Below are 72089 nucleotides of genomic sequence, written 5' to 3'. Positions count from 1 at the left end.
TATTCTTGAATTTAAAACAATAGTTGTCCCATGCTCCAAGCATGTACACTATGTTTTCTAAACACTAGTCATGCCATACACCAAGTATGCATACTATGTTTCTCTATGATCTTTACTTTGTGAACTAGATCAATTGAACATAACTTCAATGATTCTCTTTTCACAGTCCCAAATCCTTACTGCAAATGCAAGAATTCCAAATTCATGCCATTTACTGAAATCTGTTAGATTCTAAACTTATATGCATTGATCCTCTTGTAATGATTATGCACAAAGTCAGAAAGACTTGACAATAAACATTACAGAGCATTCTAAAGGAGATTAGCTCCTTAGAAACATCCTTCTTGCATTAAGTTTCCTTAATCTTACACAGATTGAAAATTCTAACTTTGAAACATTTCCAGATTCCATTTTGACTATCACTTCTGAACAAGAGTTGCCTCCTTACAGATTATGTCAATATGGTCCTTCCAGAATTATCACCATACTTCCAACTGTCCTTGAGCAACCAATCTTTGGTAAACCTTAGATTGTCCTCGACAATTGTTTAATCCTTTTAGTCATATCCAGTTCTAAACCTTTTTCCCTTCTTAATGCCCCAGGCATTTGGAAAATTTTAGAAAGGATGAATATAGCACATGTAATCGATCCTATATCCGAAGCATATGGGACACGATTGATGATGTCTCACATAAAGACTAAACCAGTCTTTTGCTATAACATTTCCATTTCTATTTGCCAAGTTCTTATAATTCAGATTATGAAAAGGGATGTCGTAATCATAATCGAATTTTAGAACGCAAATAATGGACCCATATACAGAATTTCCTTATCTTGAGCCATTCCAACATGAAATATATATATATATATATATATATCCTTGACTAAATGATTAAAACCTCACGATCTAAGCTTATAGATTTGAGATGAAGTATAATTTCCTCTCCCTTAATTATAGCAAAACAACTTTTCCCAATTGAAACCTTTTGTTTTCTATAATTAACATTTCTAACTTGCAATACTTATCATACTTATCATGCTCCCACTAACATGATGATTATTAGCATACCACTTATGCTCCCACTAGCTTTGACATGTACTCAAAAATCAGCTGACTTTCTAACAAAAGTTCAGATTTCTGATACTAGATTGTTTTGATAAAACTTTATCAAAAGCATACACCTTCCCTTAGATAGCACACTTGTGTGTCTAAACAATTGTGAAGAAGGATGCCGTAATCATAATGGTTAGACCTTTTTGCCACTTCTCACAAGTCCAGGTTAGTGTGCCGGTAAACCACACACGCTCCACTAACGACTTTGAGAATGCAAATATCACAATTGCTATCTAGCTAAAATCTACTTAGTGAAAGTGTTTCCTCACCATCATTTTCATGAATCGGAGAGAAACCTTATGACACTTAGATTTAATGGTGTATTTTTTATTATCCATGTGAATTGTCAAAACCATAGTCAAAAGACAAGGATAATGACAAATCCAAACTCATATGGACTGAACTCAATCTTAATTTCTTGCCACCTGACAGCTTAAGGGCCTGCCATTGCTTCCAAGTTGTTGTGCAACAAATTGAGAACTCTAAGAACTCATATGCAAAGCCAACTTTAACTGGAATGGGCACAGATATGTCAACACGATAGGTTATAAACCTCAATTCGTGTGCTAGTGAAGAACTTCAGGTTCCATTCTTGATTAGTCCTTGAGACTTTCAAGACCTTTAAGACTCCCACTGTCCTCTTGACCTATAAGACTCCCTTGTCAAACATCCAAGAGATAGTGCGGATTCTAATCAAGACAAACACTTCACACATTTAGCCTAAGTTGGTCTTTGTTTTATCCAAAAACATCACAACTTACCAATTTCAAATGTACAAGAGTAGAAAACATTTACTCTTACATTTGACAAGTGTTTTAAACCTTCTTTAAGACATGTCACTAAAATTACAATCTTGGAGTATGACTCTAAGACTTGTAGTATGACTCATCTTCTTGATTTAACCATTTCAACAATTCAAGTTCCTCTTCTTAGTCATAAGAATGCACTAAGATTTCCTTAGAGAACTAATTGTGCTATGGTTTCTTAATCATAAAGATGATCACAAAACTGATACTAAAGTACTCTCCCATTTTTTCAGATTTGAGAAACTTTTATCCTTCTGCCTAATTTGATTCTTCTTATTCGCTCTGTCATACATTGGAACCTTTTTCCAATGTCTGAAAGTTACACTTAAGCTTGTAAGTATAATCATATTTACTGAGCTTTTGTAAACTATGACGAATAGTTTTATCAATCTTTTGTGGTGGACTTGACCAGTGCACAAGAATGTGTACTTGATCCCTTAGTCCTTCACTTGACTCACACATCCATGTGAACAAGTAATTAGTCTTAATTTTCCAATACTCGAAGGTTCTCATTCATCATGCTATACAACTTGCATGATTCCAAGTTCCGGTCCAATTGAAACTTGGGTGATGAGAATCTTTCCTTATTTGGTAAATCTAGACATTACCACAAATGAAAGAATCAATTTCATATTTCCAGTCTTGCTATTAATGGAATCATATAAGCAACAATTTCTCCTCAAATGCCATTGTAAGGATATTTTAAAATAAATAAAATCAAAAATTTTCTTTTATTTTAAAACTTTGCGGAAAAACTTATCCTTACAATCCATATGAAAACTTGTTGTTATCTATTCCTAAGCAATATCTCATAACTCCTAAGAAGTAGCTCAAGAATCCAATCTTCAAACTATGCGATAGAAATCCATCTACGCGATCAGATTCAACATATTCTTTCTTTAAGTTTCTTCACTCTTCTTTGATTCTTAAAACATCACCATGTGACCCAGTCACATCATGTATCAAGAATCTCAGAATAGAAACTTAACAGAGTTAGATAGTGGACTTTACCTGAAGTAGAGTCAAACTTATTGACTTTAACATCCTTAGGTAAATTTGGCAGCTTTGCAACCAATGCGCCTTCCTTTGGCAATATAAACATATGGACCCTTTGATGATGGTACACGGGACTATCACATACTTATCTTTTCTCTTTACCATTTGGTCAACCGAGTTGACTATGGCCGATTCCTTTCCATTGGGAAGAGAATACTTTACTAGATATCCAATGTCATCATTGTCAATGTCCATAAAGTTTTAGGAAGTTGATCTTAGCAAATAGATAAGATCATTAAGGGTCTTGTCATAGTCTGTTTCATCGGTGTCCCAAAGGAACTCACTATGTGACTTAGAAAGTGATTGAACCAACAACTTTCTCAAGACTTTGACACCCAACTCTCCCGGCTTGTCAATATGTGACTACATCTCTAAGATGTGATCACACCTAGACCTTGCCTTGCCAATAGGGCTTGAGTGACCTTAAACTTTTCAAGAACTTGTGGGTTAGGGAGAATAATTGGAGGAGGTGGAAGAAGTATGATTTCTAAGGGACATCATCTTCCTTTAGGAAATCTTGTTTCAAGAGATTTGGGATGATCATAAATGTCTAAACCAGACATCTTTTGGGAGATATTCAAGATAGTTGATCTTAAGTCCTTAATATGACACCCAATATGAAATATTAAGGCTAGGACCCAACAAACTATTTTATAACTTAGAAGAGGTATGCCGTAATCCAAGCTATAAAATATTTGAAGGTAGGTGAATCACGATTCACCAATTTCCACCAAGATAAACGAAATGTATCGTTAGGTTTTAATTGGATTTGAAACTCCTAGATCTTTGAGATTCATTGAACAGTTCAATGGCATGTTTCAATCTCGAGTGTGCCCTTCAGGTTTTGTGACTGGGATGCCGAGGATCACAAAACAAGGTGTGAAGTAACCATGCAAATCACTTGGTACCCTTAATAAATTACCCCTCAATCGATACGAGTTAGTGTGCCGGTTAACCACACACGCTCCACTAACCGACTTAAACAAAGTGCAAAGTGTAATTTCATGGATTAGCACCTTATTCATATTTTCCTAAGTAACTAAGATTAGGAATTATTAAGAGTTTAGTTACTTACTATTTATCATTAATACTTTTAATGAAGGGAGAATTATAGTCCTGTCAAACCCGTTCGACTAACGACCCTCCACCAGTCAAGCAAGCGGTGGGTGAGAGTGGACACCCATTAAGTTGCCATTTTATAAGCAACAACCTTATACCCACCTTATAGACCGGCTTCGTGAATGAGGCGTACTAGTGGTAAGACTGACTTTACTCTTATACATATATATATTATTAACTTATAATATTATAAAGTATAAGGGTTGTATTTTAACTTTTAAAATTCTAAGGGCTAACTTGGAATTAGAGTATTCATAAGTGAAAACTTTTCAAATTCCAAAACTTGAGGGCAAGTTTTGAAACTATTCAAAACTAATTAATTCCATAACTTATGTGTTTAAAGTAGTTTTAATCCAAAAACTCTTCAAGTTCCATAACTTGAGGACAAGTTATAGAAGACTTTAAACTAATAAAAGAATTAACTTTTCTTTATTTTATAACTTATGGATTTAATTATGGTTACATATTTTATTACTTAATGAAGTGACTCTTGAACCTCCATAACTTAAGGACAAGAATCTTCATCTTTTGTAACCATTGCCAACTTTTATGAGTTTTATGAAACTTAAATGTGACTTTTCATATAACTTGAGGATAGGTTACAAAAACACATTTTAGAATCAACTCTTAGATTAATTTGGATTGAAAACACATAATCAATTAACATTTCTATTAATCTAAGCAACTCATAAGAACAAGATAATTCAAATCAAACTTTTTCATGTAATTAGCCTAATCACAAAACTAATTCAACACATGAATCTATTGACAATTATCTTTGAAATTGGATTAGCATGAACATTAGCATATCAAAAACAAGTTTTATAAGTTCAAAAACAGCTTAGGGTAATGTTCCTAGTCCATTTCTAGCCAAAAACCTCGAAAATATGCTGTCTGGGGCTCCTACTCGGCGAGTGCATGAACCTACTCGGCGAGTAGGATGATTTTACTCATGGACTAGGCGAGTTCATCAGTGGACTCGGCGAGTCTAGTGCCCAGAAAGCCAAAAAATCGAGTTTTTTCAGCATTTTTCAGCAATTTGCATCAAGTATAATAGAAAACAAGCCTAGGCTCTGATACCACTGTTGGGTTTTGAGCATTCTAACACTCCTAAGTGTACATGCAACCCTAAATACCTTCGATCTATGTTTTCTCTATTATACATGCAAATAAGAACTTCCAAGGTATTATCCTAATCTAGCATACAAATCAATGAATGTAACAAGATAGAATACATACCTCTTTGATGTAGAAAGTTTTCATGAAGCTTGAGTGCCTAGTGCCCCAAGTGTGACACCTCAAATGGTTCACACAACACCAAATACAAATGGAATGACTTGAGAGAATTCTACACTTCATGAAAATCGGCTAGCCCTTTCTTACTCTCTCTAGTGTGATACTAGTCGCCAATTTTGTCAAGAATAAGATCTTTATAAGTGTTACAATTAGGGTAAACCCTTAATTATCATGGCTTTCCATTTCCTTGGATCCATGGGTTCAAATACACCATGGAGCATCCATGGACCATCCTATGGGTTTTAGCCCAACTTGATTATCCATTGAGCATTAGCCCACTATACAAGTATGGATGATTTGCACAATCAACCCATATATTTAATTAGTCTTCTTTTGATCACTTAATTAATCCTAGATTAATTCTTGATCAATACTAATTAAATAATCTTATTATTCTTATTATTAATATACTAGAACTTATAGTATATTAATAACCATAAGTGTCTTATTTCTCTCATTATAGTCTATCCAAATGCATGATGCCATGCAACCCAAATGGACCATGCCGGGTCGAGTCAAGTCTTACCAATTATAGTTATGGACTTAGACATTAATCCAACAATCAAGAGGGATTATTTTAGAAAGTGGATCTCTGCAGAGGTAGGTATTTTGTTATGGCGGTTGCCGCCAGAGTCTGTGATGCATATTTGGGGTCGGGTATGTGTAGCTATCTATGATAGTCTATGGGCTTGAGTGAGCGGACATAATGTGACGTGGGGATGAGAATGAGAGTATGGGGTGAAGATATGGGGAGCCGTAGTATTCACTAGTCAGAGGGTGTTGTGATGCTATGGAGAGCTGTAGTATTCACAAGTCAGAGAGAGGGAGTCGTGGTACTACGGGGAGCCGTAGTACTCACTTGACAGTTGGTGTTGTGGTGCTACGGGGAGCCGTAGTACTCACTAGTCAGAAGCTGTCGTGTTATTGCGGGGAGCCGTAATACTCACTAGACGACAAGAGAGTGTGATGTTGGAGTGTTCCCCGATCAGTGTATGGTGCAGAAGAGTTTTAGGCTTGAGTAGCCTTAGTATAGAGTTTTTGGAGCCTGGTGGTTGAACCAATGGCGGAACAGGAGGTCATAGTTGAGTCGATCCTTGGTTAGATTGTATTTTTCTAATGAGGAAGAGAATTTCATGACTTGTGAGTCACTGGGCCGGATAATGGTCACGGGGAGGAAACTAGTGAGTTATTTTGGATCATGTTATAGGTGATCTTTGGAGGTCCAACTGTGGAGTCAAAAGTTGACCTGGTGCTCAGTATCAAAGTGGGACATGAGAAATGAGCTAGAGATTATCATGGTGATGTCTGAGGACACTTCAGAGCGAGCGGACGATTAAGACGCTCGAGGACATGCTTCGGGCATGTGTATTAGATTCCATACAGAGTTGGGACACGTATTCACTCTTGGTTGAGTTTTCCTATACAATGGCCATCATTCGAGCATTGGTATGCCCCTTTGAGCTATTGTATAGGAGGAGGTGTCGAACCCCCATTTGCTGGGGAGAGGTAGTGCATGGACTCAAGAGTCCTTGCGAGTAGATCCAGAGCATGTGCGACACATGAAGTAGCGGTTACTCTACTAGGGATAGTGTAGAGTGGGATGTAAGCACTGTGGCACTTGGCTGAAGTGTCAAGGTTGACAAATGGATTTCCTTGGGTAAGGAAAGAGAAAGGTATGTAACTCTAGGAGGGAGTGTTGGTTCACGGAAGTGAAAGCAGTAGTGAGAATGGATGATTAAGAGCATGGTGGTTGAACACTGTGTCTGTGCCAGTGGTATGGAAGCACATCCAAGTTGGGTGTCTGTTGAGGTTGCGGAAGAATCTCCGGTGGTTTAGAACTAGAGGAGTTCGGAAGAGATGCAAGGATGGAGCCTTGGATTTAAGTATGGTTGTAATTAGGAGGTTATGTATATAGTGGAAATTCATCCTGGGGATGTCTGATGGTATTGTCAGTGTGTCAGGTTTTTCCAACCCGAGGATATAGAGCAGGCTCAGCATGTGTATGCGATTGCAGAGGAGAGCTCAGGAGATTTGTTTAGGAGTTGAAGGATGGGTCATCCTGTCAGCACGGAAAGAAAAGAATTGGATTCGGATTGAAAGCGGGATGAGTCTCAGAAGTGAATTCGATAAAGGTTATGCTAATCAAGGAAAAGGATAGTAGTTTGATCCGGGGTGATGACTAGCTGTGTAAGGGACAAGCGATCGTTGTGATTTGGGGTGAGTGAAGTGTCATGGAGTGGTACTCGGTTGATAAGTGTGGGTATCAGAGGATGAGGCGGTGGTCAGGACACCGCAGGGGAAGCGTAGGTTTTGGGTTTCGGTGGTAGTGTTTTGAGAAACCTGGTTTGGTTAATGCCAGGTGGTGCATTGCGAGAGTAGTTTCTGGAGTTGTGCTGCCGCAAGCTTCGAGGACGAAGCCTAATTTAAGTGGGAGAGAATTGTAACATCCCGGGTTCAGGGGTGCAAAGTTCAGGGTTCAAAGTGAAATGTGAATGGTTAACTCGGCGAGTCCATGGGTGGACTCGGCAAGTAGGGTCACGATTCTGGTCGCGTGTCTAGTGGCCAACTCGGCGAGTCGGTGGCTGGACTCGGCGAGTTGGTGCTATGTAGAGAAAACCCTAATCCCGGGATTGAGCCCTATATAAAGAACAAAATACCCTCTCCTCAGCCTCTTTGCTCTCCTTTGAAGTCCAGAAACCCTAATATTCATTGTGAGAGGATTAGAGAGCATTTGAACCTTGCAGAAGAGATCTTGGAAGGGATCTTGGAGAGTTAAGAGGCTTGGAGCAAGGGGCTTTGCTAGGATTCGGATTTCTCTTCTGTTGGAGTTTCCTCTTGAGGTATTATTTCGTTGCTTGGGCTTTTATTCTTCACTCTGAAGTTTTTGGAAAAGATAGCATGTGGTGTTTTGAGTTGGAGGTTAGATCTGAGGTTGCTACCTCAAATCTGGAATGGAGGGGGTCTAGATTGCATTAAATTCCATGTTCTTGAGTGATTGGTGAAGCCATCTTGTCCCAAACCTTAACCCTAGAGTGTTATATGCTTATATCTCTTTGGATTCACGTAAAGTTTGCCACTTTACGTGATGGATGGGTTGTAGAAGGGTAGATCTATGGTTTGGGTCATTTGCATGACCTTGAAAGCTTCTGTATGGATTAAGATCTAGAGGTACTCGGCAAGTCACAAAGGTGTACTCGGCGAGTTTCTTGAAGATGGGCAGGAACTCAGCGAGTTGGAGGAACAACTCGGCGAGTCTGGTCATGAGGTCCTAACCTTCTTATGGTTGAGCCGTGAATCGGTGAGTCAAGGGAGGACTCAGTGAGTTGAGTGCGAGGGGACTCAGAGTTGTGAGAATCAGCGAGTCTCGGGGTGACTCGGCGAGTTGAGTCGCGGTTTGGGGAAGTTCTGAGAATGGGGACTCGACGAGTCAGTGGGTTGACTCGGCGAGTGGAGTCAGTTAGGAGGGTTGACTTTGACTGAGGACTTTGACTTTGACCAGGAGTTGACCAGTTGACTTCCAGGGTTATATTTGTTGTTATTGGTACTTATTGGTTTCGGTGATTCAGTGGTGGAGTTTGTGACGGTGGTCGGAGCAGCGTGATCTTGTTCTTCAGTCGGCAGTAGTAGGTGAGTCTTCTCAGTATACTTTACCTAGAGTGGTAACAGAGTTATGTGATAGAGATATTATATGCTATCTATGTGATGTGTGGCACTGCATTATTTCTATGTGATTTATGCTGTGTGTATATCAGAGTTAGGACCGGAAGGTCCACAGAGCTAAGACCAGAGGGTCCGCAGAGTTAGGGCCCAAGGGCCCACAGAGTTATAGCCTAGAGTGGCTAATATATGTTATACGTGATATTTTTAGTATTATGTGCCAGTGAATTTGTATGCTAATTATATATTGAGATTTATTGTGATATGTGATATGCATGATTCAGAGTTAGGACCCTTGGGTCCATAGAGTTAGGGTCAAAGGGTCCATAGAGAGCTGGGACTGGAGGGTCCCACTAAGACACACTGACTGGAGGGTCGATAGAGATTATAGCCCGAGTGGCTAATATGTGTTAGAGTGGTATTTTGGGGAACTCACTAAGCTTCGTGCTTATAGTGTTTTGTATTATGTGTTTCAGGTTATCACAGGATCACGGGACAACACCGGCTCGATTGTACACACCAGAAGAAGTGTTTCTTTTGAGGATCCTGGTCTATTAATTGATTGAACAAAAGAGTCATGTATTGTAAATTAAACAAAATGGAGATTTTTGTGAAAAGTGTTAAAGAGATAAACGATTTTAAATTTCAAAAATTGTTTTGAAAAATTTTGACGTTACACACCGGGTCTTAACCTAGTATTATCCTGCTATCTTTCGCCCATCTGGCACCACTTCTCTTAGCTTGCACCGATGTACACTCATCCTGTGTCCTCCCTAGATGAAATCCCTTACCGCGCTGAGATGATGGAACATTTCACAGTTTTCGAGCAACCATCCTGAACACCCAGCTATAACGTTCATACACATCGTACCTGGACCAATCAGCCTCGGGCTGGAAAACCAGGCACGCCTGCGACGGTGCAGCCATCCCTAGGATGGAACACCACTACATCCACAACTCATGACCATGACCATACTCGGAACCAAGGATCTTGTCCTTGCGTTACCCTCGAACCCTTTGGTTTGACATAATGGGGTGCAACCTACTCACATCTCGCTATCATGATCTCTAGGTCCTTGACCTCTGACTGTAATATCCTTATACAGTCCTCAGCACCGATCCAGACTACTCCTGAGTTTGTTAATCCTGCCGTCTCACCATCCTCTGTCTAAATCTCCAATATGGAACCACTATCCTCCTCCTCTTCCAAGGAGACTGAAAACATTCATGCACATCATCCAACATTGCCTCCACCTCAACGAGCATCCAACCCGTATGTGCTTTCAATACCTGGCACAACCCAGTGCTTACCACTATTAACTAAAGCACTTTTGGTCATCCATTTACTCTACTGCCTTCCTTTCAGAGGACTCACACTCCTTCCGGAGCCACATACCTTTCCCTTCTAGGAAGTCTACTCAACAACCCTTACCACACTAATAAGTGCCACGGAGCCAAACTCCACTCTACACTATCCATGTAGAGCAACTGCTATTCTCGAACTCCCGTATACTCTAAATCCGATCACATAACTAACCAGGCCCATGCACGGCCTCCAGCCAACTCCATCATCATGATCAATACTTGGGGCCAGACCATATTGATTACTATTTCATGGCGACATATCCACTCGTTCTCCGCATACATATCCACTTAAGATATACAGAGTCTGCAGCATGACTGGACCGGCTTACCAGGCCTTCAGCCTATCTGGACCACTCTCAGAACCTTCAGCATGTCTGGACCGCCCTCCTAGACCTTCAGCCTATCTGGACCGTTCCCTGAGCCTTCGGCCTGACTGGTATGCCTTCCGGCCTTCAGTCTATCCAGACCGCTCAAAACTGTCATACGTCATCCTGAACCATCCTTCCTGGGAATCTCTCCCATGCAGTCTATTCTAGCCCTCTTGGGGTTCCGAACTCCAGTTCCGTTCCCGGAATCCTTTCCATGGCCTAAAGCCAGGCCTCACATCGACCAACTACCTTTCTTGAAACCATGGTCTGTCTCCTGCCCCCACTTGTCTATCACTTGCTCCAATCATGCCACACTTTCGGCTAACAACACTGTTGGATCCAACATTTTAATTACAACACCCATTCGGATCCACTCTCTGTCCCCAACTGGAGTATTACTTGATCCAAGAAGATGAAACCTCGGAGACACTCCGAACGAATGAGATCACCAGGATTCTTTGAACTCCGTCTGACCACGAATAATAACTTCCGGTCAAACAAGATATACCGGAGTCCTCAGTCTACTCTAGCATCATGCTCAAAACGTGGAGCAGACTAATTGAGTGATAAAGCATAGCATCCTACTCAATAACTGAACATAGATTTGCTACATAAATAGATTCTTCAGCATGACTGGACCGCCTACCAGGCCCTCAGTCGATCGTCCACCTTCTTGGAAATCCGAGGTCTGCTCCCTGGCCCGCGTGTCCACCATACATGCTAAGTAACCCACACTCTCGTGCTGAACGCACTGCTGAGCCCAGGCATCTAAAAAAACCCTCAATCCATCAATCCAAAACCCTCAGAGTCGAGCACACCCCCGACCAAAAACTCGAACTAAACTCGATTCTTGACTAGGACCCCAATCTGTTTCCCCAACTTCTGTTTTCGAGCATCCAGAAGACGTGTTCTTGTGTTGGGGAGTTTTGCCGAACCCCCAATCAACACGACCCTCAAACTAAGTAGCCAAATAGGGCCTCCATTCTCCCTGTCGGGTTGTGAAACTAATCCCTGTTTCAAAACCCTTCCCACTTCAGCATCTCAGGGTAACACTCCCCCACTTATATTCAACTAAGCCTTCATAATACATGAAAATCTGGAGGATTTTCAATCCTTCTCACTTCCCAATGTTTTACCCGATGACAACCAACTATTTCCCACTAGTGTTCCATTGATAGCTAGACCGACTCATCACACCCTTCTAAGAACCATACGATCACTTCCTGAATCCCAGTGAAACCGAAAGTCACTAATACGTGAATGATTCCACACTCACATCCTGAAGACCACCAGATAGATGCTCCCACTAATACCTCGGCAACGAGTTACTTCTATTGGCGCTTTTAATCTGCCAACCACTAATGGTTGCTAACCACTGAATCCTGACAATGATGAATAACCCTTTTGTGGGACTCCATCCCCAGTCCTCCCACATCAAAATCCCTTTTTCCAAAGGTGTTCCAAACAAGCTTCCCACTTTTGGGCTTCAGAAATCATTCTCTTCAGGGTTTACACCCTGACTCACTCACTAACTCAAACGCCCACAGCTGAACGGCAGTAGTTAAAACAACCTCTGCCCTAAACTAGGCTACCAACCACTCCCAAGACATAGTCTATAGTCCCAAAAGTGCAATAGATTGCACAATCAATCCTTTCCATCCGATACAAGAGATCCAAGGAAAATCGAACCTCACAACACTTATTCCACACCGACCGTTCTGAGCTCACTGGCGCTGAAATAATGTTGCCTATTCCTGTAACCAACTGACCCCGAGCTGGAATACACCTGATCCTGGGGTCGCAAGCCTGCTCACTCCTTCGAGCTCGGAAACTGAGAGGGTGAAATCCTTACCCTACCAAACGACTGTCCAAACCATCAATTATCCTGATCCCAAATAACTGCAACACTCTGTTCATCAGAATATGTCCCAGAACTAAGAAGCTCGACCAGCCCCTCCTCTTGCCGTCGTTACAACTGCTAAAGCTGCCGCTGCAACCGTCTCAGCAATGTCTGCATGACGCTTGACAAAATACTCTACCATGGCGGTCTTAGAAGACCCAATCATCTTCAGAACTTATCCTCGAAAAATCTTGATCGTCTCCTCCAGGAGGATCTGCCGGACACGATCCTTTGAAAGTGCTGGCCTATCCTGGCTGCCAGCTCCCGATCCTAACTTGGATCCAGTCATAAGACGTCTCGTGACCACCATTCTGGCAATACACCAAAAGGTCTCTAATAACCTATATAATGACACGGAAACAACTCCAAAACCCAACCCTAGAGGTTGTGACTTCCTTGCCACGCGTATGGGTCCTGTGCTTTCTATAGTACGGGCCCATACTACCTTCCACACCTACCCATATTTGTCTCAAGTATCATCACAACACCCTAACAATATACATAATGTAGCGAACAATTAAATCCTCGCTCCTAGTGGAATGCTAAACATCTAATGTATGGCCTCCCGGCCTCTCACTACCCACCCAATCCATGAAAGATCCACCGACCCTGCAGCATTAGTGTATACTAGCCACACGTAACACTGGACCCGATAGACTTTCGAATATCCAATTATACCCTAAGGTTAAATCAATCATTCTCAGGCTATAAGATCTTGATTATGCACAGCCGTGATGCATACACTAAACAACTATAGTAAGGATGTCTATTTCATATAAGGAAAACCCAAGGCTAATATGCATCTTGAAATCAGGCATTTCTATCATACAATCTCTGAAGATCCCTAGCCTAGTACTAGCATGATGTTCTAACATATCACATAATCATATAACTTGTATGGTATTTTGGGGTCTACTTACTGCTCTGGCTGATCGTACCCTCTGCATCCTCCTTTACTTATTCTGAAAACCTTTTGAAAACCATTTTGTAAATCCTCCTTGATTTGAGACTGGATTCACACGAATGTTTCTCCAATTCACTCAAACCAAGGCTCTGATACCAACTTGTAACGACCAAAAAGTTGAGCCAATTTAAAACATTTTATTTCATTCAATAACCATTAAGTTCATACATCTTATTTTCAAAATCATTACCACATCAAAAACAGGTTTTACCACAATCATTACCACATCAAAATCAGGTTTTACAAGTCCAAAATAGTTTATGGTAGTGATTCCAGACCAATTCCAGCCAAAACAGTCAAATATATGTTGTCAGGGGGTCCAACTCATCGAGTGCATGAACAAACTCGACGAGTTGGATGCATTTTTCCGTGGACTCGTCGAGTCCCTTCATGGACTCGGCGAGTGTGCTGTGCAGACAACATATAAACCTCGATTTTCAGCAATTTGCATCAAGTATTTAAGAAAACAAGCCTAGTCTTTGATACCACTATTGGGTTTTGAGCATTCTAACACTCGTAATGTGTAGATGAAACCCTAATAACCTTGGATCTATGTTTTCTCTAAATAAATGCAAATAATGATTTCTAAGGTTACTTCCTAGGATCAAGAGGACGTGTACTTTTAGAATATGTTATTATTTATTCAAATAACATCATTTTTTGCACACTTATTTTTATAGATTACGTTCGATTTAGTTGATTTTTTCGTTGTATCTTAATACAAAATCTTGTATTTTATCTTAGATTGATAAAATATTACGTATTAACTCTATCATACTTAATATTTTACACTTTTAGTTGTGTAACGACCGGTGACACTTTTTGCATTTGTTACAGGTAAAACCTCCTAATAAACCACACAAGGTAAACCCTTAGTTTTCCTTCTAAAACTAGAACCCATGCCAAAAGTCAATGGTTAAGGTCAAAGTCAACAGACAACATTATCAATAGCTGATACTCACACCGTGAACATCCCTTGGTCACATCGTTGCTAACAAACTCAAATCTAATCCAAAACCCTAGTTTCGAACAACCTAACCGTGATCAAAACCACTGTTATGTCGTGATGGCCATGCCACCACGACGTGAAAGAATCCATCCAAAATAGTCGATAAGTTCCATTATCACGTCGTGACCTCCATATGGTCACTTCAAGACTACTACATTTTGGGGCAACTTAATGCATTGAGCCCTTAATCCTTTAAGCCATCCATTCCAACACATGAACGACTTAAAAAGTTAGCCAAATTTCAGATCTAACATATATAACTCTCAAGGACCTCAAGGACCCATAAAGTTACCAACTTTATGGAATCCTTCTGTCCAAACTTCCGCAACATGAAGAACAAAGGACAAGGAGACTAGATCTAGAAGCATGAAACATAAAGCTTAGAGCTTAAACACTTAAAATGGTCAATAAATAGCTCAAAAGAAATCTCCAAGCTTGACAAAAGGTTCTCTACACTACACGAGCCTTCTTCTTCCTTCAAAATGCAGAAAATCACAAAGGGTAAGCTTACAAATGAAGAAGATAGTATTAGGGTTTGCTTCAAGGTTCTAGGGGGTGATGGAGGTTGGAAAGGAATCCCTAAATATAAGGTTAAAGGTTTAAATATGAAGGAAACCCTAAAAAAATCATGATCTTGGGTTGTAGCTATCGTCATGTTGTGACATCCTTTCGAATATGCATGCTCATACTTGGTATGTCACACTGTGACAACCTTATTGTCATGTCGTGACACATGATTTTCCTTCAAAAACCATGCCTTTGAATCCTCTATGCCATACACCGATCCATTCTAGTAGAGGGGTGTTACAACTCCGCTTACTTAAATTAGATTTCATCCTTAAAGTCATTCCTTACCACAAACTTTGGAAACTTGAGAGAATATGTATATGTACTCTTGAAATCGGCCACCACTTAGTTCTCACACAACTAGTTGTCATTTCAAGCATCACAAGCATCTTTATATAGTGTGTGGAATTAGGGTAAACCCTAATAACCCATGTCTTTTCCTTTCCAAGGATCCATGGGTTAAAAGCTCCATGCATCATCCATGGACCCCCATGCATGCTTAGCCCTTTCCTAATGAGTGTAAGCCCACATTATATAATGTAACATCGTAAAATTTAAAATAAATTTTCGCATCCTAAAACACATTTTCCAAACATATTTATTATCAAATTCCCATTGTATCATATCTTTGTTTCACAAAATATTTCCCAAGATCAAAATACATAAATCCCATGCGTGTGTACGAATCATGCCGGCGCCTTCCCGCGATCATCACTGGTACCTGAAACACATAACACATAATACTGTAAGCACAAAGCTTAGTATGTTCCCCAAAATACCACACATAACATATACTAGCCATTCGAGGCTATAACTCTGTGGGCCCTTGAGCCCTAACTCTATGGACCCTCTGGTCCTAACTCTGTGAACCTTTTGGTTCTAACTCTAATATACTCTATTATACACATGGCATAAATCACATATAAGTAATGCAGTGCAACACATCACATAAATAGCATACAATAACTCTGTCATATAACTCTAGTTACCACTCAAGGTAAAGTATAGTGAGAAGACTCACCTCGGATGTCTCGGTAAATCTATGACTCGGTAGAAATACAATCTAGCCTCCACCTAATCACATAAAGTAATATTGTCATAAATATAACTCTCATGACTAGACTCAACCCTCTCCTAGCACCCTCAGAAGGGTAAAAGACCATTTTATCCCTCCTTTGGCTCAAAGGCCCTCATTGTTGACCAACCCTAAAAGTCAACTCAAGTCAACAGTCAAACTTTGACCCGACTCGTCGAGTGCACTTGGGCAACTCGGCGAGTCTACACGTGTCCACTAACTCCCTAGTCTCGCTTGGCATGTCGAGTCCCTTCCCTTGCTCAACAAGTCACACCTGGCATGAATCGTGGGGCTACCCCGACTCAACTCGTCGAGTCTCAAGAAAAACTCAGCGAGTTCCGCCTTGCACTCCAGTCCTCTAATCCCTCTCTGACTCACTGAGTTATTTCCCCCAACTCGGTGGGTCTACTCGCTGAGTGATTTACGGGAAACCCTAACCCTACTCGCTGAGTCTGCCTTAGAACTCGGCGAGTTCACGCCATGCACAAACTCAACTGACCTTCCCAAGTCTGATAAACACGTAAAGCTCGAATCTTGACACTCATGGGACATCTAAAAGGTTCCACTTGGTGATTTAGCCCCAAAAATGACATCCTAAGTTTATAGCTCCCAAAACAACCCAAAAAGTTCCAAGGATTAAGGTCTCTGGACCTCTTTGAGTCCATATCCCAAGCATAAACTCGAGAAGGGAACAATTGCTCCACATATCCATTCTCTAAAGGGGTTAGAAAACCCTAACTCTAAGAATCAACACCAAATCTGAAGAAGGTCCGAATAAATACCTCAAGATGTAGTCTCTAGACTCTGAAATCACCAGAACCGCTCCTTCTTCAGCCTCCTCTTGCTTTAGTCACCTCCTTCTTGCAATCACACCAACAAAATGATCAAAAGTGGCCTCTCCTTCCTCACAATCGCTCTAGGCCTCTTAGGGTTTCTTTCTGGGGTTTGGTAGCCGCAAATGACGGCCCTAAGGGCCTTTAAATAGGTCCCAAACACGGGATATTAGGGTTTCATTAAACAGCATGGACTCGCCGAGTCCACTCATGGACTCGCTGAGTCCAGTCATGAACCCGGATGCGAATCCGCGACCCTACTCGGCGAGTCTAAGCACCAACTCGGTGAGTCCTTCCACAAAATTCAAAATAAATGAATAAAATAATATATCTGGGAATCCGGATGTTACAATTCTCCCCCACTAGAATCAGACTTCACCCTCGAAGTCTCATTCAACAAACAACTCCGGATACTGCTCATGCATCTTGCGCTCCAGCTCCCAAGTCAGCTCTGATTCTTTCCTATGTTGCCACTAGACCTACACAAGAGGCACTTCCTTGTTTCTCAGAACCTTGATCTTCTGATCTCTAATTGCCACCGGTCTCTCAACATAGTTCAGGCTCGCATCCACCTGAATATCCTCTAATGGTACCACTTCCGAATCGTCGGCTATACACTTTCGCAAATGTGACACGTGGAAAGTGTCATGAATCTGACCCAACTCTGCAGGTAGCTCTAAATGGTAGGCTACCCTGCCCACTCTCGCGATCACCCTTAAAGGTCCAATATATCGAGGCCCCAACTTGCCCCTCTTCCAGAATCAGATCACTCCTTTCCAAGGAGAGACCTTTAGGAGCACGAAGTCGCCGACCTGAAACTTGAGCTCGGACCGGCGCCTGTCCGCATAACTCTACTGACGACTTTGAGCAGTCAACAACCGCTGTCTGACCTACTGTATCTGCTCAGTCGTCTAAAGCACAATCACTATAGTACCCATCAAACATTGCCCAACCTATCCCCAACAAATGTGTCACGCCCCAAAACCAGGAACGGCGGAAACGTTCTGGGGCGGAGGACATCATGTATAATATCAACAACAATGTAAAGTAGTAAACAAGCAACAACATCATCCATTGCATTAATAATATAATTATTATACAAATGTGTTCTATCAAATTTTGATAAACACTAAAGCATAAATCAAAATGAAAGATAAGTCTTGAACAAGCTCCATCTTCCTTTCTCCTTGCATCGGTACCTGTCTATGATGACCTGAGGATACAAGTAATTTTGAAAGCGAGTATCAGCTTTGAAGCTGGTGAGATCATAAGTATTTAGTGTCTTAATTTGTATGTAAGTATTCGTATGTATACGAATAGTAAGTATTCAAAATGTATATGAACTGTAAGTTTTGAAAATGTATATGAAGCAACTGTAAACGTTTGAAAAACCCTAGAAATCCCTATGATTCCTACTAGTATGTGAAGGTGTCTTCTACCAAGACCTAACTGTTCTGAATGTAGTCTTCTACCAAGACCTACCTGTTCTGAATGTATGTCTCATGTAAGACTATGTATTTTCCCAAGTATAACTATCATTATCCAAAAATATAGTTTCTACATTATTGTGCGTCGTGTGAATGTTCACGAAGTGAATGTAATGGGAAAATGAAATAGTACTATGGTGTAGTGCTATAAGAACTACTGTCGTACTAATTACCTTAAACCGGATTTATATTAAAGCATTATGTGATAAATTGCACCATACTATTGACTAGTAACAACGACATAATGAATGGTAATAACGGAATGACGTTTGGCACCCGCAGACCTGCAGGTCCGGCTGTAGCTAGCAACAAGGTGTAGGATTGTCAATCCAGTATAGATCTATACGCAAACTCACGCTCTCCCTCCAAGAGAATTCTGGCTACAACTCGAGCCATGACATTTAAGTCATGCTCCGATTTAAATCACAATAATTAACGTATTCTTGTATATGTACTATAATGAACTGTTCTAGCTGTAATGTAATGAACTATTCTAGTTGTAATGTACGTGCTCTCTAGCTAGCAAGTATAGTAATGTAATGTAATGTTCTACGTGTGCTAGCTGTAATGTATGTTCTCTCTATCTAGCAAGTATAGTAATGTACTGTAATGTTCTAGAAAGTAGTGACTCATGAATGAACTGACTCATTGTATGATATCGCATTCTAGTAATGGTTCTAGTATCTTCCTGAACTACCCGTATGGTAGCTTACTAGTAATCTAAGTGGTACGTATGGACGTGGATGTATACCCTTGCTACCCAAGGGCATATGTTGAACTGGAAGGACCTTTTATGACTATATATGTACACATGATATATAATTAATATTTAAACGACCTTCGGACGGGTACCCAATATCCCACCAGACCATATCCAAATCGAGAAAAAGGAAATAGGGTGGATAGCCTTCCTAAGTCTTTTAAACATTACTTATATAACTATACATATAGAGGCATGCAATTTATAATATAAAAGCATAAATAAGTTTTGTAAAACATTTGAAATATAAGTATTCTTTTTAAGAAAAGATCGACTTGATGTCAATCCATAAAACAATTTGAAGGCATAAGTATGATAAAACAGTTTTGAGTATAAGGAAAACATCGTTTGAAACACAGTTGTAAATAAGTTTGAAAAGGAAATGTACTGAGTAAGATGTACAATGTAATAAGTAGTTTAAAACATATAAAATGTTTATAAAAATCATTTGAAGGAAACCTTTTGGGTAAAACAGCTAATGAGTAGCCAAATCTTTTGAATGCTGTATATTAATCACATGTGATTGATGTAATAAGTAATATAACCCTACTTACTAATCACATGTGATTGACATAATAAGTAGCATGATTCTACTTGTATCCCCCCCCCCATAAAACATTTAAAATAGTTAAAACATTAGTTAAGGGGTATGAACTCACCTGCAATAAGTGACTGGAATTGAACGGACTGTTATCGTACGGAAGGATCGGGCAAGTGCTTGGTGTCAAGTGAAGACTTAGACACACACAATGATCCTAAATACATATGAACACATATGTATATAAATAATTAGTGATTAAAACACTAATTATACAAGTAATAACATTTAAGCGCGAGGAAAACACTTTTGGTCAAGTGCTAGGAGGCTAATGGGTTGCAACAAAGGAGTGCAATGCCCCTAATGGAATTTTAAGGTCAAAAGACCATATTCTTTGGAGTTTACGGCCCAGGGGAGTAAGCTCCTGGCCGTAAACTCTCAACCAAGTCTTGAAATGGAGCTTAGAATTACTACAACCTTAGTGGGAATTGTTTCAAGGCCTATACAAGTGTTTGGGCACCATATTGACTCCTTTGGGGAGTTTACGGCCCAAAGACCCTTTTCCCTTGGAGTTTACGGTCGTAAACTCCCTTGGGAGGGTTCTTATTGTTCTTTCAAGTCTCAAACATTTCTAGGAACAAGTCTAGGCTTTAGCACTTGGCTTAAGGAAGGTTTATGGCACTAAATGGTACCATTTTATGGAGTTTACGGCCTTGGAACCTTTTGGGCCGTAAACTCCCTCACACATGGGTTCTAAATGTTTTAGTTAGTCCAAAATTCATCTAGGTACATGCCCTAATTGTCTCTTGGCCTAAGGAAGTGTTTAGGGTGTCCTTTGACCCCTTTAAAGGAGTTTACGGCCCAAGAAATACTCTTGGCCGTAAACTCTTCAACACTTGTGCTTTTTGTGACAACCTGAAATTTCCATTTGTACGAACAATATCTATTCAATAGAAGTCAGTTCAATTTCAGTGATTTTCAGACTTTTCCGAACAAGTTAGTGTACCTTAGGGTTTACACTTTAGGAGGTATCAGGAGAGTGGATACTCCTGAGATTGTGAAATTTGGGCATTTCAAGTTTCATATTGTTACAGTCTAAGTTCCAGAATAAAAATATTTTCTGTCAAAATATTTCAGGACTATAAATAGTTTTCTGAATTTATTTAATTCATTATTCACAATTCCAACTAGAGAAAAGCCATTTTATCTCTGACAGATCTTCGGGTTTTTATCCCAGATTGTGAGTAACTCTTTCTTGTAGTGTTATATTACATATTTGATGCTTATAACATGATTTAGTGGGCTAAATCATGAGATCTAGGAGTTTACTCCCCAAGGTGTTCTTGGGCGGTAAACTCCCGAAACAAGGCCAAAACCGACATTGATGCTAGAATAAGGCCTTAGGACATTAGGTAAACACATGAGGGACATGAAATCACACACAAAACCACCCAAGATTGGGAGTTTACGGCCCAGAACTCTCTTAGGCCGTAAACTTCATTTCAAAGGGGCTAAATGGTGGTTTTTGGACTAAAGGACTTTAAGGCTTGCATCTAGGTTAATTCCCAAAGTAGCTTAAGGTCTTAAACACTTCAAATGTCACAAAAGAAAGTGAGTTTACGGCCCAGAACTCTCCTAGGCCGTAAACTCCATGAAAATGGTCACAAAGGGTGTTTTCATGACACCTACGGCCCTAGCCCTTTACAAGAAATTGTACACACTAAATGGAAGGACCAAACAACACCAAAATCACTTAAACAAGTGAGTTTACGGCCAAGACATGGTTCTTGGGCAGTAAACTCCTATAAAGGGCACTAAGTGGTGCCTAATGCCTTCATATGCTAGAATTAAAAGTCTAGAACACATCCCACTAGTGCAAGAGGCTTGAAAACAACCAAGGAACCACCCCAAGGGAGTTTACAGCCGTAAACTCCAAGGGGAATTGTCCTATAGGCCGTAAACTCCTATTTGGAGCACTTCTAGGCCTTAAACCCTTCCAAGAACATAGCCACTAGGTTAGAATAATTCTAGAAAGCATATTGGACTTCAAAACACACCAAACACACATGTTTGGGAGTTTACGGCCGTAAACTCAAGAGTTTACAACCGTAAACTCAAGAGTTTACAACCGTAAACTCAAGAGTTTACAACCGTAAACTCCATGTGTAATAGTTTATGGAGAGTAAACTCTCATATGGGGTCCTTTGGAAACCCTAAACTCAAGTACCCAGTCCCACAATAGCTTAGATGAAGTCCTTACGGCTTAAAACACTTACATAAAGTGTTATATATATCTAAGATGTCTTAAACATTACCAATTAGTCTTTGGTGTCTAATTGAGTGCATATATGTGTGATTTATATGTTCATTAGGATCGTAGTGTGTGCACAAGTCCTCGCTTGACACCTAGCCATCCGATACCGTTCAGTTCATTCCAATCACCAACTACAGGTGAGTTCATACCCCGTAATCAATGTTTTAAAGAATTTTAAATGCTTTAATGGGGGGGGGGGGATTACGAGTAGAAACAAACATGTTATTAAATCAGTTTCATGTATTTTATAACTATGTTTTCACTCAGTAGATTTCACATATTTCAAAGGAAGTCACGTGAAATGGTTTTCTATCTTAAAATACTTAGACAACAGAAGTATTAGTTTTGAATTGTATAATGACTTCAAGTCACTTTATATTATTGTTCAAAGCTCCTAGATACCTTGCATAAACCTACTTGAACAACAACATACTTTCCAGTTAACTATCATAGGGATAGTCAGAGAATATCAAACAAGAGTCAGTTCATTCATGAGTCTATACTAATGCCTTACATGATACATGATTACCTGTACTTAGGAGTCTATGATACATGAATATGTTTACATATACTTACCCGTTACAGGAACACACTTACATGAATTCTAGACAGGGACACTTCTTAATAAGTACGTTATTCTGTACTTACTTACCTTGGATACTTGAACTAGATCTAAGAGGATGATTTATTAGTATTTACTGTATAAATTGTCTTTCCTATTCCCGTTCGAGGGGATGTTTTCAGCGGGACTTACCATTCCGGATCTCACTGATTAGCGCCAGTGAGAGATGGCGTCTACGGATGTCTAAGGTAGTCACTTGATTTGTGGTCAGTGACGGGACTAACTATCCCTCCGCCCGCTGTTGCAACAGTGGACGAGATGTGAATCTTCGGAGGATCATTAAGTTGACGATCTACGTCAAGAGATCGATGCAGGGACTAACCCTCCTTCCATCCTGCTGCTGCTACAGGGGATGAGGGGACACTCTTCGGATGTTCCTTAGGGTCTAACTTTCGCTTTGTGCAATGTAGTGTTGGTCCTAGTACCCAGTGACAACACTTACCATATCATATTTTCCTATTTACTTTATTTTGTGACACATTCACATAAACGATGAGTTAGACTAAGCACTTTTAGTACTAGTCTACACAAAGGAAAAACACTACATACAAAACATTCAAGTCTTGGTAGAAGACTACACTACACACATACAAAACATTCGGGTCTTGGTAGAAGACTACACTACTTCATACATACAAAACATTCGGGTCTTGGTAGAAGACTACACTACTTCATACATACAAAACATTCGAGTCTTGGTAGAAGACTGCATTTCATACATACAAAACACTGGGTCTTGGTAGAAGACTGCATTTCATACATACAAAACACTAGGTCTTGGTGGAAGACTACACTTCATACTTATAGAAAATAAGGGTTTTTCTAGGGATTTCATACTTACCTCAACATTTTCACTTAAAGGTTTTTTTCATGACATTCATAGCAGGTTTTCACAAACAAAGCAATGACACTTATATACTTATGAACTCACCAGCTTTAAAGCTGATACTCTCTTTCAAAATAACTTGTATTCTCAGGTCGCCAGTAGACAGGTACGGAGGCCTGGTTTTTTTTTGAGAAGATGGAGCAGACAAGTCTCGTCTTTTATATTTTGATTGTATATTTTTGGTGTCTTACCACCACGAAAGAACACACATGTATAAAACTTTACTTATAATGCAATGGATGATGTTGTTGCTTGTTTATTATATTACACTGTTGTGATACCGTACATGATGTCCTACACCCCTGAACGTTTCCTCCGTTCGTGGTTTTGGGGTGTGACACTTTTCATGAGTTTTCTAGGTCCTAAACACATTAAGGTATTTGCCTAAAATAGAGTCCAAGCCTTAGGAAGTGTTTGAAGGGATTTTGGCACTTAAACTTGGAGTTTACGGCCTAAGGAGCTTCTTGGCCGTAAACTCCCTTCTAGAATTTATTTCTAATGGTTTTGATGGCATAAATCATGAGTTTAAGGCTTCTAGGTTTTTGTTCTAAGGCTAAAGGAACATTAGGCACTCATTTGTGCCTTCACTTGGAGTTTACGGCCCAAGAGATGTTCCTTGGCCGTAAACTCCTAAAACTAAATGGTTTTAATTGATTTCTAGTCTCATATGTTCATACATACCATCCTAAGCTAGATAACTAACAAGGAATTGGGACAAGATAGCCTTAAAGCTCCATTTTGGAGTTTACTCCCCAAGAACGTTCTTGGGCGGTAAACTCCCGGATCTCATATATTTGACATATAATCTATGTTAATAAGCATAAAACAAGCATTATAACACAACTAGAGAAGTATACTCACAATCTGGGATAAAAACCCGAACATCTGTGAGAGAGAATATTGACTTTTCTCTAAATGGAATTCAACAAATGAACCAATTTGGTTCAGAATTCTATTTATAGTCCTGAGATATTTTTGGCAGAAAATATTTTTATTCCTGGAATGAACTCTAATGTCCTATAGTCTTGGAATAATAGTGTTGCACAAAACCCTAGTGCATCCACTCTCCTAATATCTCCTTAAGTGTAATTCCTTAAAACTGCCTAACTTACACTCGGAGTCTGAATTTTTCACTGTAGCTGATCTACATCTATTGGCTTGATATGGTTTGTTCAGAATAGAAATTTCGGGTTGTCACATCATCCCCCTGTTAAAGGGAATTTCGTCCCGAAATTAGAATTTAGGCAAGGAAGTATGCACGAATGATCGAGTCGTGAGGAGGAAACTTCCAAATCGGTTGATTCTAGCGTACCTAAGTGACACCGGGTTCTCGGTTGGAATTCCAACGAACCTTCACTAATTGACGACGGCGTTGCTTCGTCCACTTGACCTCTCGGTCGAGCGTCACTACGGTTCTAATACGAAGGCGAGGATCTCGACGAGTGGACTTGCAAGAGTCCTAACGGAAAGGTATGGTTTTACGATCGAGAAGCGAAGAGTAGAAAGTATGTTACTGAGCTCGCGGAGTAGGTCTAGTTTGTGCGAGGCACAGGACCGCTTCAGATAAGAATCTCGGAGGTCCTGTCTAACTTGAATTTAGCTTTCCACGCTTTACGAAGCGTATTAAGCCATTCCCAGAGTGAGTTATCCTAAAGAACTTGGTCACTCACTTGGAATCTCAAAGGTTCGTTTTCTTGCGTAACCTCCCAGTCAAAGGCCACCCCTTGCTGGGTCAAAGTCGTACGAGTTTCTGTAGCTTGCGAGGAGTCCTGAATGAACTAAGGCGGTAGGTCAGTAAGACCTAGAATTTGGCGAAAGACTGTCAGCGTCTCTGGTGTCGATAAAGGCTCAACGGCTTTGACAATTTGAAAGAGTACTCAAGATTTCCTACATTATTAATAGTGTTTCTTAGAAATTTGACTCTTCAATTTCAAAACTCGTGCCTTGAGAACATGGCCAAAAGTCCCTCTGAAGGAAATGTTTCCCATGGGTTCCTTCTTACTACAAGGGTAGATAAGTAAGTCATTACATGGGGAAATGACGAACTGATCCAAGTAAGAAAGACGTACCCTACTCGTTAGGCTCATGAAAGCTATGGGCGTATTAGTCCTATCCGAAAGGTATCACTACGGACTCGAAGTGTCCGCATCGAGTTCAGGAGATAGTCTTCCGGACATCTTTCCCTAACACCCGAACTGGTGATATTCGGATCTCAGGTCCATTCCTGGAAGTAATCTTTTCCTTGTGTTTGCTCAACCATTTCATCTATGCAAGGCAGAGATAACGATTTCTATGAAAATCCTGACGGAGTCCTCAATAACCGAGGTACATACAATGCGATCCGTCGATCTCTAGAAGAATATGATCGGGGTTCTCTAGGGTGAGAAACCTAGTCTTCTAATTCTATTTCTATGTAGTTCGCTTAGTTTTTTGCACTGTTCTGGCATCTCCATGGGTGTTTAAACTATAGGGCGATCTGTTTTCGGGAGTCGTACTGGGTTCTAAGTTGGTTCGCATGACGATGCAATTGCTCGTATACTTAGGCAGTTCTCCGTCCTGAAGTCCATTTTAGAATTCCTACAGGGCTTCACGATCACAATCTCGTGTATACGAGTCGTATATAATTAAGATTGAAAAGGTAGTCGAATAACTGATTCTTCCATACCCTCACATCCCAATGAGGAAAAGAGTTAAGGTGAAATCATCAATTATAAACCTGTAGAACCTTGATTATATAACACTCTTATGTATACATTCCCCAGTGATAGATTATCTGCATGAATTTCTGGATTGAACTTGACGTACTGCACGAGTGGTACTTCGGGGATTTCTTCGGAAAGAAAAATAACTAAGAGGTACTCCTGGAATGAGTACTTCGGGGATTTCTTCGGAAGGAAAAAAAACTAGGAGGTACTCCTGGAATGAGTACTTCGGGGATTTCTTCGGAAAGAAAAATAACTAAGAGGTACTCCTGGAATGAGTACTTCGGGGATTTCTTCGGAAAGAAAAATAACTAAAAGGTACTCCTGGAATGAGTACTTCGGTGTTCTGATATGACGGCTTCGCTGGAAAAGTGATCTAGAAGAAACAGATGTACGCATGAAGATGTTTTTGTGAGGATCAAATTAAATCGAGTCGTATGATAATGTCGAAATCATACTGAATCTTAAAGACATTAGATTTGAACATAAGACGTTTACAGACTAACCATAACCGTGCAACCATGAACAAGAGTTAAAGTACTCTAGATTTACCACAAGACTATTGCTACGAATAAGATACACTACAAAAGACAAGTATACGCAGGATGAGACTCCCTATACAGACCGGATCCCGCAAAAGGTAAGACTCTAGTTGCACTAGTTCTAGATAATTTATAAGTCTGTTACAACGAAACGCCTTAATTGCATTTAACGTGGTTCAGGAGTAGGCTCTCCTGCAGCTGTGATCCTGAGAATTTTCCCATCTGCGCCAGAGTTCTTTACTATCGGACAATCTTTCTTGAAGTGCCCTATCTCACCACATTGGTGGCATGACTGGCTAGTACTAGCTTTGGTGACGGGATTGCGGTGTTTAGCCAATGTTATGTGGACACGAGTGCCTTCCTCGTTACTCCACTTTGAAAATAGCTTCTTAAATCATTTTGCGTTATAACTCATCTTGTGCGTAGGGTTAGTCCTGATGAAAGGGACTTGAGTGATGGGTCGTTTCGGTGCTCCACAGTCAGGAGCATGATGCCCTATGTTTAGGAAATTGCAACACTGCATCTCATGGCAAGCCCCATGATGATGGAAACTACACCTATCACACTTCGGGAGTTTTCCTTCGTATGGCCTGCTTGGTACGGGGACGGCAGGGGTTTCCACTTGCTGCTGTCGTATAGCCAGCTTTTGGGATCTCTTGCGTTCTTTCCGGGCTTGACGCTTTCGTTTCTTGTTCTCTGCTTTTCGGCTTTGCGAGCCTGTGACTGTTGCTGTTTGGCAACCTCCTGGATGGATACCACGATTGGAAACTTCATTCTCATCAGCAGCATTGGCGGAGGTTTCGCGGTTCGACTGATTGCTTCCAGATGACGACATGATTCTGTCAACACGAAAGATAAGGATTTTCTGAGAGAATCTGGTTGAACCTGATGTACTTAGATTGTTCATGTAAAGAGTAAGAGTATGTTCTCGAAACTTTGACCTACATCCCTATGATGCAGTCCTAGTACGGAAAGGAAGTGTGTTCATGAAGGGTTGACCTACATCCCTATGATGCAGTCCTAGTAATGAAATGGGAGTATGATCACGAAGGTTTGACCACATCCCTATGATGCAGTCCTAGTAATGAGTAGAAGTAAGTTTGTAGAATGGTCTCAAGACGTTTGTTGTGCAAGCCGAGGTATCGTAAGTTGGTGAATAACAAGATCCAACCACTGATAGAGACTTGGAAATCTCTCCGGATCTACTTGCTATAGTCCAATGCCTTGAGTAAAGCATGATTCAGATATACTCTAATAAAAAAAATGATAAGAGTACTTGTATGAAGAATGACACAGAAGTTACCCGGCTATCGATATCTTTGATATTCCCGATGTAAGGATTCTGGAAAATGACCTTGTAAAGGTCTTACATCATATCCGCAGAAGATAGTTCCTGATAGCATAAAGACCTATCTAAAGTACTTACGGAACAAGATAATTTCATAGAAAATGCCACATCAGGCATAGACAGAAAAACACGATTCCTTTTTATAAGGGAAATAAAGTAAAGCGTCTACTACTGGCGACGGTCATCCCTCTAGTGAACTCTTAGTTCAACCAATTGACGTTCCATGTCACGTAGGTGTCTTTCGCACACCATCTGGCGTACTCGGAGCTCTATGACTTCGGCTCGTGATTCGGCCAGTGCTTGCAGCAGGGTTTCATGGTTTCTCTCTGATCTCTCGTGAGCATCTTCTAGATGAATGGTGTGGAGGGTATGTATTCTAGCATAGGCAACTACTTCCAAAATCTGACGTAGGCCTGTCCTGCCTTGAATCTCATTTTGGGCCCTTCTGCGGACCAAGATTGGAAAGACTCTATCTGCTGAGCCCCCATTGCTCAAGTCGTAAAAGCTTCAGTCACCATCAAACAGCATAAACTGATCTTGTCCTTGGCTCCCTGTTTCCAAGCATTCCACTCACTCAGGGTCGGGCCATGAAAAGCTGGACGAGGGTTAGGAATTGGAAAGGAGCTGCTTGGGGTAGGTTCTCAACCTCTGGTTCGGAGTTAGCATCATACGAAAAGTCTTCATCACGGTGATCATCCAAGGGGATAGGATGATCATTCTCTGGTTCTTCTCCAAACCAACCAACTATGAATTCATTCGGAAGATACTGGTTGTCAAGGGGATGGAGTCCAACTATGATTTCTATGCAAGAATTTAGGGTAAGTGGATAATTATTAGAAGAACTATCTAGATAATTATTTAGAAAACCTTCATTAGTTACATCGCTATTTGTGAAGTGCATACCAGCTATGTGTAATTTAAACAGGATAGACCTTCGAATAAGTGACCTTATTTCCAAATTCACACAGAATAGGGGTAAGGCAAAATTATCACTGATTCTAAGTCTATAACATCCTAATTACATGTAGTCTTAGTGTATCCACTTAGCAACTATCAACTTAGTAATGAAGATCCCGTTTTAATTCTCAAGTATAAAGTACTTATAGTAACACCAAATACTCCTATAGTATTTTAAATTTTATTGTTATGTTCTATTGTTCTCATTGCGGTAGGGTTGGTAAGATTTTAGCATTTTTGCAACCACACAATTAAACTTAGGCACATGCTAGTCAATCCTCGGATAATATAGGCGATTAGGCTATATCTTCCCAGTTTTGACCATATGTCTCTAAGCCTACTTGTGTTGCCCAACAATCGTAATTCTTTTGTACTGTCCTAGTGACATTGATTTTAGTATGAATGCAGCACGTATACTTACTTAAATATTTTACTATTTAAAGTATAAACTCTTGGTCAGTGTATTTTTAATCCCTTATGTATTTATAGTTAGTATATCTTTTATGGGTTGAGATACTTAGTTCACTATAAACAATGCTCTGATACCAATCTGTCACACCCCAAAACCAGGAACGGCGGAAACGTTCTGGGGCGGAGGACGTCATGTATAATATCAACAACAATGTAAAGTAGTAAACAAGCAACAACATCATCCATTGCATTAATAATATAATTATTATACAAATGTGTTCTATCAAATTTTGATAAACACTAAAGCATAAATCAAAATGAAAGATAAGTCTTGAACAAGCTCCATCTTCCTTTCTCCTTGCATCGGTACCTGTCTATGATGACCAGAGGATACAAGTAATTTTGAAAGCGAGTATCAGCTTTGAAGCTGGTGAGATCATACGTATTTAGTGTCTTAATTTGTATGTAAGTATTCGTATGTATATGAATAGTAAGTATTCAAAATGTATATGAACTGTAAGTTTTGAAAATGTATATGAAGCAACTGTAAACGTTTGAAAAACCCTAGAAATCCCTATGATTCCTACTAGTATGTGAAGGTGTCTTCTACCAAGACCTAACTATTCTGAATGTAGTCTTCTACCAAGACCTAACTGTTCTGAATGTATGTCTCTTGTAAGAGTATGTATTTTCCCAAGTATAACTATCATTATCCAAAAATATAGTTTCTACATTATTGTGCATCGTGTGAATGTTCACGAAGTGAATGTAATGGGAAAATGAAATAGTACTATGGTGTAGTGCTATAAGAACTACTGTCGTACTAATTACCTTAAACCGGATTTATATTAAGGAATTATGTGATAAATTGCACCATACTATTGACTAGTAACAACGACATAATGAATGGTCGTAATAACGGAATGACGTTTGACACCCGAAGACCTGCAGGTCTGGCTGTAGCTAGCAGCAAGGTGTAGGATTGTCAATCTAGTATAGATCTATACGCAAACTCACGCTCTCCCTCCAAGAGAATTCTGGCTACAACTCGAGCCATGACATTTAAGTCATGCTCCGATTTAAATCACAATAATTAACGTATTATTGTATATGTACTATAATGAACTGTTCTAGCTGTAATGTAATGAACTGTTCTAGCTGTAATGTACGCGCTCTCTACCTAGCAAGTATAGTAATGTACTGTAATATTCTATGTGTGCTAGCTGTAATGTATGTTCTCTTTATCTATCAAGTATAGTAATGTACTGTAATGTTCTAGAAAGTATTGACTCATGAATGAACTGACTCATTGTATGATATCGCGTTCTACTAATGGTTCTAGTATCTTCCTGAACTACCTGTATGGTAGCTTACTAGTAATCTAAGTGGTACGTATGGACGTGGATGTATACCTTTGCTACCCAAGGGCATATGTTGAACTGGAAGGACCTTTTATGACTATATATGTACATGTGATATATAATTAATATTTAAACGACCTTCAGACGGGTACCCGATATCCCACCAGACCACATCCAAATCGAGAAAAAGGAAATAGGGTGGATAGCCTTCCTAAGTCTTTTAAACATTACTTATATAACTATACATATAGAGGCATGCAATTTATAATATAAAAGCATAAATAAGTTTTGTAAAACATTTGAAGTATAAGTATTATTTTTAAGAAAAGATCGACTTGATGTCAATCCATAGAACAATTTGAAGGCATAAGTATGATAAAACAGTTTTGAGTATAAGGAAAATATCGTTTGAAACACAGTTGTAAATAAGTTTGAAAAGGCAATGTACTGAGTAAGATGTACAATGTAATAAGTAGTTTAAAACATATAAAATGTTTATAAAAATCATTTGAAGGAAACCTTTTGGGTAAAACGGATAATGAGTAGCCAAATCTTTTGAATGTTGTATATTAATCACATGTGATTGATGTAATAAGTAATATAATCCTACTAACTAATCACATGTGATTGACATAATAAGTAGCATGATTCTACTTGTATCCCCCCCCCCCATAAAACATTTAAAATAGTTAAAACATTAGTTAAGGGGTATGAACTCACCTGCAATAAGTGACTGGAATTGAACGGACTGTTATCGTACGGAAGGATCGGGCAAGTGCTTGGTGTCAAGTGAAGACTTAGACACACACAATGATCCTAAATACATATGAACACATATGTATATAAATAATTAGTGATTAAAACACTAATTATACTAGTAATAACATTTAAGCGCGAGGAAAACACTTTTGGTCAAGTGCTAGGAGGCTAATGGGTTGCAACAAAGGAGTGCAATGCCCCTAATGGATGTTTAAGGTCAAAAGACCATATTCTTTGGAGTTTACGGCCCAGGGGAGTAAGCTCCTGGCCGTAAACTCTCAACCAAGTCTTGAAATGGAGCTTAGAATTACTACAACCTTAGTGGGAATTGTTTCAAGGCCTATACAAGTGTTTGGGCACCATATTGACTCCTTTGGGGAGTCTACGGCCCAAAGACCCTTTTCCCTTGGAGTTTACGGCCGTAAACTCCCTTGGGAGGGTTCTTATTATTCTTTCAAATCTCAAACATTTCTAGGAACAAGTCTAGGCTTTAGCACTTGGCTTAAGGAAGGTTTATGGCACTAAATGGTACCATTTTATGGAGTTTACGGCCTTGGAACCTTTTGGGCCGTAAACTCCCTCACACATGGGGTTCTAAATGTTTTAGTTAGTCCAAAATTCATCTAGGTACATGCCCTAATTGTCTCTTGGCCTAAGGAAGTGTTTAGGGTGTCCTTTGACCCCTTTAAAGGAGTTTACGGCCCAAGAAATACTCTTGGCAGTAAACTCTTCAACACTTGTGCTTTTCATGAGTTTTCTAGGTCCTAAACACATTAAGGTATTTGCCTAAAATAGAGTCCAAGCCTTAGGAAGTGTTTGAAGGGATTTTGGCACTTAAACTTGGAGTTTACGGCCTAAGGAGCTTCTTGGCCGTAAACTCCCTTCTAGAATTGATTTCTAATGGTTTTGATGGCATAAATCATGAGTTTAAGGCTTCTAGGTTTTTGTTCTAAGGCTAAAGGAACATTAGGCACTCATTTGTGCCTTCACTTGGAGTTTACGGCCCAAGAGATGTTCCTTGGCCGTAAACTCCTAAAACTAAATGGTTTTAATTGATTTCTAGTCTCATATGTTCATACATACCATCCTAAGCTAAATAACTAACAAGGAATTGGGACAAGATAGCCTTAAAGCTCCATTTTGGAGTTTACTCCCCAAGAACGTTCTTGGGCGGTAAACTCCCGGATCTCATATATTTGACATATAATCTATGTTAATAAGCATAAAACAAGCATTATAACACAACTAGAGAAGTATACTCACAATCTGGGATAAAAACCCGAACATCCGTGAGGGAGAATATTGACTTTTCTCTAAATGGAATTCAACAAATGAACCAATTTGGTTCAGAATTCTATTTATAGTCCTGAGATATTTTTGGCAGAAAATATTTTTATTCGTGGAACGAACTCTAATGTCCTAGAGTCTTGGAATAATAGTGTTGCACAAAACCCTAGTGCATCCACTCTCCTAATATCTCCTTAAGTGTAATTCCTGAAAACTGCCTAACTTACACTCGGAGTCTGAATTTTTCACTGTAGCTGATCTACATCTATTGGCTTGATATGGTTTGTTCAGAATAGAAATTTCGGGTTGTCACAAAATGGGGGTCCGACACCTCCTCCCATACAACAGCTTAAAGGGTGGCATAGCAATGCTCGAATGATGGTTGTTGTTGTTGTAGGAAAACTCTGCCAAGGAAAAATATGTGTCCCAACTCCCGCCGAAATCCAACACGCATGCTCGTAGCATGTCCTCGAGCATCTGAATCATCCGCTCGCTCTGCCCGTCAGTCTGTGGGTGATATGCGGTACTAAAATGCAGCCTCGTACCTAACTCCTCATGAAATTTATTCCAGAATCTGGAAGTGAAATGCACATCTCAATCTGAGACAATCGAGATCACCACTCCATGCCGCGATACCACCTCTCACACGTACAACTCTGCCAGCCTCTCCGTAGAAGAGGTCTCGCTAATAGCAAGGAAGTGAGCACTCTTCGTCAACCTGTCTACAATCACCCAAATTGCATCGACGCCCTTCGCAGTCCTCGACAATTTGGTGATAAAATCCATAGTAGTCTACTCCCACTTCCACTCGGGAACCTCTAACGGCTGCAACTTACCATGCGGTCTCTGGTGCTCGGCCTTAACCCTACGACAGGTTAGGCACCTGTCAACGAACCACGCGACGTCCCTCGTTACACAGGGCCACCAATACTCCCTCTTCAGGTCCAAATACATCTTAATGGCCTCGGGATGGATCGAGAACTTCGATCGATGTGCTTCTTCCATCAAAATGGTACGCGTCCCGCCCACAATCGGTACCCAAATCCGACCCTGAAATGTCATAAGCCCCCGACTATCGGTAACAAACTTCGATACCTGCCCGATAACTCGTTCCCTCTTCTGGTTTTCTGTTGTCATAGCCTCAGCCTGGGCCCCTAGAATGGTGTCCAACACCGGAGTCATCACTGTCATTCTCATGCAAACGTTCCGCATCGGGGCGCTTTCCGCCCTACGGCTCAGGGCATCGGCTACTACGTTAGCCTTACCCGGGTGGTACAAGATCTCACAATCATAATCCTTTACCACGTCCAACCATCTCCTCTGCCGCATATTCAAGTTTGACTGATCCATCAAGTACTTCAGGCTCTTGTGATCCGTGTATATGGTACACCGGACCCCATACAGATAGTGGCGCCAGATCTTGAGGGAGAACACTACTGCTCCCAAATCTAGATCGTGGGTGGGATACCTCATCTCATGAGGCTTTAGCAGCCTGGATGCGTATGCTATCACGTGTCCCCTCTGCATAAGCACCGCTCCCAACCCTGATATCGACGCATCACAATATACCACGAAATCCTCCATTCCGTCCGCAGGGGCTAACACCGGGGCTTCACATAGCCGTTGGCGAAGTGTCTCGAAGGAGGCCTGCTGCTCTGGGCCCCATGAGAAAGCAACACCCTTCCGGGTCAACTTGGTGAGTGGCACGACGATATTGGAGAAATCCCTGATAAATCTCTAATAATAGCCTGCCAATCCTAGGAAACTTCTGATCTATGTAGGTGACCTCGGCACCTGCCAACTCATCACTACCTCAATCTTGGCCGAATCGACCAATATCCCTTTCTGGTTAACGAGATGCCCTAGGAACTGGACCTCTCATAACCAAAAATCACACTTGGAGAATTTGGCGTAAAGCCTCTCCGATCTCAAAACTCCGAGGATCTCTCTCAAATGTTCCTCATGCTGCTCTCTGGATCTCGAATACACTAATATGTCGTCAATGAACACGATCACAGACCGATCCAACATTTCCCTACACACTCTGTTCATGAGATCAATGAACATCGTCGGTGCATTGGTGAGCCCGAAAGGCATCACCACGAACTCATAATGCCCGTAACGAGTCCTGAACGATGTCTTCTGGATGTCCTCATCTCACACCCTCACCTAATGATATCCCGACCTCAAATCGATCTTGGAGAACCAAGATTCTCCCTGTAACCGATCGAACAAATCGTCGATCCTCGGCAACGGGTAACGGTTCTTCACCGTCAGCTTGTTCAATTCCCTGTAATCAATGCACATCCGGTGCGAGCCATCCTTTTTCTTAACAAAAAGGATAGGCGCTCCCCATGGCGAACTGCTCGGCCAAATAAACCCCTTCCCTAGCAGCTCCTGAAGCTGCAAGGATAACTCCTACATCTCTGGAGGCACAAGGCGATAAGGCGCCTTGGCAATAGGCGCAACCCCCGGAACCAAATCGATGCTAAACTCAACCTACCTCTCGAGAGGCACACCCGGTAACTCTTCTGGAAATACATCCGGGAATTCACGCACTATCGGAACCTCATCCACTGACCTTGGTCTTTCTGAATCAACCCTCGTATCCATCACATACGCTACAAATCCCTTACAGCCCTGTTGTAGACTCTGCATCGCCCTAGCGGCTGAACAAAATGCTGACCCAGAACGCATACCCTCGCCGTACAATGTAAGAACTCCCCTACTAAGGTCTCGTATGGTCACCAGTTGTCTCTCGCAGTCGATAACCACTCCAAATTTGCTCAACCAGTCCATGCCCACGATGACACAGACATCTCCCATCGCAATAGGAACTAGATCAATCGGAAACTCAACGCCGAAAATCCCGAGTACACAACCTCGGATCACCTCGGTGGTATACACTGCTCTCTCTTCAGCTATGCAAACTCTCAGAGGTCGACTCAACAACTCTCGACTAATACTAATGTGCTGACCAAAACCCCAAGATACGAAAGACCGACTCACACACGAGTCAAATAACACCAAGGCAGGTACATAATTCACAAGAAAAGTACCTACGCATAACATAATATAAGTACAAAATCTCAACATAAAAGTAAATATATGAAAGAATACATACCAGCCACGACATCGGGCGCTGGGCGGACCTCCTCCGCAGTCAACTGGAAGGCTCTCCCTCGTGCCTTCGGTACCTCGGCCTTCACTGGTCGGCTCTCAGTAGCTCTGATAGCAACAGGGGCAGATCCCTGAGGTGCTCCCTGGGCTGTCCCTCGTAACTGTAGAAACTCTGCCATGCGGTGTCTACTCTGGTTGCAGTGAAAACATACCGCAAACCCCTTGGGGCAATCCTTGGTCATATGCCCCTCCTTGCCACATTTGTAGCAAGACCCTGCTCTGCACACTCCATCGTGGTTCTTGCCACACTTGCCACAAGGGTGGCCCTTCTGACTCCCAGATTGCGAATCAGTGGGCTTGGCCCGCTTGGCTGCCGGCTGAGACTATATCGGTCGCCGGTCTCTCCCCTGAGACTCAGCCTCCTCCTTAGCCTGGGTCTCCAGCTCTATCTCCCTCTTCCGGGCATTTTCCTGAAGCTCAGAAAATGTCTGCTACGTCAAGCTCGCCACGAACTCCCGTATATCCCTCATCAAAATACTCAGATCGCGGCTCATACGTGCCTGCTCGGAGGATACGTGCTCTGGGCAAAACATCGCCCGCTCATGGAACTTCCTCGTAATCATTGTGACAGAATCGGTACCCTGCTTGATGGTCAGAAACTGTTAGGCCAAATGTTCCCTCTCCACCTGGGGAACGTACTCATCTTGGAACATAGCATTGAACCTCTCCCAAGTCACTACAACAAGCTCAGCAGGCGAATAATGTGCCGTCACCAATTTCCACCAATCCTTCGCTCCCAAGCGAAGCTGGTTCAGCGCGAACCGGACTCTCAAGTGCTCAGGAGATGAGCAAGTAAAGAAACATCCCTCTATGTCTGATATCCACCTCATCACTGCAATCGGGTCCTGGGTCCCATCAAAACTCCAGTGGTTTTGTGTTGCTGAACTCCCGGAACAACAACGCATCACCACCCTGCAGTCTACCCGCAGCTATAGCTGCAGTGGCCGCAGCAACAACAGCATCAGAAAGAGCAGCGTATCTCTCGTCGAATGTCTCTATCAGGGTGGTCTTGATAGACCCGAACATCTCTGGAATCTCATCGCGGATGGCAGTAGCCACCACATCAAGAATCATCTGGTGGAACTCCTCGTCGCTCACACCCCTACTACTGGTCCCTGGTCTGTGGCGTGTCCCTACCATGATGCCTCTCTGAAATACAACATAAAATATCAGTAATTTGCTCGGATGAACACACACTCGATATCCAAACCCTACTTGATCTTCGGTACCCTAAGGATTCTTACTTGGGTTGCGCACTGACCCGGTGCCTTCGGTAGTACGGGCCCAATACTACCGACCATACCGACTCAACATTCAATCCAAGTCCTCCTCCCAGAGTCCCAAATCCCAAGTACGCTATTGTCTCTAATCATGTGCTACTCACTAGCAGATCTTTCATGAGCTCCTTGCTGCTATCTAAACACTCTCAGGCATCTCTAGCAGCAAAACCCCTAGACTAAGGCATCATATATCAGGCCACGCTAGTCCTAATACGAATACCTAGTCTACTCTAGCATGCATAACATAATTCATCATATAGCATAGCATAACGTATCTTTAACACTTATTGTAAGAGTATTTTGGGAAATCACTGTTCGGGTGCTGGTTGATCGTACACACGGCTCTGCTCTGTTTGTCTCAAAAACTCTTTTTACTCTTTAAAATTTTACTTTATTATAAAAATTCTCCTCAAATCCTCAGTTTGAGGTCAGATACGCCCGAAGATGCATCTGAATCCCTCAAACCAAGGCTCTAATACCAAATTGTAACATCGTAAAATTTAAAACAAATTTTTGCATCTTAAAACACAAATTCCAAACATATTTATTAACAAATTCCCATTGTATCATATCTTTGTTTCACAAAATATTTCCCAAGATCAAAATACATAAATCCCATGCGTGTGTACGAATCATGTCGGCGCTTTCCTGCGATCATCACTGGTACCTGAAACACATAACACATAACAATGTAAGCACAAAGCTTAGTGGGTTCCCCAAAATACCACACATAACACATACTAGCCACTTGAGGCTATAACTCTGTGGGCCCTTGAGCCCTAACTCTATGGACCCTCTGGTCCTAACTCTGTGAACCTTCCGGTTCTAACTCTGATATACTCTATTATACACATGCCATAAATCACATATAAGTAATGCAGTGCAACACATCACATAAATAGCATATAATAACTCTGTCACATAACTCTAGTTACCACTCAAGGTAAGGTATAGTGAGAAGACTCACCTCAAATGTCTCGGTAAATCTCTGACTCGGTAGAAATACAATCTAGGCTCCACCTAATCACATAAAGTAATACTGTCATAAATATAACTCTCAGGACTAGACTCAACCCTCTCTTGGCACCCTCAGAAGGGTAAAAGACCATTTTACCCCTCCTTTGGCTCAAAGGCCCTCATTGTAAACCAACCCTAAAAGTAAACTCAAGTCAAAGGTTAAACTTTGACCCGACTCGTCGAGTACACTTGGGCAACTCGACGAGTCTACACGTGTCCACAAACTCCCTAGTCTCGCTTGGCATGTCGAGTCCCTCCCCTTGCTCGATGAGCCACACCTGGCATGAATCGCGGGGCTACCCCGACTCAACTCGCTGAGTCTCAAGAAAACTCGGCGAGTTCCGCCTTGCACTCCAGTCCTCTAATCCCTCTCTGACTCACTGAGTTATTTCCCCCAACTCGGCGGGTCTACTAACTGAGTGATTTACGGGAAAACCTAACCCTACTCGCTGAGTCTGCCCTAGAACTCGGCGAGTTCATGCCATGGATAAACTCAATTGACCTCCTGAGGTCTGATCTATTCCTTTGGTCCATAGTTCTGACCTTCCCAAGTCTGATAAACATGTAAAGCTCGAATGTTGACACTCATGGAACCTCTAAAAGGTTCCACTTGGTGATTTAGCCCGAAAAATGACATCCTAAGTTTATGGCTCCCAAAACAACCCAAAAAGTTCCAAGGATTAAGGTCTCTAGACCTCTTTGAGTCTAGATCCAAAGCATAAACTCGAGAAGGGACCAATTGCTCCACATATCCATTCTCTAAAGGGGTTAGAAAACCCTAACTCTAAGAATCAACACCAAATCTGAAGAAGGTCCGAATAAATACCTCAAGATGAAGTCTCTAAACTCTGAAATCACAAGAACCGCTCCTCCTTCAGCCTCCTCTTGCTTTAGTCACCTCCTTCTTGCAATCACACCAACAAACTAATCAAAAGTGGCCTCTCCTTCCTCACAATCGCTCTAGGCCTCTTAGGGTTTCTCTTTGGGGTTTGGTAGCCGCAAATGACGACCCTAAGGGCCTTTAAATAGGTCCCAAACCTGGGATATTAGAGTTTCATTAAACAGCATGGACTCGCCGACTCCACTCATGGACTCGCCGAGTCCATTCATGAACCCAAATGAGAATCCGCGACCCTACTCGGCGAGTCTAAGCACCAACTCGTTGAGTCCCTCCACAAAATTCAAAATAAATGAATAAAATAATATATCTGGAAATCTGGATGTTACAATTCTCCCCCACTAAAGTCAGACTTCGCCCTCGAAGTCTCATTCAGCAAATAACCTCGGATGTTGCTCACGCATCTCGCGCTCCGGCTCCCAAGTCAGCTCTGACCCTTTCCTATGCTGCCACTGGACCTGCACCAGAGGCAATTCCTTGTTTCTCAGAACCTTGATCTTCCGATCTCTAATTGCCACCGGTCTCTCAACATAGTTCAGGCTCGCATCCACCTAAATCCTCTAATGGTACCACTGCCGACTCGTCGGCTATACACTTTCTCAACAACGACACGTGGAAAGTGTCATGAATGTGACCCAACTCTGCAGGTAACTCTAAATGGTAGGCTACCCTGCCCACTCTCATGATCATCCTAAAAGTTCCAATATATCAAGGCCCCAACTTACCCCTCTTCCTGAATCGGATCACTCCTTTCCAAGGAGAGACCTTCAGGAGCACGAAGTCACCGACCTGAAACTCGAGCTCGGACCGGCGCCTGTCCGCATAACTCTTCTGACGACTGTGAGCGGTCAACAACCTCTGTCTGACCTGCTGTATCTGCTCAGTCATCTGAATCACGATCTTTGTACTACCCATCACATGTTGCCCAACCTCTTCCCAACAAATGGAGGTCCGACACCTCCTCCCATACAGCAGCTCAAAGGGCGGCATAGCAATGCTCGAATGATGGCTGTTGTTGTAGGAAAACTCTACCAAGGGTAAATATGTGTCCCAAGTCTTGCCGAAATCCAACATGCATGCTCGTAGCATGTCCTCGAGCGTCTGAATCCTCCGCTCGCGTTGCCCGTCAGTCTGTGAGTGATATGCGGTACTAAAATGCAGCCTCGTACCTAACTCCTCATGAAATTTCTTCCAGAATCTGGAAGCATTCACATCTCGATCTGAGACAATCGAGATCAGCACTCCATGCCGCAATACCACCTCTCTCACGTACAACTCTGCTAGCCTCTCCGCAGAAGAGCTCTCGCTAATAGCAAGGAAGTGAGCTCTCTTCGTCAACCTGTCTACAATCACCCAAATTGCATCGACTCTCTTCGCAGTCCTCAACAATTTGGTGATAAAATCCATAGCAATCTGCTCCTACTTCCACTCGGGAACCTCTAATGGCTGCAACTTACCATGCGGTCTCTGGTGCTCAGCCTTAACTACGACAGGTTAGGCACCTCTCATTGAGCCACGCGACGTCTCTCTTCATACAGGGCCACCAATACTCCTTCTTTAGGTCCAAATACATCTTAGTGGCCTCGGGATGGATCGAGAATTTCGATCGATGTGCTTCTTCCATCAAAATGGTACGCGTCCCGCCCACAAACGGTACCCAAATCCGACCCTGAAATGTCATAAGCCCCTGGCTATCGGTAACGAACTCTGATACCTACCCGATAACTCGTTCCCTCTTCTGGTTTTCTGGTCTCACAGCCTCATCCTGGGCCCCTCGAATGGTGTCCAACATCGGAGTCATCACTGTCATTCTCATGCAAACGTCCCGCATCAGGGCGCTTTCCACCCTACGACTCAAGGCATCGGCTACCACGTTATCCTTACCTGGGTGGTACGGGATCTCGCAATCATAATCCTTTACCATGTCCATCCATCTCCTCTGCCACATATTCAAGTTGGGCTGATCCATCAAGTACTTCAGGATCTTGTGATCCGTGTATATGGTACACTGGACCCCATACAGATAGTGACGCCAGATCTTGAGGGCGAACACTGGGGCTTCGCATAACCCTTGGCGAAGTGTCTCGAAGGAGGCCTGCTGCTCTGGGCCCCATGAGAAGGCAACACCCTTCCGGGTCAACTTGGTGAGTGGCACGACGATCTTGGAGAAATCCCCGATAAATCTCCGATAATAGCCTGCCAATCCTAGGAAACTCCTGATCTCTGTAGGTGACCTCGGCACCTCCCTACTCATCACCACCTCAATCTTTGCCGGATCGACCAATATCCCTTTCTGGTTAACTAAATGCCCTAGGAACTGGACCTCTCGTAACCAAAATCATACTTGGAGAATTTAGCGTAAAGCCTCTCCAATCTCAAAACTCCGAGGATCTCTCTCAAATGTTCCTCATGCTGCTCTCTGGATCTCGAATACACCAATATGTCATCAATGAACACGATCACCGAGCGACCCAACATCAGCCTACAAACTCTGTTCATGAGATCCATGAACACCGTCGGTGCATTGGTGAGCCCGAAAGGCATCACCATGAACTCGTAATGCTCGTAACGAGTCCTGAACGCTATCTTCAGGATGTCCTCATCTCGCACCCTCACCTGATGATATCCCGCCCTCAAATCGATCTTGGAGAACCAAGATGCTCCCTGTAACTGATCGAACAAATTGTCGATCCTTGGCAATGGGTAACGGTTCTTGACCGTCAGCTTGTTCAATTCCCTATAATCAATGCACATCCGGTGTGAGCCATCCTTTTTCTTAACAAAAAGGATAGGCGCTCGCTATGGCGAACTGCTCAGCCGAATAAACCCCTTCCCTAGCAGCTCCTGAAGCTGCGAGGATAACTCCTGCATCTCTGGAGGCATAAGGCGATAAGGCGCCTTGGCGATAGGCGCAGCCCCCGAAACCAAATCGATGCTTAACTCAACCTGCCTCTCGGGAGGCACACCGAGTAACTCTTCCGGAAATACATCCAGGAACTCACGCACTATCGGAACCTCATCCACTGACCTCGGTCTTTCTGAATCAACCCTCGTATCCATCTCATACGCTACAAATCCCTTACAGCCCTGTTGTAGACTCTGCCTCGCCCTAGCAGCTGAATAAAATGCTGACCCAGAACACGTACCCTCGCCGTACACTGTAAGAACTCCCCCACTAAGGTCTCGTATTGTCACCACCTGTCTCTCGCAGTCGATAACTGCTCCAAATTTGCTCAACCAGTCCATGCCCACGATGACACAGACATCTCCCATCGCAATAGGAACTAGATCAATCGGAAACTCAACGCCGAAAATCCCGAGTACACACCCTCGGATCACCTCGGTGGCATACACCGCTCTCTCGTCAGCTATGGAAACTCTCAGAGGTCGACTCAACGACTATCGACTAATACTGATGTGCTGACCAAAAGCCAAAGATACAAAAGACCGACTCGCACCCGAGTCAAATAACACCAAGGCAGGTACAGAATTCACAAGAAAAGTACCTACGTATAACATAATATAAGCACAAAATCTCAACATAAAAGTAAATATATGAAAGAATACATACCAGCCACGACATTGGGCGTTGCGCGGACCTCCTCTGCAGTCAACTGGAAGGCTCTCCCTCGTGCCTTCAGTACCTTGGCCTTCACTGGCCGGCTCTAAGTAGTTGTGATAGCAGCAGGGGTAGATCCCTTAGGTGCTCCCTGGGCTATCCCTCGTAACTGTGGACACTCTGTCTCGCAGTGTCCAGTCTGGTTTCACTGAAAAACATACTGCAAACCCCTTGGGGCAATCCTTGGCCATATACCCCTCCTTGCCACATTTGTAGCAAGACCCCGCTCTGTACACCCTATCGTGGCTCTTGCCGCACTTGCCACAAGTGTGGCCCTTCTGACTCCCAGATCGCGAATCAACGGGCTTGGCCCGCTTGGCTGCCGGCTGAGACTGGGCCGGTCGCCGATCCCTCCCCTGAGACTCAGCCTCCTCCCTAGCCTAGGTCTCCAGCTCTATCTCCCTCTTTCGGGTATTTTCCTGAAGCTCAGCAAATGTCCGGTATGTCGAGCTCACCACGAACTCCCGTATATCCCTCCTCAAAATACTCAGATAGCGGCTCATACGTGCCTGCTCGGAGGACACGTGCTCTGGGCAAAACATCGCCCGCTCATGGAACTTCCTTGTAATCACTGTGACAGAATCAGTACCCTGCTTGATTGTCAGAAACTCCTGGGCCAAACGCTCCCTCTTCACCTAGGGAACGTACTCATCTCGGAACATAGCATTGAACCTGTCCCATGTCACTGCAGCTAGCTCAGTAGGCGAATAATGCGCCGTCACAAGTGCTCAGGAGATGAGAAAGTAAAGAAACATCCCTCTATGTCTGATATCCACCTCATCGCTGCAATCGGGTCCTGGGTCCCATCAAACTTTGGTGGTTTTGTGTTGCTGGCTCCCGGAACTCACCTAAAATTGCTGACTGAAAAGATAAGACCAAGCTGCTCCGACCTCCGACACGATCGCCACCACTGAACACTACCAACGAACCAATTCCATAAATACCAATATTACCAAAGTACCCTTGGAAGTCAAACTGGTCAACTCTTGGTCAAGGTCAAAGTCCTGAGTCAAAGTCATCCTTCCAGATTGACTCTACTTGCTGAGTCACCCCGTCGACTCGCCGAGTTCCCTTACCCAGAAAACTGTCATGACACAACTTAACTTTCCGAGTCGCCCCAAGACTCACCGAGTCTAACGATCTCTAAGTCCCATCCTGTCCAACTCCCTGAGTCGCCAACCGACTCAATAACCCAAGGCTTTAACCAAAAGAGGTTGGGGTTCTGCAACCTGACTCGCCAAGTTCAAGGCAATCATCAAGAGACTCGCCGAGTTGTTCTTCCAACTTGTCGAGTCCAAGCTCATCATCATAATCCTCGCCGAGTCACCCATGGAACTCGCCAAGTTACTACACGACTCAAAGTCTGATCCTTAGCCTGACTCGCCGAGTCATCTCCCAGACTCTCCGAGTCCATTCATGTATTCCCAAAATCTCAAGTCACAGAGCTACTCCTTTGCTCCAAACAATAGATCTGGGTTTCCAGAGTCCATTAGCAACATAAAGTTGCTACCTTTACGTGCTTCTTGTCCCCTAATACCAAAAACCAAGCTAGAAAGGAACTTAACTCTTGGGGAATGGCTTTTGCATAGCAACCAAAAGGGCTTTCTGCATTTTTGATCCAAATAGAGCTCAGATCTGGAGTTTCAACTCCAGATCTAACTTATGCACCAAGATCTTAACATATCATCTCCAAACAAACCCTAAACTTCCATGAAAAATGGATCTAGAAAAGAGAAAGCCAAGGATAATGATTCATTACCACCAAAAAGACCTCCTACTGAAAAGTAAACTGAATCTCCACAAATCTCCTTGACCCAAGCTTCTTGATCTTCAAGATCTCTTCACAAAACACTTAACAATGCTCCAATTTGCTTCCAATGGCTTTCACGTACGATTTTAGGGCTTCTGGATCTCACAGTGGGCTAACGGAGATGAGGGGAGGACATTAAGTCCTTTAAATAGGGTGCAACCCAGAAGATTAGCGTTTTTCCTCGTCCAGCACTGACTCGTCGAGTCCAACCGCCGACTCGGCGAGTCAGACCACATAGCCACGTGCCCGACACCCGCTTTGACTAGATGAGTCCATAGACTTACTCGCCGAATCCCTTCTTTATTTGCACCAAGCACCCTTCAACTTCTTGCTTTTGAACTTGGGATGTTACATCAAGATCATCAATTTGAATATTAAGTTGAGCATTTTTGGCCTCAAGATCAGCTATTCGAGTGGCGTGCTGGCTAATTACAAGATCTTTTTCCATAATCTTCTGGTTCAAGACACCAATTTCTTTTCTAAGCTCGGGCACAGACGGATCATCATCTCCAGAGTAGCTTTCCTCAAAAGATATAGTTTACCATGAGAGGAAGGCATTGGACTTAGTTGCTGAGCCATATGCATTGCCAGCCTCTCAGAAGCAGCATCGTGTGAAGTCCTGGTAGGAGATGATCTCTGACTAGCTAATGAACCGCCAACTTCATGAATTGAGCTTGGACCTTCTTGTGTTGGTACGGATGATGCAGATGCAAAAGTAGTTGAAAAAGGAATCACATGTGCTTGAGCTTGTTAAGGAGTGAGCACTCCCAGCCTTAGATCATGTCTTCTTCTGTTCAATGGAGACACGGAGGTCAGAGTCATCAGTAGATCACTCACGAGAGGCTCAGTGGTAGGAACAACATTATCAATGGGAGGAATCCCTGATGATGTATCCATTAGAATTGAAGTATTGGCTAACTGGATGGAAGTAGGAGGCGTCATCTCTTGAACATCTTCTTTCTCCCTTATCTCCGTTGCTTGATGAGCAACATCATCGATATTGTCAAAAAAATTGTTGAGTTCATCATTTGGCAAAAGGTTGTCATTGACTCCAAAATTCATAAGAATATCATCTTTGTCAAAACCCGATAAATCAATATTTTCAAGAGAAACATCTTCTCCTTCTTCAGTTTCAGTCAAAACCTCCATTGTTCCTTCATTGTAGTCACTATCAACCCGCACAGATTGTAAATCATGTTCTTCAGTGACAATAGCACTAGGAATAACCACATTCTCTTCATTAGCAGAGACCAGAATACTTTCCTCATTAGCAAAGACCGGAATACTTCACTCTGATGATCCATGAGATTCAGAAGCCTCACTAAATTTAGCGAACATACCAAACTTTTCAAGAGGATACTTTCCTTGAAAGTTGATCTTTCCTTTCCTGTTTTGCTTGATAAGCCCTACTGTGTTTGGTCCAATAGACTTCATCTCAAGAATGTCACCAGCCTTGATAATCTTTGTAAATTGTTCGTCAATAAGCACTTGAATAAATCTTGGATACAACAAGAATTTCTACCTGACGGTTCCTTTGGCATTGGCAGACATCTTTTCAAATATAAACCTTGAGAAATTGAAGACAATTCCTGCAGCCAGAGTAATGATGGCTTGAGTTTTACAAGAGAAAATTTCATCAAATCCTGACTTTCTCCTAGATATGCAGCTCACAAACGCATGAGCCAGAAACCTCCACTAGGGTGGAAGCAACTTCTTGATTCTCGGTGGAAAGTTACCTTCATAACTCATCTTGGTCAAGAATCTTTCAATCTGATTAGCCTCAATCCCAGTAGGAAAGGATGATTGATCATCAATCTTGAGAGCAACCTGGATGAACTGCACAGTAATTATCACCTTCCAAAATTCTTTTATCAATCCAAGAAAGATGGTTGGGTTTACACTGAGTGCAGTAGCCAGGCAACAATTCCTTAATCCTTGCATCATTGATCTAAATTCCTTAATCCTTGCATCATTGATCTAAATTCTACATGAGAAGCACGAGGGTCGGCCAAGATGATAGCCACATTGTGATTGTCTGCGAACTTCATGCTTGCCATCTTATCCTGCACAAACAAAGCCAGGTGAGAAAACCTTTGAATTAACAGTTAAATTCTTGTTTTTCTCGTTGAAACAAATTAAATTGGCCTTGGAAATGATAAAAATCAAATTTTATTGGTTAAGGACAAGCTTACGGTCAAAATGGTCAAAATCGTAAGCTCAGGACCGTAAGCTGAGGACCATAAGCCGATGACCGTAAGCCATTTTGGATCGTAAGCCGTTTTAGACCGTAAGCTCAGATCGTGTACGTTCTGACCATGAACTCGCCAATAGTTCGATTTTTCGATGATTGAGCCGTTATTTCATGTCGGTTTGATGCGAAACAGCCTTTCTGTGGATCGAAAATGACATACCTTTGAGATTCAACGAGCAATTTCGCCAACATCACAAAAAAATTTCGAAGAGGAGAGAGAGAGAGAGAGAGAGAGTGCAGTATACAGTTGGCGTATGAAAAAATGAAGAAGAAGGGGATTACGGAGGAGAACTCTTCATTTTATATCAGACCGATGCCCAAGTCCAGTACCCATGGGCTGTAACCGGATATATTAAAGAAGAAGTGCAAAACTCAAAAAAAATTTAAAAATTAAACATTTTGAGGACTAAACAATATAATAAAATAAAAATAAAAATAAAATAAAGTAAACTAAATTAAAATGAATGAATGAAAAATAAAATGATTTCTAACTAAAGGAAAATTTTTAATTTTATCATCCTAAAAATAAAAAATAAAAAAATAAAAAAATAAAAAAATAAAAAAATAAAAAAATAAAAATAAAAGTAAAAGAAATAAAATAAAATGAAACATAATAAAATTGAAAATTAAAACTAATTTCACCTTCACTACTATTAATAATAATTTTGTGATGTGAGATCAAGGTTGTTAGACAGCTTTTGTCCATTTGTCGGTACCTCCCATTTCATGAATAGATCTGGTCGATCACCGGTATTGTGGTCCACTTAAGCACGAAAAATTGTGACAAATTTTTAAATTTTATAAGTGACAAGACAATTTGATCCTATGTTCCTAGAAAAACTTCATAAGGACCATTCTACTGACGACGACCAAGGATATTGTTGTCCACCTAAATTGAGCAGCGAGATCTACAGACAACCTATAATTGTTCAATTTTAGTTGTACTAGAACGTGTTTCCCGCTTCCTAATTTACCCCAATAATCAAGGACTTCCGAGATACTCCTTACTTTAGGTGAGCAGAAAATTATACGTAGAAAGGATAGATTTAGAATGCGTACGTTGTACACCCAGGTCGGATCTCTTCCAATCACGTACAGGGTGAAACATATGACTGACTAGAGTTTTTAGAGGGATTGAGAAGTAGAATGGTGCATATGCTGTGTACGAGGTCGGATTATCAATCACGAAAGGGAGACAACATATGACTAACAAACAGAAAGAATAGCATAGATAGAAGATGTAGAGAGATAGAGTTGCGTATGTTGCAGTCCAGGTCGTATCTCTCGGTCACACAGAGGAGGCAACATATGACTAACAGTAACAAAGAAAGAAAATAAATTTCTACAGACCTAATTTATCGGAATTCCCCAGTCGCCCCGTTAACACTAGAGTTAAGGACATGCGTCTGTACATCAAGGAAAAGTTAAACCACAGTTTTAGATACCATTTCTTTTAATGTGACCGGTAGATTCCCATGTATATCTCCCTCCTCAACCTACCCGAGCGACGTATTGTCAAACAAAATGGAACTATCTAGGTCAAGATTTTTCAAGTTATTTAATTCGTTAAGTTCATCTATGCCTAGTCAAGTTCATAAAAATCTTTCATGGCTACCAGCGCATCGAACACAGAGCCTAGACAATTCAGCTTTGGTACCTTACACAGATTCAGATTGTCTGTTATCACTTAGTTGATATCACTTCCCAAAACATCACCTACAGAAAGAAACTATCAGTAATATTTTTATGTTTTTTTTTTGTTTTTTTTAATGTATTTAGATTTTTGAGTTTTTAATATTTTTTTTGTTTGGTTTTTGTTTATTTCTCCCCCTAAATTTGTGCATGGGTGAGAATGAAAATAACATGCACAAATTTAAACTAACATAACAAAATTTTAATCCTCAAAACGAGTCATTTTCAAAAATCCTACAAGCACATCAAATCGAGCTTTGTTAAACGGTTTTGTGAACAGATCCACCACATTATTACCAGTAGGAACCTATTCTAGCCGAATGAGTGATCGCTCATAACAATCTTTGTTAAAATGAATTTTGATGTCAATGTGCTTGGTTTCTAAATGTTGGACTGGATTTTTAGCAATCTGAATCGCAGCCTCATTGTCACAAAAAATAGGGGTTTCTTGATAATTCAAACGGTAATCCAACAGCTGATGTTCGATCCATATGACTTGAGAGTAACAAGCAGATGCAACAAAATATTATGCTTCTACTGTTAAGGTTGAGACAGTGTGCCGTTTCTTGCACTCCCATGACACCAGCCGGTCACCAAGGAATTGACACCCTCCTGAAGTTGATTTCCTGTCAAGCTCATAGCCTCCATAATTACTATCAACAAAAGCATATAAATCAAATTCAGAATTTTTCGGATACCAAAGACCCAATTTTGGGCTGCTTTTGAGATACCGAAAAATTCTTTTGACAACAATAAGATGTGAAAGTTTAGGATTAGTCTGATAATGCACACATTGAAAAACTTCAAACATGATGTCTGGTCGACTTGTAGTTAAATACATCAACGAACTGATCATCGATCTGTAGTGAGTTTGATCTACAGATTCGCCATCAGTATTTTGAGTCAATAGGGGTCTCTTCGCCATCGGTGTCAGGGCAGGTTTTGCATCTCTATACTCGAACTTCTCAAGCATATCCTCCACATACTTTGCTTGATGGAACAGGATCCTGGTTGATATTTGTTGGACCTGAAGCCCCAGAAACATGGTCATTTCTCCCAATGAGCTCATCTCAAACCTCTTCTTCATAACACCTTCAAACTCTTTGCACAACTGTGCACACGTAGACCCAAAGATGATGTCGTCGACATACATCTGCACCAAGATTTGATCCGCACGAACATCCTTTATGAACAAGGTTTGGTCAATTATGCCTCGCCAGTAGCCATTTTCGAGCAAATTCTTTGTGAGACTCATATACCAAACTCTAGGAGCTTAATGCAATCCATACAGAGCCTTGTCTAACTTGTAGACATGGTTGGGAAGCTTTGAGTTAATGAACCCTGGGGGTTGATTAACATAGATTTCTTCCTTCACCTTGCCATACAGGAAAGCTGTCTTGACGTGCATCTGATATACTGTGAAATTCATGTAGGAAGCATAAGCAAGGAAGATACGGATAGCCTCCAAGCGGGCTACCGCAACATAGACTTCAAATGCAAGTAGTCTCCCTGCTCTTCCCGCATTCCCAGATTTAGGACAGTTTCTTTTGAAGTGCCCTGTCTCGCCACACCCGTAGTAGGCCTGGCTTACTCCTGTACCAGGGACCTGGGTGACGGGTCTGGGTGGTGCTTTGCAAAACCGGACAGTATAGCCCTTCCAGTCGCAGTTGGTGCAGTGCATTTCCCGGCAGGGGCTGTTGTGATGGAAGTTGCACTTAGTGCACTTGGGTAGGCTCCTTGCATATGGCTTTGCTGGTACAGGGGCAACAGGAGTTGTGGCAGCACGGACAACCACAACCTGTTGGTTCTTGGAGGAGGATTGAGCTAATTCGCCATTCTTTCGGTCCCAACGTTTTCTCTTGTTGTCGACCGCCTTGGTTGGTGCTGAGACAGCAGTTGTAGTTATTGTTGGAGGAGAAGGAACCTCGTGATCGATAAGCCTCTAGGCCAATTGCTTGTCACTATCAATGGTTGCAGGGTACGATGCTAGAATGTTTCCTCAATACGGGGATACCAAACCCCAGATGTATCTCTCGACTTTCTTGCTTTCAGTGGGGATCATTTTGGGACATAGAGTCACTAGGTCGCTAAATCTATCTGTATAAGCCACTATGTCGGAACCCTTCATCTAAAGGTTCCACAGTTCCTCTTCGAGTTTCTGAATTTCTCCCCTCGGGTAGTACTCCTTTTCCATTAGGTCCTTCAGCGTCTCCTAGCCCATAGCGTTAGCCACCACCAGTGAGAGTGATTTGACATGGCCATTCCACCATGTCAGGGCCCTTTCAGTGAAGGTGCAGGCAGCAAATTCTATCTTGCTTCCTTCAGGACAAGAGCACATCTTAAAGATTTCTTCTGTTCTTTCGATTCATTGGGACAGTGCAATGATCCCACCGTTTCCATTGAAGAACACTAGTTTGCAGCTGATGAAGTATTTATAGGTACAATCCCGTGTTCGCGATTAGCTTTCACCATGCTTAGAGTCGGTGCCTGTTCCAGCTCCACTGGCACCATCTGAATTCACTTGAGTCATGGTTGCGGTCACAGCAGCCTGAAATATCACTACATCGAACTGCGGAGGGGGTGGTGGTGGTGGAGTTTGATTTACAGGTGTGCCTCTGGTTGGACGCTTGCGGGGTGACATCTTTTACTGAAAGTTCATAGAGATGGAGATAATAGTAATAATCAATTGTAAGTATGATGAGAGTGATCCATGGACTAAATCTCCATAGCCCAACCACTAGAATAAGTGTATGGTTGAAATACAGACACCACAATATAGTAGGGAAACGCAAGAGTAAAGACTTCCCAATAGATTAGATAATTGTCAATATTACTAGTATTATTGATATAAATGAGTTTGAGAAAAAAATGACCTAACAGTAGGTCTTATATCAAACCATAGGGGAAAAATGTTGAGAGCTTAGAAATCTAGTTATAGTGTTTGAAAGACAGGAATATATTACAGAAAAGTGCTTCCTAGAACACAGATAAGAAAGGCTATTGCTTAAACCCAAAGAAAAGATTATTCAACATCTTCTACCGATGACGGGTATCCCTCGGGCGAACCCTTAGATATGCCAATTGATATACAACTTCTTGAAGATGTCGCTCATGCGCCCTCCGACGCACTCGGAGTTCCATGACTTCAGCTCAGCATGTAGCTAGTTGTTGTTATAAAGCCTCATTGGTTCTCCTAGTCCTTTCCATAACCACTTCGAGTTGGCGAATGCGGACCGTGTTAACGCCAGAGTTTGCATCAATTTCCATGACTCGTTCGATGGCTGCTCGACCTTGATCCACATTCCGAGCAATCCTGCGGACCATAATGAGCAGGACTCGGTCAGCTGAGCCTCGCTTGCTTATATTGTATAAGGTTCGATCTCCATTGAAGGGTAAAGGTTGACCCTGTTCGTGGCTCTATTGGTTCAAGTTTGTCGCCCACAAGGGTGTGGGACATTGAAATGCTAGTCGGGGGTTGAGGTCTGGGATTTGAGCCTCTTGAGGCATGTTGTTGACTTTTGGATCGGAGTCAGAACCATTTAAAAAACCTTCTGCGAGGTGATCATCTGAAGGGGTTGGATGATCATCTTCTGGCTCTGGTTCAAGCCATCCAGCATTGTCTAAGATAATTATAAGATGATCCTTACTAGTTACTTTAATAATTGCATAGTGCATACTAGTTACATGGAATTAAAGCAGGATAGACCTTCGAATAAGTAACCCTAACTCTAAATCCACAACCAAACAAGGAACTGGAAGTAAAGGAAAGATCACAGATTCTAATTCTATAACACCTTAGTCACATATAACCTTAGCATATCCACTTAGCAAGTATTGACCTACTAGTAAAGACCTTTTTAGTTCTCAAATAAGTAATTATAAATACTCCTATAATATTTTAGGTTTATGTTCCATTCTAATGTTCTCGTTATAGTAGTATTGGTAAGTTTTTAGACATTTTGCAACACCACAACCATTCTTAGGCACATGCTAGTCACTCTTTGAAAAATATGGTTGATCAGGCTATATCCCCGCAGATTTGACTATATGTCTCTAAGCCTAATTATGTTGTTCAACAATCGTAATACTTTTGTTGTGTCCTAATGACCATGATTTTAGTATGAATGCAGGTATGTATACTTAGTTAAATATTGTATTATATAAAAGTATAAACTCTTGGTCAGAGTTATTAATCTTGTTCCGTTTATAGTTTGTATATCTTTTATGGGTTGATATACTCGATTCACTATAAAAAATGCTCTGATACCATAACAATGCATAATAGTAGAACAAGCAACAACATCCATTACATTAATAGAATAATTATATACATGTGTGTTCTTTTGTAAGGTTTAAATGACACCAAAAATGTATAATCAAAATAAAGACGAGTCTTGGATCCACTCCGTCCTTCAAAAGTTGCATATGTGTACCTTTCTTACTTGTTCCCTGAGAATACAAGTTATCTTGAAAGAGAGTATCAGCATAAAATGCTGGTGAGTTCATAAGTATTTAGTGTCATAAGTTTGTACCCGAGGCCCGACTGTTTTACATGGTTGTTCTTGTATAAAAATGTAATGTTTGTATATGTATTTGTAATGGTAGGAAAAATATCGTAGTACTTTGTTACTGTGCAAAAGTATGTTTTCTCCCAATCATTTCTAATCCCTACTAGGAAAATAGTATTTTTCTACCTCAGCAGTGACACTGCTGACTATGAAATGATAAAAAAAAAAGTGAAGACTCAAGGTCGAGTTAAATGTACCATACTCCTTGGTGAGTCTTATTGCATTTAATTATAGTTGTTCAATTAAAGGTTTAGACGTGAATTATTTTGTAACCATGCTTATCGACGGCTGAATACTTGATGACCTTCTGGCTTCATAAAATAGTGAGGTGACATTTTATCAACCCTTGGCCTTACCGTCTGGGACTATAGCTAGCAGTCGGGGCGTGGGAGTGTCTGTCTCGTATAGATCTGTACACACGATGCCCGCTCTCCCTCCGGGAGACTCTGGTTACAAAGTGATACAACAATGTATTGTTGTATGGAGAAGTAGTATTTCAAATTCAAATTATCGTATCCTAGTGTTTGTATAGTAAGTCATAGTGTAGAAATGTTCTCTTTGTACTAGTGTATAGTATGTATTGTTTCTCATACTAGTATGTTCTCTTAGTTTCTCATAATAGTAAGTTTGTATCGACTCATAAATCAACAGACTCTTGTATGTTTCATTGTACTAGTAATAGTGAGTAGCAATCCCTTAAACTATACCTATTATAGTTTACTAGTAATGTTGTTAGAATAACTGCTTGCGCATTGAAAAGAAATAAAAGCTTTTATATCTATATACATATACATAATATATAACTAAGGTTCAAACGACACTCAGAAAAACAACTGAATACTCTAAGTCCACAACCAAACAAGGAACATGAAATAAAGTGAGTTATCAGTCCTAAGTCCTGTCAACCTTATTTATATAACTATGTCTATATACACACAATTTTGACAATATATAAGTTTAAAAGAGGTTAATAAAGAGTTTTAGCATACAAGAGATTGATAAAATGTTTTGAAGTATTTGAAATCCATAAGTTTGATAACAACTTGAAAGTAATAGAAAATTATTTCTGTTTGTTCTAGTTATTAATCACATCTGATTGATATAATAACTAGAATGTTTCAACTTGTATTCCCCGCCCCCCTATAAAAGCATTTAAAATCATTCAAATGTTGATTAAGGAGTGTGAACTCACCTATAGTGAGTGGTTTTGACGTGTGGCTGGAAGAGGATTACAGAGTGTCAGGTGTAACCTTGAGCACACAATGATCCTGATAGACACATATAGACATGTATGTGTGTAACACCCCGATTTCCCGAGGATCAATTAATGGGTATAAATTACCATGAGTTCAGGGATACTCGACGAGTTAGTTGCCTAACTCGCCAAGTAGTAGTGGGTTGGTCCACGAGTTTAAGTGACCTAATCGCTGAGTCCAAGAGAGGACTCAACGAGTAAGACCTGGAGGATGAAACCCTAATCTTCGGGGTTTTGCATCCTATTTAAAGGATCATAAGACCCCTTAACCTCCTTTGCAGCCCCTTGAGAGCCAGAAAACCCTAGTTTCGTGTGAGAACTTCATTTGAGTGTGTTTGAGCTTTGGAAGGTGAAGTTGGCTTGAAGATCAAAAAGCTAGCAGCAAGAGAACTCATGTGGATCTATAAACTTGCCTCCTCTAGCTTTGTTTTGAGGTATCAATTCGTGATCCTAGCTCTATTTTCCTTCTAGATCTCTCTTGGGTGAAGTTAGGGTTTTTACATTGATTATGGAGCTATTTCTTGGTGTATAAGCTAGATCTGAAGTTGCAACATCAGATCTGGGCCCTTCTTGGGTTACAAGTTCATAAAGTCTGAGCCTTTTGCATAGAACGAACCCTTCTTAAGGAGTTCAACCTCATAACAAGCTTGGATTTGTCATTTAGAGCCTCTAGAGCCATGCATGCATGTAAATCTTGCAACTTTACATGATAAACGTGTATTGGGAAGCTGGATCTACATTTTAGAGCCTGTGCATGGTTCAAAAAGTGTCAGTATGGATGAAGGACTGTAGGGACTCAGCGATTCGCTCAATAGACTCGGCAAGTCACATGAACATAGGCATGAACTCGACGAGTTGGAAGAACAACGCGACGTGTCCCATGAAGATTGCCTAAAACCCGACGAGTCAGTAAGATAGCTCGGTGAGATCGTTAGATTTTTTCCCCGTCTTTAGATGTGCGTGGAATTGTCGAGTTGCAAGTGAGAAACTAGACGAGTGGCCATTGAGTTTCAGTCGCGAACCGTGGGAGCTCGATGAGTCACTTTGGTGACTCGGCGATCAGGCAAGTATTATGAGGAACTCGGCGAGTTACCAATGGCACTCGACAAGTTGAGGTCAACATGGACTGTTGACCCTGATAGTTGACTTTGACTTTGACCAAGGGTTGACTATTTTGACTTTTGAGTGTATTTGGTATGCAGATATTTATGGATTGGGCCATTGATGGTTATAGGTGTTGGAGTCTTGGGCAGTGCTTCAGGAGTGTAATTTCATGGTTCAATCCGACGGTTGCTAGGTGAGTTATCTTCACTATACCAACAAGGTCTACGCACCAAGTCCGACCCTTTCTCACATCGTATGCTAGTATTGGCTTGATATGCTTATTGATATGTTAGATCGGCATCCTGGTAGTTAGGATGGTCCTATGCTTAGTGACCTGGTTTAGGTCGGTATCCTGGTATATAGGATGATGCTATGTTTGGTGACCTGGTTTAGGTCAGTATCCTGGTTAGGATGTTGTTATGATTTATGATCTGCTAGATCGGTTTGTTTATATATGGACTGTTATGTGATTATTTGTTTATGTGCACATGATTGTTGGTATGGGGGTTGGGTTGACGCAGGTCCTGCTTCGTGCTGTTGGCCAACATACCCAGGGCGGATTGGATAAACTGCAGACCTAGAAGGGAACATAGTCTGGCCGAAGGCCCAGCGAGCGGTCCAGATAGGCTGAAGGCCCGAAAGGACAGTCCAGACGTGGCAAGGCTCGAAGAGTGGGCTAGATAGACTGAAGGCTTGGTGAGGGCGGTCCAATCACACTGCAGACTCGATATGCATCGTTGTTCTGTATTTGATATATGATATGGTTATAGTATTATGAGGTTGATATTTTAGGGGTAACTCAATAAGCCTTCGAGCTTACATTTATCGATTACTATTTCAGGTACTTCTGGTGATCGCGGGAAGGTAAAGGCGTGATCGTACAACTTCTCATATTTCATGATTTTGTGATTTGGTTCTTGGAATACTCTGATGTTCGAACTATTTTGAAAAAAAACTGTAATAACTTAATGGTTTTAAATGTTTTGAAAAGTTTTAAATTGTCTCGAATTTTATGGGTGTTACAATGTGTATGAATTTAGTGTATAGACGACTAGATGAGAAGGGTAACATCTATATTGGCTAGGAAAATCTAAGATTTATGGGATACAATCACATATGATTGCATAACTAGGGTATATGGCCACCCTATAGAGTTTATGGTCAAGGAGGTATGACCTTTGAAGTGCACCGTCCAAGTGTTCACGGTCTTAGGTGTTTATGGTCTTAGGTGTTTACAGTCTTAATGTTTACGGTCGAATGACCTGACGGTCATGGAGTTCACGGTCTAAGGAGATTCAACCATAAACTCATCAAATCTTGCACGAATGATGGTTTTCAAGGTCTTCATTCAAAGGTATTGGATTCTAGGGACCATGCTTAGCCTTAGGAAGGGTAAAGGCTATAAAAACACCCTTTATAAGGGTTTACGGTCTATGAAGATTCATAGAACCGTAAACTCTTTTTTTAAGCAAAGAGTGATGATCTTAAGTCCAAACTAAAAGATTGTAACTAGATAGATGTAAAGGAGGGTGGTACTTACGGTTTTGAAGGCAAGGAAGGTGTTTTCGGTCCAACACAACTGTGTTCTTGAGAATCTTTGATGATCTAGGTAAAAGATGAAATCCTTGGATTAATCAAGAGTGAAACATGGATTTAGGAAGGATCTAACATCCAAAGAAAGAATCACTTACTTGTTCTTGAAGATTTGGAAGCAAAAGTTTATGATCCTTGAGAGAGAATCCAATTTCTAGGCTTGAATTGGTGAAAAGTGATTGAAAATGGATAAGTGTCATATATATAGGGATGGGTTTACGGTCACCATGACCGTAAACTCATTGGTCTTGACCGTAAACTCCTTTTTAGAGGAGGTTTACGGTTGCAGGTAGGTAAGAACTTAAGCTGCTATTTCCAATCTCTTATTCCTTTGATGTACTAGGGTTAGAACACTCAAAAACAGGTTCCAAATAGTGATAACTGGAAGCAAAATGAGTCTAACACTAATAGGTTAAATTGATTAAACAAGCTTCGAAATTTCAGATTGTCACAGCCGAGACAAGACCAGGGAACTTGTATAATATGTGATTCCTCAAGTTATATTAGTATTATGGCCTTTGTCATTATGTGTTTTCAGAATGGTGGTTTTACGCCCTAGACCAGCAGTCGACAATTCTGGTGCCGAGGAGGGATTAGGTTCTGGCTCTAGAGTTCAGCACTTAGATGAGTAGACTAGGGAGTTCATCTCCTCAGAGATCACGCGTAGCATAATTGAGTAGACTCATGTGATCTTCGGTTCGATCAAGGAGGGTATTCTGGAGCATATGGATGAGAGATTGAATGCATTTCACACTGTGGTGTCGTCCATGATGGGGTCGCGCACACTCACGTTCAGAGAGTTCAGGGCATGTGGAGCTCTTGATTACCAGGGGCCGAGACCCCATTGCTAGTACGAGAGGGTTGGCAGACGTAGCCAACGCATTCCGCACCAGTAGGTGTCCCAAGGGGGACAAGGTTAGGCTCGCGTCATGTATTCTGATGGGCAGGGCACGTGACTGGTGGGAGGTCGGGAGAGCCATTGGAGATGACACTGTGTTTGATGCGATGACCTGGGGTGATTTTACGACCAGGTTCAGAGCTGAGTTCGCACTTGTTATTGAGGTGCAGCAGCTTGCTAGGGAGTTTCAGGACCTCCAGCAGAAGAGAGAGACTGTGGCGGAGATTACCACCAAGTTTAGTGAGAGGGCCCTCCTTGTTCTGCAATATGTAGCGGATGAGGAGATGAAAAAGGCCCGATATCATGAGATGTTGCAGACTGACATCCGCCAGTTTGTGAGCTAATCCAGCTGCAAGACGCTGGAAGATATGATAGCGAGGGCTCAAGATAAAGAGTAGGATTTAGAGTTGAAGAGGAAGAGGAAGCCAGAGGGAGTTTAGACAGGGTGTTTGGGCATGAAGCCCAAGGTATCATATCACAGATCTCGGAGCCAGCAGAGCCACGATCATTGTGGCAAGGGTGGCAGGATGCACAAGGGAGCGTGCAAGGTAGGGACTTCAGGCTCCTATAACTGCAGCCGAACTGGTCACATGAGTTGAGATTATACAGCTACTACCATGACCACACCAGCATCAGATCTGATTTGCTTCTAGTACAATCAGAGGGGACAAAAGAGGTCCCAGTGCCCAAGCTTAGAAGCAGCAGGGAAAGTGGTAGCACCTTCTCCTGCCACTTTGAGGATTACAGATGGCCGTTAGCGCCGGGCTGAGGCGCCAACGGCGCGGAGCAGGGATTTTTAGCTTATTGCAGAGGAGGCATGAACAGCTCCTGACATGGTGACGGGTATGTGTTTTCCACTTATCTATGTCTTTATTATTGCTTATTTCTCATGTTTATGTGTTTGTGTATAGGGTCGTTCTTAGTGAACATCATTTCAGCTATGGTATTATTTGATTTGGGGGCTACCCAATCCTTTGTGTCGCTCGCACTTAGCAAGCGATTTAGCAGAGTTACAGGGAAGCTGGATTGCCCACTCGACGTTGAGATAGTTGATGATAGGACTGTCAGGGTCACGAGAGTTCATAGAGGATGCACTTTGTGGTTATTTGATGAGCAGTTCTTAGTGGATTTCATTCCAATTCCCCTACGGGCGAATAAGATTATAGTATGTATGGATTGGTTAAGCCCCAATGGGGCAGTGATAGATTGTGAGCAGCAGTTGGTTAGAGTCCGCACTCCCAGTGGGGGAGAGTTAGTGATTCAGGGAGAGAGGCCACGGTGCGGACCAGTTTACTGTTCCACAGGAAGAGCGAGACGTCACATTCAGTAGGGTTGTGCAGGATATGTCGCGTATGTCATGGATACCCGGGATAAAGGTAAGACGACAGTCGATGATTTACCAGTGGTACGAGAGTTTCCGGATGTATTCCTGGAGGATTTTCTTGGGATAACTCCAAATCGATAGGTTGAGTTTCGGATTGACCTAGTCCCTGGTGCGGCTCCGAAAGCCAAGACACCATATCGGTTGGCTCCTCCCGGGATGTAGGAGTTGTCTACGCAGCTGCATGAACTACTAGACAAGGGTTTTATCAGTCCGAGCAGTTCACAATGGGGAGCCCCGATCTTGTTTATGAAGAAGAAGGACGGGTCGCACCATATGTGCATAGATTACCGGGAGTTGAATAAGGTAACGGTGAAGAACCATTACCCACTCCCGAGGATAGATGATTTGTTTGACTAGCTTCAGCAAGCATCTTGGTTTTCCAAGATTGATTTATGGTCCGGATATCACAAGATGCGGATCAGAGATGATGATGTGCAGAAGACCGCTTTTAGGATCGGTTATGGTCATTATGAGTTTGTGGTGATGCCGTTTGGTCTCACCAATGCTCCAGCCGCGTTCATGGATCTCATGAATCGTGTGTGCAGACCGATGTCGGTTTATTCCAAGATTGAGGAGAAGCAAGAGAAACACCTGAGGTAGGTGCTAGAGACCTTGACGAGGGAGAGACTTTTCGCAAAGTTCTCGAAGTGCGAGTTCTGGTTGCGCGAGGTGTAGTTTCTGGGGAACCTTGTCAACCAGAAGGGTACATTAGTTGACCCAGCCAAGATAGAGGTCGTGATGTAGTGGGAGGTCCCAAGGTCTCCATCTGAGATTTAGAGCTTCCTAGGTTTGGCAGGGTATTACAGGAGATTTATCCAGGACTTCTGCAAGATACCAATTCCGTTGACACGACTGACCAAGAAGTTGGTGGTGTTTCATTGGGGTCCTGAGCAGCAGACAATCTTTCAGATGCTCAAGTAGCGACTGTGCGAGGCGTCGATTCTCACCCTAAAGGAAGGAGTAGATGACTTTGTACTCTACAATGACGCTTTGATCACAGGTATGGGAGCAGTGTTGATGCAACGGGGGCATGTGATAGCTTTTGCCTCGATACAGTTGAAGCCTCATGAGGCTAACTACCCAACACATGATGTAGAGTTGGGGGCAGTGCTGTTCGACCTCAACATTTGGTGGCATTACCTCTACGGGGTCCGTTGTATTATCTACATGGACAACAAGAGTTTGAGTTACCTCATGGATCATCTAAGCCTGGACATGAGGAATCGTCGGTGGTTAGATGTGGTAAAGTATTAATATTATGAAATCCTTTACGCGGTAGTGGCTTTGATTTGGGATATATGTCTGAGGATGACAGTGATTACTCCACTATTGGAGCAGATTAGGGAGGCGTGTGTTGAGGGCTTGAAGGAGGAGCGTCATAAGTGCGAAAGGATAATGGGTCGTGCTGCTTCGTTTGATTACAATAGCTGAGGATTGTTGACCCTGCATGGGAGGATTTGGGTACCATATTGGGGCGGAGTATGGCAGGTGCTGATGGATAAGGCCCACAAGTCTCGGTTCTCTATCCATCCAGGGGCGACGAAAATGTACAGAGATCTTTGACCCTATTATTGGTGGCCCTGCATGAAGCGGAACATAGCTTTGTATGAGGAGAGATGACTGACCTGCAGGAAGGTTGAGGTAGAGCCCCAGAGGCCCCACGGAAAGATGCAGTCGTTAGACATTCCGTGTGGAAATGGGAGGATATCACTATGGAGTTCATTACCAAGCTTCCCATGACCATGCGTGGGGTTGATTCGATATGGGTTATCGTAGATCGGTTGACCTAGAGCGCTCATTTCATTCCGATCCAGGAGAGCATCTTGGTCGAGAAGTTGGCCGAGATTTATATGCGGGAAGTAGTGGCACGTCATGGAGTGCCTGTCTCGGTGGTGTCAGACCGAGATGTCCCGTTTACTTCCTGGTTTTGGAAGCGGTTTCACGACGAGATGGTAACTCGTCTCCATTTTAGCACTGCTTTCCACCCTCAGATGGATGGGTAGAGCGAGAGGATGATTCAGAATCTCGAGGACATGCTTCGGGCGTGTGTGTTAGATTTCAGTGGCATTTGGGATACGTATCTTCCGTTAGCTGAATTTTCATATAACAACAGCTACCATTCTAGTATAGACCGGCCTCCCTTCAAGATGCTCTATGGGAGGAAGTGTAGGACCCCAATTTGTTGGGGTGAGGTCGGTCAGAGAGTCATGGAGAGTACGAAGGTAGTACTCAAGACCATGGAGCGAATTCAGCAAGTCCGGAGCATGCTCCAGACTTCTCAGAGTCGACAGAAGAGTTACGCCGACAAGTGGAATTCGAACTTGAAGTTTCAGGTGGGCGACATGGTCCTCCTGGAAGTGTCACCCTGGAAGGGTGTTATCAGGTTTCGGAAGTGGGGCAAGTTGGGCCCCAGGTTCATTGGTCCATTTAGGGTTTTGGCTCGGGTGGGTCGGGTTGTGTATCGGTTAGATCTTCTAGCAGAGCTCAGCCAGATCCACAACACGTTCCATCTTTTTAAGTTGCAGAAGTGCTTAGTGGATGATTTAACAGAGATACCTATTGAGGACATTCAGGTTGACGATAGCTTGAGCTACATCGAGAGACCCATGGCGATTTTAGATCGAAAGACGAAGGAAATGGGGAACAAGAGGGTAGAGTTAGTAAAGGTGCAGTGGAAGACCCGCAAGGGTTCAGAGTGTATGTTGGAGCCCAATGAGGAAATGAGGGAACACTAACCATATTTGTTTTCCAAGACAGCAGACTTCGAGGATGAAGTCGAAGACAAGTGGGGGAGAATTGTAACACCCGGTCTTAGGTACGCATTTAAATTCAAGTCAAACTTCATATTTTACTCTTGGACTCGGCGAGTTAGGGGCTTAACTCGTCAAGTAGGATCGACTCTGGGTCGGGGGATTAAGTGACCTACTCGACGAGTTGGAAGACTAACTTGGCGAGTAGGAGCTGTCTGAGTGAAACCCTAAATTGGAGGGTTTGCACCCTATTTAAACAAGGTATGAGGCTTCCACCCCAGCCTCCATCACCCCTAAGTCCTGTCCTCAAAATCCTAAGTAATTGTGAGCATCTTTGAGCTATGTTGTGTCATTTTTAGTAATCTTGAGTAATTTGGAGCTTATGTGAAAGAAAGGGAGAAGGAAGGCTTCAAAAGGAGGTTGCAGATCCAGGAACAACATCATCTTCTCCTCACTTTCTGGTAATAAAGCTTCACACCCAACTTGTGGTTTCTTAGATCTACTTATGGTTACTTTATGGAGTTTTGGGCCAAGAAGCTTGATTCATGGGACTTGGACATCCCAAGTTGATACACCTTCAGATCCGGAACCTTGAAGGGTCCTCATGCCATAAAGGTGCCATCTTTATGGCCATGAGAACCCCATGCATGTAATAAACCCCCATTTTTGGCCCTTTGAGCACAAATGTCCCATGCATGCACGTAAAGTTCATGACTTTACGTGTTATATCGACTGTAGGAGCCCAGATCTACCTTTTGGATGGGATTTGCACATCAGAAATCGAGTTATAGACTTGTTCATTATAAGACTTAACGAGTCATTCTTTGGACTTGGAGAGTCGGGGGTTTGATTCCCCAACCTTTTATGATCCTAAGGGATCCAGTTGAGTTTAGAAAGGATCTAGATGAGTCCAAAAGAAGGACTCAGCGAAGTAAACGAAGTTGTGGACCTGAAAACCATGGGACTCGGTGAGTATATGAACACACTCACGAGTCCAAGGCAATCTCCCAACACATGAAGACGGACTCGACGAGTTATTCATACAACTCGGCGAGTTACAGACTAGTAGCACTTATGATGAAGATGAACTAGACGAGTTAAGGTTGAACTCAGCGAGTCATTTAAAGATTGTCCCAGTATCGAATGAAGGAGAACTCGTCCAGTTCTTGCTAGACTCGACGAGTAGAGTCGGGATTGGGGGCAGATAAAAGAATAAGGATTCGGCGAGTTAGCGGACCAAATCGGCGAGTCGAGCCAACTGGATATTGACTTTGACCAGGATGTTGACTTTAGTTAGGGGTAAAATGGTCACTATACCCTAAGGCTATTTATCAGTTTTTGACTAAGTGTCTTTATGGAAATTATAGCAGGAGAGTCGCTGGAGCAGCAGGCAGAGATTCCTCACCCAGAGTTTCAGCAGTCAGACACACAAGGTGAGTTTTCCTCCAGTAGGAATGGGTCTAAGGCACCAAGGCTTGCCCGTTTAAGCTGTAGAGTATGTCGGGTTAACCCCGATGCCGGGGTTAGCCCGATGCAATTTATATGTTTCCGGACAACGGTCTGATGTCGGGGCGGTCCCGAGAAGTAGTTGAGTATGTGTGAAGCCTTTGTGATTCATGCATGTTATATGACATGTGCTATGTGTTCCGAACTTTGGTCCGATGTCGGGGCAAGCCCGACTTATGTTAGTTTACATGTTATGTGATATGTGTTCCGGGGTAAGCCCGATGTCGGGGCAAGCCCAATATATGTAAGATATTATGTTATTTATTATGTGTTCCGGGGCAAGCCCGATGCAGATTATGTGATTATGATATCTGTTATGATATATGATATGTTGCATATGTTTCGGGGTAAGCCCGATGCCAGGATGAGCCCGATGCCCGATGCGGTCGGATGCCGAGGTGAGCCCTTTGCCGGGCAGGAGTCCGATGTCGGGATTCGTCCCGATGCAGCTGGGAAGAGTCCCAGAGTTATGTTATTTGCTATATATGCTTCTATAGTATGTGGTAATTTGGGGGAGCTCACTAAGTTTCGTGCTTACAGTTTCAGTTTTGGTTGAAGGTACTTCAACTAGCAAAGGGAAGGGCTCAAGTTGATGGCATGGCACGCACCACAATTTTTATTAGCCTTGGAGCTTAGCTTGATATTTTATATGAGATAGTTATATGTGTTTACATATTTTATGAGATTTTGAGATACATGTTTGATGATTTTATTTTATGATGATAAGATTATGGTTTTTAAATGATTTTAAAAACAAAATTTTTGGCTTGTATTTTTGGGATGTTTGATAAGGTATGTATCTGCCATGAATTTCCTATATAACTTTCCTTGGACCATCACAAATCATGCCACATTCATCTTAAATGCTCTGTCACTCTTCTCTTTTCTTGGGATTGTGCATTCCATAATGGGCTGGATCCATGATTTGGAGTATTGCGGAGGATCCTAAGCATTAGGATCCTGAGTAGGATCTCTAGGAAGTGGTTGAGGGTTAGGATCCTTTATTATTGATATGTTGGTTTTTTGATCACAATCATTGGGATTATATGGTTTATTTGAAGGATCTTCTATATCTGGGATAAATATGTTGGTTATAAGGATCCTGACTGCTGACGGGATCCTAAGTGAAGATCGTAGGTTGGCTAGTGCGTCCGCCTCAACATTTTCTTCTTTAGGAACTTGGATGAGGCTGAACGATACAAATTCAAAGCCAATATTTTGAGGATTTAGAGGTATAGTGTTAGTAATTCACCTTTTACTGCATAGGATCCATAAAAATTATTAGTTATTAATAAGGATTCAACGAATACCTGAAGATCCTTGATCTAAGGATCCTTGATCTAAAGATCCATAGCCAACTGTAATCCCATGATTAATGCTTCATATTCAACTTTACTATTGGTTACATTAAATTCATAGCTAACAGCCTAGGGTATGATGTCCCCTTGAGGCAATTTTAGTATGATCTCTAGGCCTATTCCTATAAAGTTTGAAGAATCGTCAGTGAAGAGTGTCCATCTCCCCATGCTTTCTTCTTTTTGGAGTTCCTTTCTTTCCAACAAGGATTCAAGAGACTTTTACTTACTTAATAGATAGGATGTTGGTCTGCGTTAAGATCCTTGGCTAAAACATCACTTACAACATTAGAGGATACTGAGAGGTATAAGAGGAATGGTTCTCCATCTAGTGGTTTCACCAACAAGGGTGTTGAACTTAGATAATTTTTAAGTTCATGTAAAGCATCTTCGTGTTCTTTGGTCCACTCAAACTTTTTGTTTTTCTTCAAGATATCGTAGAAAGGTTTACACCTTTTTGAGGATCTTGAGATGAACTTGTTTAGTATTGGTACTCTTCCCATTAGTTTCTGAATATCCTTTGTCGAGGTTGGGGATCTTAAATCGATGATGGCCATTATTTGTTCTAGACTTGCTTATATTCCTCTTTTAGTATTATAACTCATTAACTTAACATGTATGCAACGAACTTGCTCGATATCATTCCAAAATGGCGTTTGTAAGGATTCAGCTTCATGTTGTATTCTTCTAGTAAGTTGAAGGCGTCTTCAAGATCCTTAAGGCGATCTTCAGCATGCTTTAATTTTACCACCATTTTATCAATGTGGACTTCCATGGTGTCCCCCAATTTGTCCTTGAACATCCGATTAACTAGCCTTCGGTACATTGCACCTACATTTTTAAGACCAAAAGGCATAGCAGTATAGAAATGTATACATGTTGGAGTTATGAATATGGTATCTTCATGGTCAGATGGTTGCATTTGAATTTGTTGGAACTCTATTGATGCATCCGTGATTGTTAGCAGTTCATGGCCAGCCGTAGCATCTATCATGGAATCTATAGGTGGCAGTGCGAAGGGATCCTTAGGGAAAGCATTCTTAAGATCTATATAATCCATACATACTTGCCATTTTCCATTCTTCTTTTGTACTACGACCATATTGGCTAGCCACCTTGGGAACTTCCCTTCCTTGAACATCCCTGTCTTGAGAAGTTTTTCTACTTCTTCTTGGATAATCTGATTTCTCTCAAACACAAACTTCATTCCTCTTTAGTGTATTGGTCTAAAAGAATGATCAATTTTAAGTTTATGAGTTATAATACTTTTTTCTATACCTTTCATATCCTCAAGGTTCTAAGAGAATGATTTGCTTCTATCTTTTAGGATTTTTATTAGTTCTTTCTCGATCTGTTTTGGGATTAAGGATCCAATTAGGATTTTGGCTTCCAGATCCTCGAGGTTTAGGAGAACTTCCTTTACATCCTAGTCTATTGTTTCTTGCACACCTTGTGCCCCATGCTTTAATTGCTATGATTTCCGTGGTACCGCTGAATATTTCATCGAGGTCTTGTGGCACTACTTGGATTCTTATTTTCGTGGTACCACTTAATCTTTATCCAATGGACTTAACACTTTTATAAAACCATGCACCCAAGACCTAATAGCCCACATGTTTGCAACCAATGTCTTACTTTTGATTAAACAAATGAAAAGACCATGTGTTTAGTTCCCACTCATATTTTCGGCCTAACTAGAGGAAAAGAAGATAAATATATATATATATATAAGGAACAGGGAATATACATTACAGCCCCACCTATGCTTAGGTACTAAACCTCTTGAAAATACATCATTTTACTATATAAAGATTACGGTTAATGGATTCACGATTAATACTTCAAGATGTAAATTCAAGATCGACACAATAGGGTTTAGGGTTTAGAGTTTAGGGTTTAGGGTTTAGGGTTTAGGGTTTACGGTTTAGGGTTAAGGTTTAGGGTTTAGGGTTTAGGGTTAGGGTTTAGGGTTTAGTGTTTAGATTTAGGGTTTAGGGTTTAGCTTTAGTGTTTAGGGTTTAAATTTAGGGTTTAGGTTTAGGTTTAGGGTTTAGTAATGTTCACTTGGATGAAGTAATAAACGATAATTGAGGAAGGAAAATGGAGATGATAAAACGATAATGAAAGAAAGAAATGTTATGGATAATGATATGTTTACAAAGTGAAACTAAACTGGGTATATTTAGCATGTTAAAACGACATATTTTAGAGGTTTAGTACCTAAGCCTAGGTGGGGCTGTAATATATATTCCCTATCCATTATATATATATATATATATATATATATATATATATATATATGTGTGTGTGTGTGTGTGTGTGTGTGTGTCTGTGTGTGTGTGTCTGTGTCTATATATATATATATATATATATATATATATATATATATATATATATATATATATATATATATATACATATATATATATATATATATATATATATATATATATGCATTATTTCAGTACATTTTAAGATATATTTTGGTTAGTTGCATATATATTTAGTACTTATAAGTTAAATTCTATTTTGCAGCCAAAATGGACAATCTCGAAGAAAAGGGCCAAAGCTGAAGATTGTTGGAAACTTGGAGGTCGAGCATAGCTTTCAGCATACTAGAAGCGTGCAAAAAATCGCATGCCACGATGTGGCAATCTAAAGGCCACAACGTGACCACCTTTCTTGACACAGAATGTTCCTAAGACCTAGGGAATATGTGTTTTTAAGTGATAACCATGGCATGGAGCCTAACTCCCATGGTGTGGCCGCCAGATTTTGGAAACTATATATACAAAACCTTAGTTCAAATTTTGGGAGTTGGCTTGGGAATTTTGTTAAGAGCTACGAGTAAAGCCCTCTCGAGAACCCTTGGAAGTTTAGAATTTGTTTGGAGATCAAGCTTTGAAGATAATTAGCACAAGAGCTACTTATAATCACTCAGTTTGCTATCTTTAAGCATGTCTAGTCTAATTAGTTTTGATGTCCTGTTTGTTTCTGTTTTAGTTATGGGCTAATCACCATATACTTTTGTTTAGTTTAGATGAACTCTAATACTATATGTTAGTTTCTATTTTCATGCTATGACTAAACCTCAAATTATCCGATTTTAGTTTATAATGGATCACAACTAATGATAAATAAAATGAAGTTTTATTTGTTACCTAAAGAACCATATAACAAGTGATATGAATTTTAAAAAAAAAAAAAAGGTACATGAATTGCTGGATGCATGCAATATTCATGAGACCTTGTTTTTTATAACTATATATATATATATATATATATATATATATATATATATATATATATATATATATATATATATATAAATCTTTTTCTAAAAAATGCAAATCATTGTCGTCCTTTTGAAGAGCACTTGATATCATTTGTATAGTCTTAGTCGGCGATGGTTCACCTAACCACTATGATTGTCTTATTATATCTGAGGTAGTTTCGTAGTTTCTAGTGACGAAAGAGTCACCTTGTCACCAGTTAGTTGCAATACTACAAGTTGTTTCAAGTAGGAAGACTTGATCAGAATCTTGTGTGATAACGTTCACCTAAGCATGAGTGGTACGAGGCATAGATGGGATCAAACATGCCAAGATAAGCAATAGTTGTTAGAGATCGCATTATATAGGAATTACACATATTATGCAACTGGTAATCGCTACCTACTGAGTTTGATTAAATGGATATGATAAAGGTTCACCTATCATTTACTTGTTTCGTTATTTGGATCCTAGACTTTAGTAAACTAAGGTTTTAGAAACAATAAAAAGGTATTAAGTTTTAAAGAATTATAATTCAAAATACTAAATGAAACTTTGTTAAATTCTGCTAATAACTGTTAATACTCTTACGCTCTGCAAAATCTCTCCCTTGTTGAGTTTTAAGAGATAGTAACATTTAATAGTTATAGTTTCTATAACTGCTATAAACCCTTGAGGTTCTTCCTTAAGGCTAAATAGAAATTATATAATATACTGAAAGATCCCATGCCTCAATAACATCTGCAAGCCAGTCGGTCTGATCATGATACTTTAATGGAAGTATTATTGTGATGATATTGTCATGTCTCACATCATACAAGAGTAATTAACCTTGACTTGCAGAAAGTCTTGGATAATTATGAAACATATCAGATATCACATCATGTAAAACAGTTATTGAATTAGAATAGTAGAACATGCTTCAAATCTATTCAACTTTTGAATAAAGGAAGACCTAAAAGATTGTGTACTCTAATAGACCTATAGTTCAGTTAAGGGAAATACAACATAAACCTAAAAATCAAGAAAGGACGAAATGATTAGTGTTCTTCCTATTATGGAAGAAACTGAACACTGGAAGAGGAATTGCTCCTCTAATATCATTGAGCTAACGAAGTCAGACTTAACCAAGACTTCAAATATCTATATGATAGAAATATTTTTTTCCATCACTCACTTGAGTATGGTATACTTCAGGCGACACTAAAAATTAATATGATGTGCTGATGATTGGAAGAAATAATCAATTGATAACAAACGAGTGACATTTCTTGTTGAAGATATAACAAGTGTTGTTATAGTTTGTATTTGAACAATAAATGTTTTCTACATATTCTTATAGGGACATGTAACAATTGTAAATTTATGAATAAATCTGGATTTACTTATCTTTTAATGGATGTTCACATTCATGTTTGAAACGATGTATTTTATGTTCAGAATACATTCTCATAATGTGATTTATGAAGTAAATCTATAATCTTTTAGTAAATTGATAGTTGATTCAAAATTATCTATGTCATAATCATCATGACTATATAAACTAGAAACACATATACCAAATTCAAAAGGATTGAATTCTTCAAGGCAAATGAGCTTGATTCAGTTGATATATGTGATCCTATTTATATGTGAAGATGATTTGCAAGTGTGATTATCTATTAACAAAATGCATGACAAAGAAATATACATGAGTCATGTATGTAATCTTTTCAAGCCATGAATAGATTTGGCAATAGATACTTACTCAATTTCATTGACATTTTTATTTGTTATTGTTGAAACATTTGATTTGCCCAACTTATTTCATACTGAAGATTGAAAAACAACTTAATGAGATCATCATTAACCTTTTGATGTGATAAAGAAAATGAGTTTTGTAAACGAAGTCTTATTGGAAATCTTAATAGTTATGAAATTGATTCATAACTCATTTTGTAAAAAACACTCACTCATTATTTGTACGTTTCTTGTTGCACATGATCACATGGTCGCTTGGATTTGTCTTTTGATGTTCGAGGTAGCCTTCTTATGCGCTAGTAGGATAGGGTTACCTGGCTAGTGGTTGAATTATGATATTACAAGTTTTTAAATAGGATAAACTTAGACCTTGCAGTTTACTATATCATGTTTTTTAAAGAAACTATTTACTTAAAAAAACTTGGAATTATGCTTACTGCAACAAATATATATTGAAGATATATGTTTCCAACCAAAAAAGTATATTAAATACTTTCATTAGACTATGGATGTAAGGGTTTATCCTAATCTAAAAAGTATAGAATTATAGAGCTTATTGTGACATCCCCATTTTCACGGCAAGAAAAGACCGATTTTGTTTATGCTTTATAAAAATCAGAGTATTTCTTTCAATAAAAACGTTGCGGAATTTGTTCCCAGAAAAACATGATAATTTATTTATCCAAGCATTTCTGAAGAAATGTATTTTTATTCCTTTTAAAACATTTGGGATGTCATCGTCAATACAGAAACATAACCATAAACAGAACTTACATTCATTTACACTAGTGATCTATATCTCCTTAATTTCTTAGTGTAATGTAACTTCACATCTTCACCTGTGATACAAGTAAACTGCCGGGGTCAGGTTGGGAAACCTGGTGAGTACATAGGGTTTTCAACCCAAAATAATATACTTATTATGTTTAATCATCAAACAATTAACCCAATTACCCATTCTCATTATCTTCTTTATTCCTAAGTACCTTCCCAAAGAATTTATCCTAAGGGTCATCTCCTACATCATATTTACCTCTCATCTCCTTACATCACATTTCCTTATATGTTTATTCCTAAGGACTCTCCCTATGGATCATCGCCTACATCGCATAGACAATATTGATTCAGGGATTACTCCCTCAATACGTGCCCAACAAGGGTTAGGGTATCATCACATGAATACGTAGTTACAACATTGCCTAAACTCGCAATTCATCACCTACAAGTTATGAGCCTGTTGGTGTTTCCACGGGGTTGTCTATTATAGTCCATGATCACCATCTATATTCTGGTAGATGGCAACATCTCCAAATTGTTGGACAAGGTTATAGTATCTTTCATCCTACATCACTGATTCATCATCACCCATCTATCCTCACCTAATTATCATCACCTATCTCTCATCATTTTATTTCATCACACATCAAATATTTCATCTACCCATGTTTTATCCCAACATATTTGTAGATATAAAATAAATATATATTTAAATCATTTAAAACATGTATAAAATCATTCATCCATCATAGACAGCTAGTATTCAGATAATATGCGCACATAGCACGTAATTTATATTAAATACTTCATATCTATGTGTAAGCTGAAAGGGACCATGCACTCACTTGAAAAGGTGGTGATTCCGAACTCAGACAACGCTTTGCTTCTTAAAAAAATAATTTTCTTTCAAAAACCTAGTATTATTACCAGTAGAGTTTAGTCTATTACTCGCCGAGACTAATTAATAGTCTATCTATTATTACTATTATATAAGCGTTAAATAACACTCAATATAACTCATAATAATAGCCCATATA

The sequence above is a fragment of the Lactuca saligna genome, chromosome 5, assembly GCF_052625555.1.
Source record: "Lactuca saligna cultivar CGN05327 chromosome 5, ASM5262555v1, whole genome shotgun sequence".
Lineage (NCBI taxonomy): Eukaryota > Viridiplantae > Streptophyta > Magnoliopsida > Asterales > Asteraceae > Lactuca > Lactuca saligna.
The sequence above is the reverse complement of the archived record's forward strand: the minus strand, read 5'-3'. Positions refer to the sequence as shown.